Below are 72,089 nucleotides of genomic sequence, written 5' to 3'. Positions count from 1 at the left end.
AATTTACATTTCTTATCTATTAAGGTTGGAAGATAGAATTAGGATACAATTCATAATGATATGAGTCTACAACGGTATATAGTGAGAAAAGTTAAATTAATCAAGCACATCTTTTTACCATATTCTGCCTATTAGTTACTAAGTATATTTGGGGCAAAGATTATTACCTCTGTATTACCTTGGCTTCTCTTAAAAAAATGAAAGTATTTAGTCATGTTATCTTCTTTCTACTTAATCAATTTATTCCAATATTTTTCCAAAATAATAACCACTTTCAAATTCTAAAATACTAATTTTTCACATGTACTTAAATTTCAAGCTATGCAACTGCCATTTCTTCAAAATAAACATGTATGTACACTTTCCATGACTACCAAAGGGTGGAGCAGAAGTTTTATACTTTTTGTTAGTTGTAGAAGAACTATAAATAAGCAGCCATTTGGTGTGCAACTGCAAGTTAGATTTAACTTTCTTGACATGATTGAGTTGCCAATAAGCTAGCACTGGGGTGACTTACTGGGTTCCAGAGCTCAAAATGTTCCCATAGGGTGCCCATCTGTTGCTTAATTTTAATGATGTTTATGTATTAAAATAGATAATAATAAATGCCTATAGTTAAAGTGACAGGAAGTTTGGAACTTTTAGCTTTTACAAAGTAAGTTTAAGGTTAACAGAATATGGAATGTATGCAAAACAATATATATTATGTTTATAACCTCAGGCCTTCATTGTCATTAACAGCTTTTATTAAAGGATACCAAAACATTAAAATAACAATTTAGCTCTATTTTAAAATTCTGACATTAATCAACAATTTTGAAGATCAAGATTTATGTTTAAAAATTGGGGCAAAGCAACAATGTGCCCGAGTTCATACATTTATAAAGTTTATACAACTTAGCAGTGTACCTTAGCCGCTACGTACATGTGAAACTCGATGGTACAAGATGAGATGTCAATTTGTTTGAAAGAAATGCATAACTGGCATAGATCTGCTATACAAATTTAAATATCTACTAGTTCATAATTTCCATTGCAGGCAGATTTACTGAGAATAGAATGAGAACAAATGAAATCAGTTAGACAGCAGTTGGGCTGTTTCGTTTGAAAAAAATTTTAAACTGCAGTATGCAGGCTAACTCAGCTGGCAGCACAGCATGCCTTGCTATGGATATATTCATGTGTTCACTTGAAATTTCCTATAGATTTTAGTGAAAACATAAAAGTAAAGTCATGTTAGGTATTAATCCAGTGGTGTGTTGGTATAAGGGAGAAATTTCCCTGTGGTTTTTTTGAATAGATTTAGCCCTCAAGGATTCATGAATTTAAATATTTGGCCCATAGGGAGTGTTGCTATTAGGAGGCATGTCCTTGATCGAGTAGATGTGGCCAAATTGAAGGAAATGTGTCATGGTTGAAGCAGTCCAGCAATGCTCAGGCTACACTCATTGTGGAATACAGTGTCTCCCTGCTGCCTGTGGATCAGGAAGCAGAACTGTCAGTTCCAACTTGGGCACCAGATTGGACTGTATGCTGCCATGATTCATGAGAATAATTTTTTATTAGATTTTTAAATTTTCTTTATTTACATTTCAAAAGTTATGCCCTTTTGCAGTTCCCACCAGAAAGCCTCTATCCCCCTCTCACCCTGCTTCTATGAAGGTGCTCCCCCAACCACCACTCCTGCCTCCCTGCCCTAGCATTTCACTACATAGGGAATAGTCTTCAAAGGACCAAGGGTCTCTCAACCCATTGATGTCTAACAAGGCCATCCTCTGCTACATATATGGCTTGAGCCATGGGTCCCTCCATGTTTATTCCTTGGTTGATGGTTTAGTTCCTGGGAGCTATGGAATTCTGGTTGTTTGATATTGTTGTTTTTTCCTACAGACTGCAAACACCTTCAGCTCCTTCAGTCATTTCTCTAACTCCTCCATTGGGGACCTGGTGCTCAGACCAATGGTTGGCTGCATGCCACTGCCTTGGTATTTGTCAGGCACTCATGGAGCATCTCAGGAGACAGCTATATCAGGCTCCTGTCAGCAAGCACTTGTTGGCATCCACAATAATGTCTGGGTTTGGTGACAGTATATGGGATGGAACCACTGGTGGGCCAGAATCTGGATTGCCTTTCCTTTAGTCTCTGCTCCAAACTTTGTCTCCATATTTCTTCCCATGAATATTTTGTTCCCCATTCTAAGAAGGACCTAAGCATTCACATTTTGGTCTTCCTTCTTGAGCTTCATGTGATCTGTGAAAAGTATTTTGGGTAGTCTGAGTTTTGGGGCTAATACCCACTTATCAGTGAGGGCATAACATGTGGATTCTTTTGTGAGTGGGTTACCTCACTAACGATGATATTTTTCTAGTTCCATCCATTTGTCGAAGAATTTCATGAAGTCTTTGTTTTAAATAGCTGACTAGTACTCCATTGTGTAAATGTAACTTATTTTCTGTATCCATTCTTCTGTCCATTCCTTTGTTGAAGGACATCTGGGTACTTTCCAGTTTCTGGATATTATAACTAAGACTGCTATGAACATAGTAGAACATGTGTCCTTGTTATATGTTGGAGCATGTTTTAGATATATGCCCAGGAGTAGTTGAGCTGGATCTTGAGAAAAGACTATGTCCAATTTTCTGAGGAACCACCAGACTGATTCTCAGAGTGATTGTATCATTTTCAATCCCACCAACAGTATAAGACTGTTCCTCTTTGTCCACATCCTTACCAGCATCTGCTGCTACCTGAGTTTTTGATCTTAGCCGTTCTGACTGGTGTGAGGTGGAATATCAGGGTTGTTTTGATTTGCATTTCCTTAATGACTAAGGATGATGAACTCTTTATGTGTTTCTCAAGCATTCCATATTTCTCAATTGAGAATTTTTGTTTAGCTCTGCACCCCAATTTTAATGGGGTTATTTGTTTCTCTGCAGTCTAACTTCTTGAGTTCTTTTATATATTGTATATTAGCCCACTGTCAAGATATAAAGTTGGTAAAGACGTTTTCTCAATTGGTTGGTGGCCTTTTTGTCCTACTGACAGTGTCCTTTGCCTTACAGAAGATTTGCAATCTTATGAGGTACCATTTTTCTATTGTTGATTATAGAATATAAGCCATGGGTGTTATGCCAGGAAATTTTGCCCTGTGCTCATGTGTTTAAGGCTTTTCCCCGTTTTTTTCTATTTATTTCAGTGTATCTGATTTATGTGTAGGTCTGTGATCCATGTGGACTTGAGCTATGTACAAGGAGATAAGACTGGATCAATGTTTGCTCTATCACCAGTTGAACTAGCACCATTTGTTGAAAAATGCTATCTTTTTCCACTGGATGGGTTTAGCTCTTTTGTCAAAGATCAAGTGACCTTAAGTGTATGGGTTCATTTCTGGGTCTTCAATTCTGTTTCATTTATCTACCCGCCTATCTCTGTACCAATACCATGCTGTTCTTATCACTATTACTGTGTAATATAGCTTGAGGTCAGGGACAGTGATTCTGCCAGAATTTCTTTTATTGTTGAGAATAGTTTTCACTATTCTGGGATTTTTGTTATTCCAAATGAATTTGCAAATTGCTCTTTACAAGTCTATGATGAACTGAGTTGGAATTAAAATGGGGATTGAATTGAATCTGTAGATAACTTTAGGCAAGATGCCCATTTTAACTATATTAACACTGTCAATCCATGAGCATGGGGGATCTTTCCATATTCTGATATCTCTTTGATTTCTTTTTTCACACACTTGAAGTTCTTCTCATACAGATCTTTTTCTTTTACTTGTTTAGTCAGAGTCACATTAAGGTATTTATATTATTTGTGACTATTTTGAAGAGTGTTGTTTGCCTAATTGCTTTCTCAGCCTGCTTATCCTTTGAGAAGTGGAAGGCTACTTATTTGTTAGTGTTAATTTTATATATAGGCAATTTGCTGAAATTGTTTATCAGGTTTAGGAGTTCTCCAGTGCAATATTGGGGGTCACTTAAGTATACTAACAATGCATCTGCAAATAGTGATATTTTGACTTCTTCCTTTCCAATTTGTATCCCTTTGACCTCCTTTTGCTGTCTAATTGCTCTGGCTAGGAATCTGATTACAATATTGAATAGGTATTGAGAAAGTCAGTAAGTAGCCTTGTCTAGTCCCTGAATTTAGTGGGATTGCTTCAAGTTTCAGTCCATTTAGTTTGATGTTGGCTACTGGTTTGTTGTCTATTGATTTTACTATGTTTAGGTATGGGCCTTGAATTCCAGATTTTTCCACAACTTTTACCATAAATCAAATTCAACTTTTACATTAAATTTTGTCAAATGCTTTCTCAGCATCTAGTGAGATCATCATATGTTTTTCATTCTTTGAGTTTTTTTACATAGAGGATTACACTGATGGATTCCCATATATATTGAACCATCCCAGCATCCCTGGGCTGAAGCCTACTTGATGAATGATCATTTTGATGTGTTCTTGGATTTGGATTGGGAGAATTTTATTGAATATTTTTGCAACGATATTTATAAGAGAAATTGTTCTAAGTTCTCTTTCTTTGTTGGGTCTTTGTGTGTTTAAGGTATAAGCATAATTGTGGCTTCACAGAATGAATTGGGTAGTGTTTCTTCAGGTTCAATTTTGTGGAATAGTTTGAAGAATATTGGTAATATTGGTATTAGGTCTTCTTTAAAGATCTGATAAACCCTCTGGTCCTGGGTGGTTTCTTTTTATTTTTTATTTATTTATTTATTTATTTATTTATTTATTTATTTATTTATTTATTTATTTGGTTGGGAGATTTTTAATGACTGCTGAGATTTCTTTAGGAACTTAGAGATATGAGTTTTTCTCTTAGCACTGCTTTCATTGTATCCCATATGTTTTTGGTATGTTTTCCCTTCATGTTTTACTTTGAATTGTAAAAAGTCTTTAATTTCTTTCATTTCTTCCTTGACAAAGTTACCATTGAGTAGCGCGTTGTTCAGCTTTGATGTGGGCTCTCCATTGTTTTTGTTACTATTGAAGCCTAGCCTTATTGTGTGGTTATCTAAGAGGATGCATTGGATTATTTTAATCAACTTGTATATGTTGAGGCCTGTTTTGTTACCAATTATATATTCAATTTTGGAGAAGGTACAATTAGGTCCTGAGGAGAAAGTAATTTTTTTTGTTTATTTGTTTGTTTGTTCTAGGATGAGATGTTCTAGAAATATCTGTTAAATCCATTTGATTCATAACTTCTGTAAGTTTCACTGTGTCTCTGTTTAGGTTTTGTTTCCATGATTTGTTCATTGATGAGGCTGAGGTGTTGAAGTCTCCCACTATTACTATGTGAGGTGAAATGTGTGCTTTGAGCTTTAGTAAAGTTTCTTTTATGAATATGGGTACCCTTGCTTTTGGAGCATAAATGTTCAGAATTGAAGAATTCATCTTGGTAGATTTTTTTCCTTTGATGAGTTTGAAGTGTCCTTCCTTATCTTTTTTGATAACTTTTGGTTGATGGTTAATTTTATTTGATATTAGAATGGCTACTCAAGCTTGTTTCTTGGGACAATTTGCTTGCAAATTTTTTCCATCCTGTTTCTCTGAGATAAAGACTGTCTTAGTCACTGAGGTATGTTTTCTGTATGCAGCAAAATGCTGGGTCCGGTTTATTTATCCAGTCTGTTAGTTTGTATCCTTTTATTGGGGTAATTGAGTCCCCTGACATTAAGAGATATTAAGAAAAAGTGATTTTTGCTTCCTGTAATTTTTGTTGTTAGAGGTGGAATTACATTTGTGTGGTTAGCTTCTGAAACTGTAAGGCAACCTGTATTAAATGGTATCCTTTATAAATGTTGCCTCGGCCATGGGTCTCTTCCCAGGAGTGAAACCTTAACACTACCTCATAGGCTAATATTTGAATACTTGTTCAGAGTTGGTGATAATGTTTGAGGAGGTTTATGATATATAGCCTTGCTAGAGAAAGCATGTTGCTGAGGGGAGGGGCAGTCTTTAAAACCTATGGCCCCTCCTTCCTACTGGTTCACGTTCTCATTTATATTTATTTGTCCTTGAATACGTGAGCTCTCTGCTTCCTTATTCATGCCTATTGTTTGGTGCTATGCCTGCCAGCAATGATGGAGTCTAATCCTTGGGAACTATACAGGGCTACAAAGTCTTTCTTTCCTAAGTTGCTTTTGGTCATGATGTTTTAACCCAACTATAGAAAAGTAACTAATGCAAATGTTATTAAAATTGATTTACATGTAAGGCAATATATCAACTAAAAGACGAGGAGTGTAGTGACTCCTAATCTATGAAATGAAACATGGGTAAATTATAGTTTGACAATGAGAAGCAACATTTAAAACAAACTTCATTTCTTTGGAAACCAATTTATCTGAAAAATTCACTTTGTATTCACACAGCTGATGGAAAGCAATAGACTTTATTATTTTAAGACAATACAGATTAAAAGAAAAACAGGGATCCAAGCATAGGGTGGCTAATTCTCCAAAATTGCAACACGCTAACATCTACAAACCTTATTGGAAGGTTAAAATCGATGAAAAGGCTGAGAGTGAAGCACAAGTCCTCTGAAATTAATGGTTTTAAGATTCTTTTGTTAGTATTTATGGATTAGAAATGGAAAACATGTGAGGGTGGGCCATCCCCCCAGCTCTTCCATAAAACTAATCTAATACATTACAGAGCATTTCAACCAAGATAACAAAAAATATGTCTTCATAGCATTTCGCTCAAGGCTCCATTCACTTAGAAAACTCTAAAATAAATGGTATAACACTACAAAATCTAAGAATGTGATTAATCACATTAGGAATTAATAAAATAAACTTTTATAAGTTTAACAGCAGACTTCAAAATTAACACACGCCAAATAAAATGGTTCAAGGGAATTAACAGAAATTTTGAAGGAAGTAAAAATGAAGCAAATCCTTAATATAATGAAATGGAGAAAATATAAACAGTGTGTTGGGGATGATCTAAAGTATTGAATGGACATTAAGAAGAAGATCACACAATCAATAATATAAATATGTACTTAAGAAAATTATAGACGATAAACTTATACAAAAAACAAGCAAATAAATGAATTACAAAAACATATAAATCAGAAAATTTAAAAGATAGAAAAACAGTAGAATCCAATTTTGTTCCTTTCTTTTTAAATGTTTTACTTTTATGAGAGCTCGGCTCTTTTAAAAATATCAGGGAAAATAAGAAAATCTATCCATTCTTACAGCAGCAGGAAGACATGTGTTTCTAATATCAGAAAGAAAGTAAAGTAATCACTGTAGTCTCCAAGGCCATATATGTAAAGGAAAACTATAGAAAATGCGTTGAGCACAAATTTGATTATTTGGATAAAATTGAACACTTCCTTTAAAGTGGAACTAGTTAGTACACACAGGTACCTATATATAGATAAGATAATCCTCAATCTGCCCCAATATTGGTTTAATAATTAAGTGTCTTCCAAGTTCAAAAGGGCCAGGTTCAGAGATTTTTGCTTGGTTTCTAACAAGTATTTCAGGAAATGCTACCAGAAGCTTTCTTGTCTTGTTCTGAAAATGCAGTGAGATCATTCTATGTATCATTCTATGCAGCCAGCTATGTCAAAACCAAGATTTTCAAGCACATAAAAAAAATCAGTCACAAGAAATGGCTCCCACAGATACTTGTATCTTTTATAAATATAAACGTAAAAGTCTTCTAACAAATATTAGCTCATATGTTTAGCAATATACAAAAGACTTTCAGACTTATTTAGGATTACTTCAGAATAGTAGATTGCATTAATATTTTAAAATGTACCAGGTGAATCCATAATATGTAGAAATAAGATGTAGAAATGCAAACTTCTGTACAAGAAAAAGACAAACCAATGACTGATTGAAAAACTGTCAGAGATCACAGCACACGAAGAACTTTTCTAACGGTAAAAATAGGAGCTGTTCAAATCTGCAGCTATTACAGAATTTGATGGCAAGGAAATGGTTGTTATATCTTAAGACCACAGGAAACAACAGGTATGTTTTCTATTTTGATATTCATTTGATATTGTTTTGGAATCCCATGCTAAATAAATAAATCCCCAAAATGTTTAAAAAAGAGAACAAAAGAAACTATGCCTTTGGTTATAAATAATTTGAATAACTTTGTAGAGAATCATCAGGAATCTACCTAAAAATTCTTGAAATTGCCAATAAAATATAGTAATAGTATATAACTCAGTAACAGTATAGTGACTTCTGTTTTTCTTCTTTGTTTGTTTGTTTTGGTTTTGTTTTTTTTTCACCTGTGATTAACACTGCATCTAAAAAGATATAACAAATATCCTAAAATATTACTGGCATCACTTTACAACGTCTCATGAAATTTTGACGAAAGAAATCAAAAGTTTGAATTAATGGAGAGAATTGAGCAATATTCATGGGTATTTGAAAATAAGTATAGTTAAGATATAAGTTTTTCCCAAATTAATCTATAATTTCAACTCCAGTACTGAATAAATCCTATCCATGTACCTGGAAATATTAAGAAGTTCATCTAAAATTATTAATAGAAAGAAAAATATGCCTATAACAGGCACCTCCATACTAAAGGTCAAGCTATATTAGCATATTATAAAACCACCTTAATCAAGATAGTATTTTGTTGACAAAAAAAAGAGATGAATGAATCAAAAGAGAAATTCAAATTAAATAGATTTAAATTTAAAAAATCACCAATTATAAAACTTATAATTGGAAGTATAGTTTAAAATCTGACTTTGAAATTGCAAATATATCTTCTTTACAAATATTGAGTATGAGCATTTTATAGAGTTTATTTTGATTATATTGCCCTTTTCCAACTCTTCTAGCATCCATACTGTCCAACCATCCTCTCAGACCTTCTCTTGCAACCTTAAGAGGACTACTTCTGCTGCTATTGCCTGCTCCTCCTCTTCCTCTTCCTCCTCCCCTTTCCTCTCCTCCTTCTCCCTCTTCTCTGCTTTGTCTTCCTTTCAGTACTTACGTATTTCCTCAAGGAGTCTAATACATGTTCTATAGCGTTTGGGAATTGGGGCCTGTCCTGGCCTACTCTATCTCAACAAGTCCAAGCTGAGTAGTGAGCAAATATAATATCACTGTGCATTATAAAGCTGTGTTTTCAAATATAGTATCATGTGCATTAATTCATTAATTTAGGTTTTCTACTCAGTGAAAGCAACTATTTCAAGTATAATGATTTTCCTGGGTTCTTATTCTTTATTTTCCCTCTGGCCAGCAGCCCTTTCCTTGAAGATAGCATCCTTCGTCATAGGAAATTTAATTTTGGCCAGTACAAATTTGCCCTAACTCTTGTGTAGCTACACTATCACTCATCAGAGTTTTCCCATTTCTTTATGTAAAATGAGATTGCACATTCTTTTCCCAAAGGAATCCTCAGTCAATAAATCAGACTGTCCTTTACAAAAGAAAATACAAAAAGGACAATCAAAAGAAATACACAAGAGAAGAACTTGCCTTGCAGTCAAAGTCAAGTATGTCCTTACTAGCATTTCTAGGTGGTATAATGGCCAAGAGTAATCAGGAACCAGAAGTTAGGAAACTCACTAACTAAACTATGAAGGCTTACAAGGAAGTAAAAAAAAAAAAAAAAAAAAAAAAAAAAAAAAAAAAAAAAAAGCCTAAGCAAGAATCAAAGAAGACAGCAGTGGCTGTGTTCAAGGACTCCAAAAAGGTAGTAACTAAGGAAAGGATTGCAAAGCATGGGATGGTCTTGGCTCCAATGGGATGGTCTTGGCTCCAATGTCCCTGGAAAAAGTTAACTTAATAGACCAGGGATTTTACATCCAGCCACTTTGCTGAAGTTGTTTATCAGGGTTATGAGTTCTCTGGAGGAATTTTCAGGGTTACTTAAGTATACTATCATATCATTTGCAAATAATGATATTTGGAATTCTTCCTATCTAATTTGTATCCCTTTGACCTCCTTTTGCGGTCTAATTGCTCCGGTTAGGATTTGAGTACTATGTTCAATAGATAGGGAGAAAGTGGTCAGCCTTGTCTAGACCCTGATTTTGGCGACATTGCTTCAAGTTTCGCTCCATTTAGTTTGGTGTTGGCTACTGGTTTGATTTACTATGTTTAGGTATGGGCCTTCAATTCCTGATCTTTCCAAGACTATTACCATGAAGGGGTATTAGATTTTTTTCAAATGTTTTCTCAGAATTTAATGATATGATCATGTAGGTTTTTATTTTATTTTATTTTCGAGTTTGCTTATGAAGTGGATTACTTCAATGGATTTCCATATATTGAAACATCCCTGCATTCCTGGGATTAAACCTACTGGATTATGATAGATGATTGTTTTGATTGTTTTAATGAGTTCTCAAAAATTCTGAGATAGTTTTTGAGAATTTTATTGAGCATTTTTGCATCGATATTCATCAGAAAAATTGGTCTGAAGTTCCTTTTCTTTGTGTGGTTTAGGTATAAGTATAATTGTAGCTTCATAGAACAAATTGGATAGGGTTCTTTCTGTTTCTATTTTGTGGAATTGTATGAAGAGAATTGGTATTAGTTCTTCCTTGAAGGTCCGATAGAATTCTGCATTAAAACCATCTGGTCCTGTGCTGTTTTAGTTGGAAGACTTTTAATTACTGCTGCTATTTCTTTAGGGGTTATAGGTCTGTTTAGATGCTTTATCTGATCCTTGACCAGATAAATTTGTTATCTGGTATCTTTCTAGAAAATTGTCCATTTCATCCATATTTTCCAGTTGTGTTGAGTATAGGCTTTTGTTGTAGAATCTGATGATTTTTTAAATTTCTTGTTTTTTTGTGGTTATGTTTCCCATTTCAGTTCTGATTTTATTAATTTGCATACTTTTTCTGTGCCCTCTGGTTAGTCTGGTTAAGGGTTTATCTATCTTGTTCATTTTCTTGAAGAGCCAGATTCCTGTTTTTTTTGTTTGTTTGTTTGTTTCTATTTGGTTATTTCAGCCCTGAGTTTGATTATTTCCTGTCTTCTAATCCTCTTGGGTGTATTTGATTCTTTTTGTTCTAGAGCCTTCAGATGTGCCATAAAGCTACTAGAGTATGTTCTCTCCAGTTTCTTTTAGGAGGCATTCAGAGCTATGAGTTTTCCTTTTAGCACTGCTTTCGTGTGTCCCATAAGTTTGGGTATGATGTGCCTTCATTTTCTTAAAATTCTAAAAAGTCTTTCATTTCTTTATTTCTTCCTTGACCAAATTATGATTGAGTAGAGTATTATTTAGTTTCCACATGTATGTGATTTTTCCATTGTTTTTGTATTGAAGACCAGCCTAAGTCCATGGTGATCTGAGAGGGTGCATGGGATTATTTCAGTCTTCTTGTATCTCTTGAGGCCTGTTTTGCGATCAGTTTTATACTCAGTTTTGGAGGTGCTGAGAAGTTATATTCTTTTGTTTTATGATGAAATGTTCTACAGATATCTGTTAAATCCATTTGGTTCTTAACTTCTGTACATTTTACTATGACTTTGTTTAGTTTCTGTTTCTATCATCTGTCCATTGATGAGAGTGAGGTGTTGAAGTCTCCCACTATTATTATGTTAAGTGCAATGTATGCTTTGAGCTTTAGTAAAGTTTCTTTTATGAATGTGGGTGCCCTTCCATTTGGAGCATAAATTATTATAATTGAGAGTTCATCTTGGTAGATTTTTCCTTTGATGAGTATGAAGTGTCTTTCCTTATCTTTTTTGATAAATTTTGATAGCCTTCCTCTATTCAAAGGATAGAGGAAGTGAAAAGGCAGTGAAAAAAATTAGGGAAACAATACCCTTCACATTAGTCACAAATAAAATAAAATACCTTGGTGTGACTCTAATCAAGCAAGTAAAAGAAAAAGAACTGTATGGCAAGAACTTCAAGTCTCTGAAGAAAAAAATTTGAAGAAGATCTCAGAATATGGAACAATCTCCCATGTTCATGGATTGCCAGGATTAATATAGCAAAAATGGCCATCTTGATAAAAGCAATCTGCAGATTCAATGCAATTCTAATCAAAATCCCAACTCAATTCTTCATAGAGTTAAAAAGAGCAATTTACAAATTCATTTGGAATAATTAAAAACCCAGGAGAGTGAAAACTATTATCAACAATAAAAGAACTTCTAGGGGAAACACCATTGCTGACCTCAAGCTGTACTACAGAGCAATAGTGATAAAAACAGGATAGTGTTGGTACAGAGACAGGCAAGAGGATCAATGGAAAAGAATTGAAGGCCCAGAAATGAACCCATACACCTGCGGTCACTTGATCTCTGACAAAGGAGCTAAAACCATCTAATGGAGAAAAGTCAGCATTTTCTACAAGTGTTGCTAGTTCAACTGGAGGTCAGCTTGTTAAAGAATGCAAATTGATCCATTCTAATCTCCTTGTACAAAGGTCAAGTCCAACTGGATCAAGGACTTCCACACAAAACCAGATACAGTGAAACTAATAGAAGAGAAAGTGAGGAAGAGCTAGAACACCAACAGCTTATGGGCTAAGATCAAGAATCAATAAATAGGACCTCATAAAATTACAAAGTTTCTGTAAGGCTAAGGACACTGGTAATAGGACAAAATGGTAAGCAACATATTGGCAACAATTGTTAGCATCCTTCATCTGATAGAGGATGATATCCAAGAAGACATCAAGGAATTAGACAGCTGACAATCAAATAAACCTATTAAATGAGGTACAGAGTGAAATGAAGAAGTCTTAACTGAGGAAACACGAATGGCTGAGAAGCACCTAAAGAAATATTCAACATCTTTAGTCATCAGGGAAATGCAAATTGAAACAAACCTGAGATTCCACCTCCTCACAACAGTCAGAATGGCTAAGTTCAAAAACTCAGTTGACAGTAGATGCTGAGGAGGATGTGGAGAAAGAGGATCACACTGCCATTGTTGGTAGGATTGCGAGCTGGTACCAAAGCACACAGGCTTAGCAATTATGGAGACAAAGTGTGGTCCAGAGACGTAAGGAAAGGCCATCCAGAGACTGTACCACCTGGGGATCCATTCCATAGTCACCAAAAGCAGGCACTATAGTGGATGCCAAGAAGTGCTTACTGACAGGAGCCTGATAAGCTCTCTTCTGATAGGCTCTGCAAAAGCCTGACTCATACAGAGGTAGATGCCTGCAATCAACCATGGAACTGAACACTGGGTCCCCAATGGAAAGTTAGAGAAAGGGCTGAAGGAACTGAAGGGGTTTGCAATCCCATAGAAAGAACAAAAATATCAACCAACGAAAGCTCCAAGGTTCTAAACCACCATCCAGGGAGTACACATGGAGGGACCCTAGGCTCCAGCCATATATGTAATAAGGGATGGCCTTGTTGTGGCATCAATGGGAGAAGAGCCCCTTGGTCCTGTTAAGGTTTGAAGCCCCAGTGTAGGGCAATGTGAAGGTAGGAAGCAAGAGTGGGTGGGTGTTTGGGGGCACACCCTTATAGAAGCAAGAGGACAGAGGGTGGGATAGGGGTTTTGGGGGATAAGGAAAGGGTATAGCATTTGAAATGTAAATAAATATCTAATAAAAGTGATTAAAAAATAACAAAAAAATACTAGATCAAAAGATTCATCTCAAACATACAAACTAAGAAAGAACAAACCAACCAACTTGCTAACCTACTAGGAGGCATGTTTCTAATTAACTAATATCCTTATTCAAGGTATACAAGTAGTACATAAAAGAGAAGGTAACATTATCCAAAATCTAAACATAAATAATACTAAATAATATATTCAGATGAAATTATATAGGAAATTACTTAAATAGTAGTCATCACTAGAAAAACTAAACTATAGGTTTGGCCAGATATTATAATTTTTTTATTCGATATATTTTTTATTTACATTTCAAATGATTTCCCCTTTTCTAGCCCCCCACTCCCCGAAAGTCCCATAAGCCCCCTCGCTCCCCCTGTCCTCCCACCCACCCCTTCCCACTTCCCCGTTCTGGTTTTACCAAATACTGCTTCACTGAGTCTTTCCAGAACAAGGGGCCACTCCTCCTTTCTTCTTGTACCTCATTTGATGTATAGATTATGTTTTGGGTATTCCAGTTTTCTAGGTTAATATCCACTTATTAGTGAGTGCATACCATGATTCACCTTTTGAGTCTGGGTTACCTCACTTAGTATGATGTTCTCTAGCTCCATCCATTTGCCTAAGAATTTCATGAATTCATTGTTTCTAATGGCTGAATAGTACTCCATTGTGTAGATATACCACATTTTTTGCATCCACTCTTCTGTTGAGGGATACCTGGGTTCTTTCCAGCATCTGGCAATTATAAATAGGGCTGCTATGAACATAGTAGAGCATGTATCCTTATTACATGGTGGGGAATCCTCTGGGTATATGCCCAGGAGTGGTATAGCAGGATCTTCTGGAAGTGAGGTGCACAGTTTTCAGGGGAACCACCAGACTGATTTACAGAGTGGTTGTACCAATTTGCAACCCCACCAGCAGTGGAGGAGTGTTCCACTTTCTCCACACCCTCTCCAACACCTGCTGTCTCCTGAATTTTTAATCTTAGGCATTCTGACTGGTGTAAGGTGAAATCTCAGGGTTGTTTTGATTTGCATTTCCCTAATGACTAATGAAGTTGAGCATTTTTTAAGATGCTTCTCCACCATCCGAAGTTCTTCAGGTGAGAATTCTTTGTTTAACTCTGTACCCCATTTTTTAATAGGGTTGTTTGGTTTTCTGGAGTCTAACTTCTTGAGTTCTTTATATATATTGGATATTAGCCCTCTATCTGATGTAGGATTGGTGAAGATCTTTTCCCAATTTGTTGGTTGCCAATTTGTCCTCTTGATGGTGTCCTTTGCCTTACAGAAACTGTAATTTTATGAGGTCCCATTTGTCAATTCTTGCTCTTAGAGCATACGATATTGGTGTTCTGTTCAGAAACTTACTCCCTGTACTGATGTCCTCAAGGGTCTTTTCCAGTTTCTTTTCTATTAGCTTTAGAGTGTCTGGCTTTATGTGGAGGTCCTTGATCCATTTGGATTTCAGCTTAGTACAAGGAGACAAGGATGGATCAATTCGCATTCTTCTGCATGCTGACCTCCAGTTGAACCAGCACCATTTGTTGAAAAGGCTATCTTTTTTTCCATTGGATGTTTTCAGCCTCTTTGTCGAGGATCAAGTGGCCATAGGTGTGTGGGTTCATTTCTGGATCTTCAATCCTGTTCCATTGATCCTCCTGCCTGTCACTGTACCAATACCATGCAGTTTTTAATACTATTGCTCTGTAGTATTGCTTGAGGTCAAGGATACTGATTCCCCCAGACTTTCTTTTGTTGCTGAGAATAGTTTTAGCTATCCTGGGTTTTTTGTTATTCCAGACAAATTTGATAATTGCTCTTTCTAACTCTGTGAAGAATTGAGTTGGGATTTTTATGGTTATTGCATTGAATCTGTAGATTGCTTTTGGCAAAATGACCATTTTAACTATATTGATTCTACAGATCCATGAGCATGGGAGGTTTTCCCATTTTTTTTGAGGTCTTCTTCCATTTCCTTCTTCAGAGTCTTGAAGTTCTTGTCATACAGATCTTTCACATGTTTGGTAAGAGGCACCCGAAGATAATTTATACTGTTTGTGGCTATTGTGAAGGGGGTCATTTCCCTAATTTCTTTCTCAGCCTGCTTATCCTTTGAGTATAGGAAGGCCACTGATTTGCTTGAGTTGATTTTATAACCTGCCACTTTGCTAAAGTTGTTTATCAGCTGTAGGAGTTCTCTAGTGGAGTTTTTTGGGTCACTTAGGTAGACTATCATGTCATCTGCAAATAATGATAGTTTGACTTCTTCCTTTCCAATTTGTATCCCTTTGACCTCCTTATGTTGTCGAATTGCCTGAGCTAGTACCTCAAGTACAATATTGAAAAGATAATGAGAAAGTGGGCAGCCCTCTCTAGTCCCTGATTTTAGTGGGATTGCTTCAAGTTTCTCTCCATTTAGTTTGATGCTGGCTACCGGTTTTCTGTATATTGCTTTAACGATGTTTAGGTATGGGCCTTGAATTCCTGTTCTTTCCAAGACTTTAAGCATGAAAGGATGCTGAATTTTGTCAAACGCTTTTTCAGCATCCAATGAAATGACCATGTGGTTTTTATCTTTGAGTTTGTTTATATAGTGGATTGCATTGATGGATTTCAGTATATTGAACCAACCCTGCATGCCTGGAATAAAGCCTACTTGATCATGGTGGATGATCGTTTTGATGTGTTCTTGGATTCGGTTGACAAGAATTTTATTGAGTATTTTTGCATTGATGTTTGTAAGGGAAATTGGTCTGAAGTTCTCTTTCTTTGTTGGATCTTTGTGTGCTTTTGGTATCGACGTAATTGTGGCTTCATAGAAGGAATTGGGTAGTGTTCCTTCTGTTTCTATTTTGTAGAATAATTTGAAGAGTATTGGTGTGAACTCTTCTTTGACGGTCTGACAGAATTCTGCACTGAAACCATCTGGTCCTTTGCTTTTTTCGGTTGGAAGACTTTCTATGACTCCTTCTATTTCTTTAGGCATTATGGGACTGTTTAGATGATCTATTTGGTCCTGATTTAATTTTGGTATTTGGTATCTGTCAAGGAAATTGTCCATTTCCTCCAGATTCTCCAGTTGTGTTGAGTACAGGCTCTTGTAGTAGGATCTGGTGATTTTTTGGATTTCCTCAGTTTCCGTTGTTATATCTCCCTTTTCATTTCTAAGTTTGTTAATTTGGATACTTTCTCTGTGCCCTTTGGTCAGTCTGGCTAAGGGTTTATCTATCTTGTTGATTTTCTCAAAGAACCAGCTCCTGGTTTTGTTGATTCTTTGTATGGTTCTCTTTGTTTCTACTTGATTGATTTCAGCCCTGAGTTTTATGATTTCCTGCCTTCTACTCCTCCTGGGTGAAATAGCTTCTTTTTGTTCCAGGGCTTTCAGGTGTGTCATTAAGTAATGTATGGTAATGTATGCTCTCTCCATTTTCTTTTTGGAGGCTCTCAGGGCTATGAGTTTTCCTCTTAGCACTGCTTTCATTGTGTCCCATAGATTTGGGTATGTTGTGTCTTCCTTTTCATTGTGTTCTAAAAAGTCTTTAATTTCTTTCTTTATTTCTTCCTTGACCAAGGTATCATTGAGTAGAATATTGTTCAGTTTCCACGTGTATGTGGGTTTTCTGTTGTTTTTGTTGCTATTGAAGACCACTTTTACTCCATAGTGATCTGATAGGAGGCATGGGATTAGTTCGATCTTCTTATATTTGTTGAGGTCTGTGTTGTGACCAATTATAGGGTCGAATTTGGAGAAGGTACCATGAGGTGCTGAGAAAAAGGTATATTCTTTTGCTTTAGGATAGAATGTTCTATATATATCTGTTAAATCTAATTGGTCCAAAGCTTTAATTAGTATCATTGTGTCCCTGTTTAGTTTCTGTTTTTCTGATCCGTCCATTGAGGAAAGTGCAGTGTTGAAGTCACCCACAATTCTTGTGTTAGGTGCAATGTGTGCTTTGAGCTTTAATAAAGTTTCTTTTATGAAAGAGGGTGCCCGTGCATTTGGAGCATAGATGTTCAGGATTGAGAGTTCTTCTTGTTGTATTTTTCCTTTGAACAGCAAGTGCCCCTCAGAGTCTCTTTTGATGACTTTGGGTTGAAAGTCAATTTTATCTGATATTAAAATGGCTACTCCAGCTTGTTTCCTGAGACCATTTGCTTGTAAAATTGTCTTCTAGCCTTTTACTCTAAGGCTAGTGTTTGTCTTTGACCCTTAGGTGTGTTTCCTGCAAGCAGCAAAATGTAGGGTCCTCTTTACGTATCCAGTCAGTTAGTCTATGTCTTTTTATTGGGGCATTGAGTCCATTGATGTTAAGAGAGATTAAGGAATAGTGATTGTTACTTCCTGTCATTTTTGACGTTATTTTTTAAATTTGATTGGTTAACTTCTTTTGGGTTTGATGAAAGGTTACTATCTTGCTTTTTCCAGGGTGAAGTTTCCCTCCTTGCATTGGTGTTTTCCTCCTATTATCCTTTGTAGGGCTGTGTTTGTGGATAGATATTGGGTAAACTTGGTTTTGTCATGGAATATCTTAGTTTCTCCATCTACGGTGATTGAGAGTTTTGCTGGATATAGTAGTTTTGGCTGGCATTTGTGTTCTCTTAGAGTCTGCATGAGATCAGCCCATGATCTTCTAGCCTTCATAGTCTCAGGTGAAAAGTCTGCTGTGATTCTGATAGGCCTTCCTTTATATGTTACTTGGCCTTTTTCTCTTACTGCCTTTAATGTTCTTTCTTTGTTTAGTACATTTGGGGTTTTGATTATTATGTGACGGGAAGTATTTCTCTTCTGGTCCCGTCTGTTTGGAGTTCTGTAGGCTTCTTGTATATTCATGGGCATCTCTCTCTTTAGGTTAGGGAAGTTTTCTTCCATAATTTTATTGAAGATATTTGCTGGCCCTTTAAGTTGTAAATCTTCACTCTCATCTATGCCTATAATCCTTAGGTTTGGTCTTCTCATTGTGTCCTGGATTTCCTGGATATTTTGGGTTACAAGCTTTTTGCATTTTGCATTTTCTTTAACTGTTGAGTACATGGTTTCTATGGTATTTTCAGCATCTGAGATTCTTTCTTCTATCTCTTGTATTCTGTTGTTGATATTTCCATCTATGTCCACTGATTTCTTCCCAAGGCTTTCTATCTCCAAAGTTGCCTCCCTTTGAGTTTTCTTAGTTGTTTCTACTTCTGATTTTAGATCCTGGATGGTTTTGCTTAGCTCCTTCCCTTGCTTGTTTGTGTTTTCCTATAATTCTTTAAGAGATTTTTGTGTTTCTTCTTTCATGACCTCAGCCTGTTGACCAAAGTTCTCCTGTATTTCTTTAAGTGTTTTTTGTGTTTCCTCATTATTGGCTTTTGTATTCTCTTGGATTTCTTTCAATGATTTTTGTGTTTCCCTTGCAAGGGCTTCTAACTTCTGATCCATTTTCTCCTGAATTTCTTTAAGTATGTCCTTCATGTGTTCCTGTACCAGCATCATGACCAGTGATTTCAAATCCAAATCTTGTTTTACTAGTGTGATTGGGTATCCAGGACATGCTGGTAAAGGAGAATTGGGTTCAGATGTTGCCATATTGCCTTGATTTCTGTTAGTAACGTTCCTGCGTTTGCCTTTTGCCATCTAATTCTCACTGGTGTTAGTTGGTCTTGTCAGTGCTGGACTTACCAGTGCAAGCTGCCCCTTCCCAGGTGGCCTCTGGTGCACAGCTTACCTCCTGTACTGCCTGGAAAAAGGGTGCTGTTGCCCAGGCTGTTCAGACCCCGAAGCAGACACCTGAAAGCTCCTGCTGGGGCCTGCTGGATTCACCGGAGCACACTGACTTCTCCCCGCTGGCCGCCCGGAAGCCCCTCTTGTGTCTTGCAGGACCTGGAGATGTGGTGTTGCCACCCAGGCTGATCTGGATCCGGAAGCGGAGAGGTCTGAGGGCTACCTCCAGAGGCCTCAGGGCTGAAGCCCTAGCTCCTTGCCACAGGAGCGAGCTGTGCTGTGAGCTCCCAGACTGCCTCTGTTTGCACACCAGGTCTCCCGCACTTCCTGGAGACCGAGTGCTGTGGCCCAGGCAGTTCAAATCCCAAAGCAGGCACCTGAAGGCTCCTGCTGGGGCCCGCTGGATTCACTGGAGCACACCGACTTCTCCCCGCTGGCTGCCCGGAAGCCCCTCTTGTCTCTTGCAGGACCTGGAGATGAGGTGTTGCCGCCCAGGCTGATCTGGATCTGGAAGCAAAGAGGTCTGAGGGCTACCGCCAGAGGCCTCAGGACTGAAGCCTAAGCTCCTTGCCACAGGAGCAAGCTGTGATCATATTATTACTTTTTGAAACAGATCATTGTGCAAAGCTTTACATTACCCAGATCTATTGAAGATGTGGAGCAATAAGAAACTTCCTTCATAATTGGCGGTATAAGAATTCATAGTCACATTGAAAAAAATCGACAATTTATTATAAAGTTAGTCATTTAAAACTAAAACTCAACAATAGTATCATTTCACTTAAAAATCTAGGCATACCAACACATAAATACAGGAGCAAACACATAAATATATGTGGGCATGCACACACACAGGCACACACACACACATATACATACATGCACAATATACAAGGATATATTTGTCAACTTTTTCACATTTTTTAGTATATACATAAGAAAAAATTCTTCAGTATATTAAGAATAAACAAGCTGTGGTATATCCATACATGGGACTATTATAGAATGCAGTGTAGTGTTAAACTGCCAAAGGTTGGATAGATGTCCCAGTGGTTAAGACAACTGGCTGCTCTTGTAAACTACCAAAGACAATAAGTAGGAAGTACTCTTAATCAGCCCTGATAAAGACATAAATATAAGTTAAATGCAAAGTTACCAAGTACAATAGAGTGTCTGAAAAAGTGAGTTTCACTAATGTCTCCATGAGGATATCCCCACCCCGTCAACCCCTACCCCATAAGACCTCTAGTCTTTCTGTGGCCTCCAGTCTCTTGAGGTTTAGGTACATCTTCTCTAACTGAACCCAGACCTGGCATTCCTCTGCTGTATAAATGTTCAATGTAATCCCCATCAAAATCCCAACTCAGTTCTTCACAGAGTTAGAAAAAGCAATTCTCAAATTCATCTGGAATAACAAAAAACCCAGGATAGCTAAAACTATTCTCAACAACAAAAGAAATTCTGGGGGAATCAGTATCCCTGACTTCAAGCAATACTACAGAGCAATACTGTTAAAAACTTCATGGTATTGGTACAGTGACAGACAAGTGGACCAATGGAATAGAATTGAAGATCCAGAAATGAACCCACACACCTATGGTCACTTGATCTTTGACAAAGGAGCCAAAAACATCCAGTGGAAAAAAGATAGCCCTTTCAACAAATGGTGCTGGTTCAATTGGAGGTCAGTATGCAGAAGAATGGGAATTGATCCATTCTTATCTCCATGTACTAAACTTCACTCCAAGTGGATCAAGGACCTCCATGTAAAACTAGACACACTAAAACTAATAGAAAAGAAACTGGGGAAGACCCTAGAGGACATGGGCACGGGGGGAAAGTTCCTGAACTTATGCTCTAAGATCAAGAATTGACAAATGGGACCTCATAAAATTACAAAGTTTCTGTAAGGCAAAGGACACTGTTAAAAGGACAAAACGGCAACCATCAAATTGGGAAAGGATATTCACCAACCCTACATCTGATAGAGGGTTAATACCCAATATATACAAAGAACTCAAGAAGTTAGACCCCAGGGAACCAAATAACCCTATTAAAAATGGGGTACAGATCTAAACAAAGAATTTTCATCTGAAGAAATTCGGATGGCCGAGAGGCACCTTAAGAAGTGCTCAACATCATTAGTCATTAGGGAAATGCAAATCAAAACAACCCTGAGATTTCACCTTACACCAGTCAGAATGGCTAAGGTCAAAAACTCAGGAGACAGCAGGTGTTGGGGAGGATGTGGAGAAAGAGGAACACTCCTCCACTGCTGGTGGGGCTGTAAGATGGTACAACCACTTTGGAAATCAGTCTGGCGGTTCCTCAGAAAACTGGACATGACAGTTCCAGAGGACCCTGCTATACCTCTCCTGGGCATATACCCAAAGGATTCCCCGGCATGCAATAAAGACACATGCTCCATTATGTTCATAGCAGCATTATTTATAATAGCCTGAAGCTGGAAAGAACCCAGATGCCCCTCAAAGGAGGAATGGATACAGAAAACGTGGTATATTTACACAATGGAATACTACTCAGCAATTAGAAACAATGAATTCACAAAATTTTAGGCAAATGTTTTGATCTGGAAAATATCATCCTAAGTGAGGTAACCCAGTCACAAAAGAATATACATGGAATGCAATCTCTGATAAGTGGATATTAATTAGCCCAGAAGCCGTGAATACCCAGGCACAAATCGCATAACAAATGACTCCCATGAAGAAGTATGGGGAAGGTCCTGATCCTGGAAAGGATTGATCTAGCATTGGGGGGGAATATAAAGGGGAATATAAAGAAAAAAAGGAGGGAGGTCATTGGAGAATGGATGGAGAGAAGAAGGTTTATGGGACATATGGGGAGGGGGGATCCGGAAAGGGGGAAATCATTTGGAATGTAAACAAAAAATGTAGAAAATAAAAATATTTTAAAAAACCAATTAAAATCTAATTTTAACTTAAAACAACATTACTTTTACTTATTTAAGAAATTGTCATAGACTAACATATTTTTTGTAATATTAAGACTGTTTGTTTCACTAGTATTTCATTCTACATTCACCTAAATATCTAGCGTCATACTTCCATCAAATTAAAAGTTTTAATTTAAGTAGAATAAGCTTTATAAGTGTGTCTCCTTATCTTCTAATAGTTCTTGAAATTCTTCATCATTTAGCCTCTAAGAGAAAGCCAAGTTCAACAAGGAGATGCTACTTACTCAAGAATGATTTAATGAATTATTGAAGACATGAGTAGAGTTGACAAGAAATGACTTACTATAGAAACATAAGTATCTTTCCGGGAATAACAAGGTAATATTTAAAAATCATTTATTCATTCAATTATTTATTTATTTATTTCACACTCCAGATTTTATTCTCCTCAAGGTCTACCCTCCTAATGTTCCACATCTCATAACTCCTTCCTTCCTCCTGTCTCCATGAGAATGTCCCCACCCCCTCACCCCCTACCCCATAAGACCTCTAATCTTTCTGTGGCCTCCAGTCTCTTGAGGTTTAGGTACATCTTCTCTAACTGAACCCAGACCTGGCATTCCTCTGCTGTATAAGTGTTGGGGGCCTCACTTCAGCTGGTATATGCTGCCTGGTTGGTGGTCCAGTGTCTGAGAGATCTCATGGATGCAGGATAATTGAGATTGCAGATTCTGCTACAGTGTCTCCGTCTTCCTCAGCTTCTTCCAGTTTTCCCCTAATTCAACCATAGGGGTCAGCAGCTTCCGTCCATTGGTTATGTGCAAATATCTACATCTGACTCTTTCAGCTGCTTGTTGGGTCTTCTGGAGGGCAGTCATGCAAATCCCTATTTGTCAGTGTTCCACAGCCTCAATAATAGTGTCAGGCCTTGGGGCCTCCCTTGAGTTGCATCCCACTTTGGGCCTGTGGCTAGATCTTCTGTTCCTCAGGCTCCTCTCCATTTCCAAACATGAAGTGCTTTCAGACAGGAACAATTATAGTTGAGAGTTTTGACTGTGGGATGACAATCCTATCCCTCACTTGATACCCTGTCTTTCTGCTGGAGGTGGGCTCTACAAGTTCCCTCTCCCCAATGTAGAGCATTTCATCTAAAGTCCCTCCCTTTGAGTCCTGACAGTCTTTTACCTCCCAGATCTCTGGTACATTCTGGAGGGTCCCCCCAACTTCCAGCTTCCCAAGGTTGCATGTTTCCATTCTTTCTACTGTCCCTCAGGGATTTCAGTCTTTTTCCCTCACCTGATACCATATCATGTTCCCCTTTCCATGCCCCACCTATCCATTTTCCCTCCCAGGTTCCTCTTTTCCCCCTTGTGGTTGCTTTCTTCTCCCTCCCAAATGGGACTGACATATCCTAACATGTACCCTCCAGCTTGTTTTCCTCTTTGAGTTCTGTGGACCGTATCTTGGGTATTAGGTACTTCTTTTCCCCTAATATCTAGCTATTAGTGAGTACATGCCATGCATGTACTTTTAGGTCTGAGTTACCTTAACAGGATAATTTTTGAATTATTCTGTTTTCAAAGATCAACATTAAATGATAGCATGTAATAGTCTTAAGTTTGTCTTTCTAAAATCTGATTTAAATCATCTCACTAAAGTTAAAACATGGAACTTTCTCTTCCCAAGATATTTAAATATAAAGCTTTCTATTGTTACTTAACAAAACACTCTAGATATAGAATGAAAAACCTTCAACACATTCTAACATTTTATTTTAAAACAAAATTTGACTTCAGATTGAGTTAGCAGATCTTTTTCATCTATTCTCATCAAAGAGGGCGTAGGAGGATTGCAGGCCTTTGAGAGATCCATTTTAGTTAATTATGCAAAGGACAGAGATGAAAATGAATCTGAGAACAATTAATACATAGTTAGTATTCTACAATACAGTGTTAACACTGCTGTGTGTGAGGTTTTTAAATGAAGGCATATTGAATTGTCAGTGTGCTGCATGTGTCATTTGATATTTTACTATTATAACATTACATGGTTAGACTATTCCAGACATGGTTTCCACGTATTTTCTTAGTTTTCTAGTTTTAATGACAGATAAGTGATTATTAAAAGTACAAATGTCGTGCCAGTGATCCTAAGGTTTAAATTTAAGAACCTTGGAAGCTGCAAAATTGACAAAGCTCCAAATCTGTTGTTCTTCCAAATCTTAGTTACCCTGGAATTTGCAGTAGGATAATTATCAAATAGTAGTCAAGGCACCTACATCTAACCAAGACAATAGTCTTTGCAGTGATTAAAAAATGGGTATTTCTTTGGGGATTATTTCAAGTTATATTATATTTATTTTATTAAAATACAGAAAACTGTAGCTTTGGCTATTGTCATAGTCAGGAATTAGTTAAACGTTTATATTGAAAGTAAATTTAAATAAATTTAATTTTCTTCTACATGGGAGATGTTTTCATACCAATTTGTAATGTTCAGAAAAATCTCTTCTATGAAAATTTTCCAGTGTAAAGCTATTTTATTCCTGTTAGCATTTTTTTTCTCTACCTGTCCTTTAAAATTCTTGGGCTGTTGTCAGTTAATTTTGTATGGGTACTTCTGTCATCTGTTCAGAGGTATTCATGTGTCTGCTCAGTGTTGTCAGTAGCAGACACTTAGATTCCTTGATCAGGATGTTATATTTCTGTAGATGTACTATTTGTTCTTAATTTGACACAACTAATATTTGATGAATACACTTTTTCTGTACAAAATGCTGCCCTAGATATTTCAAAGAAATAGGGGAGTCAATATGAAAACTAAGATGCTTTGAAGTTTGACTACATTCTTCCAGAAGTATCTTACAGCATGATTGACCATTTGCTTCCTGGACTGAATTTAAAATGGACAGTTGCAAACTGTGATTCTTATTTGGTACAAATCAGTAGTTATAACTTTTATACTGTGTTTTGTAGAGAAATTTTTAATCCAGCAACATGGCTACTCTGGCAAGGTATCACATCCAAAGTCCTCCTAAGTCTGTGTGATCCTGTGTGATCTGGCTGGAATACAGACAGGCCTTTAATCCCAAAAGACAGAGGGAAGTCGATCCTAAGTTCAAGCAAGTTTCAGGGAAAAAAAAGAAAGCAAGCTTCGGTCCAGGCATGGCAGGCATGGTGGTACATTGCTTTAATCCCAGCACTCCAGAGACAGTAGCATGGAGATCTTTAAGTTCTAGTCATTCAGTTGAGTACAGTCAGTCAGTTCAGTTGAATGGAGTCAGTTGGGATTCAGTAAGGTGGGAGGGAGTGAAGTGGAGTTGAGTTCCTGAAATTTCTAGGCACTTTTTTACATGGACAACTTGGCAGTCAGGTTGCAGAGAAAAGAAGCCAGATAAACACATGAAAATAGAACAAACCAAAGAATGAGAAGGACCAAGATTAGAAGAGATTTCCAAATTTCTCTTGTACATTCCTATTAAATATACCAATCCCAGAGTCTTTTCAAAAACAGATATGTGACATATGCCCTGCTCCCTTATGTGCTTCTCCTAGAACTTATCTAAAATGGAGAAAGCTTCCCCCTAGAACCCACATTCATTTCCTCATTTTTTATTGTTTTAGATCCTGATCATCTATCTACCTTGGGCATTAATTTAGACTTTCTCTATAAGAATTTATGATTCCTCCAGTTTTCAAAGATTGGAACGTTTATATAATTTATGTTTTCATTAAGCATCTTCCAAAGTTTGAGTTGGTTTTAACTTGGTGAAATTTAGAAATGCATATATTATTGAAATACTTTGAAAGTTTTCAAATCATCAAGTTTAATGTATAATACAGAGGCATTTAAAAAGGATTGTGTTAAACCACCAACTAAAGATTACACATGGAGAGACCCATGGCTCTATATACATATGCAACATCTGGACATCAAAGGGAGGAGAGGCCTTTGGTCCTGAGAAGCCTAGATTCTCCTGTATAGGGGAATGCCAGGACAGGAAAGAGGGAGTGGGGGAACAGGGGAACAGGGAGAGTGGGGATGGGTTAGGGGATTTTCAGGGGGGGCAAGGAAAGGAGACAACGTTTGAAATTTAAATAAAGCATATATCTAATAAATTAAAAAAAAGGATTGTCCTTTAACAAATCTAGATGTACTATTCAGTAGGAACAAGTGATATATAAAAGGCTACACAATTTACAATATAACCTAGATCTGAAGATTTATATCTTGAGAGGTTACATGCCAAAGTCCACACAGAAAAATAAATGCTATGGTAATACCGCAGAGTACCACTTCAAGAATTCTCAAGCCTTTGTAGATCAAATAAAAGACTCTACATTTGTGGAACTTAAAATAGCTACTACCCATTAACATTTAACCCATTAATCTTTCTAACAAGGTTTTACCATACCAATTATGAGAAATATAAATTAAGTACTATGACCCATTCCTATGTGTGACTATTGTAATTTTGTAGTACTAGTAGAGATCTTTACCTGGGGAAGTTTGCTAGACAGCAATGTGAAAGAGGAGGTAATGGACAAATATTCATAAGTGCTCACTATGAATGTAATCTCTAATGTTCTAATTATATCACATTATTTACCTTGGAAACAAACTTTTGAGGAGGTAGATATAATTATCTCCATTTACAGAGGCAGAAATTAAGGATCAGAGGAGTCAAGTTTCTTGCTGAGTATTGTGTTGTTAAAAAGAAGAGTAATAATTTAATCAGAGTTCTATTCATGCTTGTCATAAAATAGTATCTTTTAGTATAATATCCTGTATGTCTATGAATGCATAATGCCTATAACCATAAGACAAACACACACGAGAAGGCTTATGCTTTAAGTAATGAAGAGGTGAAAGTAGGAAATTCAAATTTTAGGAAATAATAATCATAACATTAGATTTTAATTATATTCATAGGAAGAGAGTTTTATCCAGATAGCACCAATTGCTGTTGTATTTTACAATTATAAAGGGGAATAAGTAAATGTTAAAATAAGATGGGCTTACATATTTGGGTGTTATGCCTGGTGTTTCTTTTGTTTCCCTGTTGAAGCCGTGAGATGGGAGCCATCCCAAGGCTGTGTGGGTACATGGCTTGTGCTGATCCAGGTGTGTTCTGTTCTCTTTTCTAACCATCCCTAGGCCTAAGCCTGGAGTTTACAGCCTCCATACAATCTCTATATTCTCTCTGTTTCTGACTGCATTTCTCTGTTTGGCTGCATACTAACTTTGGCAATATGTTCTAATTCTCTGACTGTTCTTATTATCTGACTTGTTTTATCTTCACCTGTGTCTAGCTTGTTCTCTCTGCAACCTCTCTTTAAAACTCTAAGACTGTCATGGTAAAACTGCTGTACACACATATCACAAGCCTCATACCACTTCACAGTCCCTCTCCCTCTCCCTCTTCCTCTTCCCCACACCTCCTCTTAAAATGTATCTCCCTATCCTATTTTTGACTTATTCTCTCAAAATCTTTCTCTGATTCTTTGTCTGCCCCTCAATTAGGCACCACTTTCAGTTTGGCTGCTTCATTCTACAAACTAATCTTAACTTTATTATTAGAGATTAAAAGCACATACTAACGGCATGCCTGTATTCCTGCTGTATCATACTATTATCTTAGTACGTCTGCATTCTGGCTACATCATATAGGCCTAGGAGGTCTTTGAATGTGAAGGTATTTTGCTGGATTAAAATTCCTCTATCCACTTCTGTTGCAGAAAATTGGAATTGACTCCCAGTACTCACAGGGCAACACAAAACTTCCTCTAATGCAGTTTGAGGGTATTTAGTGGCTTCATCTGATCTCCATTAGCTTCTGTAGTACATGTGACTCTTACAGAACATGTATGGTATAGCTCCTTAACCTAAGGCTCAGAGATGATTATGGATGAATATGTAGAAAAAATTTTAAGAGCTAGAAGCTCAAGAAATTTTCTGTCAGAGGTTGGCTCCTGGGAATGCCAGAATCTTCACCTAGCAATTCTCACCATCACGACTTACTAAACATGACTGAACAAGGACAAAAACAATGCATCTGCTACTATAGAAAGGGAAAAGCCCATGAAAGCTCAACCCTAAACAAAGAACTACAGGCAAGTGAGGAAGGCTGAGAACAGGAGTGATAATCTTCCCTAGGGAAGAAAACACCAATGAATCTTTCAATACTAAGTGCTGATCCCTGAAAACATTCATACAAGAAGTGTTATACAAATTGAGTAGGGTATATTTATGTATTTGAGAAGATATATACATGTATATATCTATTCCTAAAAAATAATCGATAACATGTATATTATATGTGTGTATTTATGAGCAAAACATATATCAATCACATACTGATTAATTAAAGAAGCAGGCAAGATATTATAAAGAAAGCAATTGGTTATAGTAGAGTATTTGGAGGGTGAAAAGGAAAGGTAGAATGATAGTGTTAAATACTTTGAGAAAAAAATGAGATCAATTATTCATTGAATATATATGTATATATGTATATACACATAATATAAGTATATATAAATATTTGAGAACTTCCAGATCTTTTTGCTGAAAGTAATTGATAATTTCAACCAAAATTAATTTGATTTGTTTTAAAGATAAGTGATGACATAATTTTATATGAGGCCATGATTACAACTATACTTGATAATTAAGATAATTATTCAAAGTGAGGTAAACTATAGAACTAATCATAGAAAACATAATACATTTCCATTTAATATCAAAAGGGACAAAATATTCTGAGAAAAACTGAATCACATATAAAATATAATATGATTCAGACATGAAAATGATTTTTAGATTATTTGTATGAGAAAAATAAGTCTGCATAGTGATTCACTTAACATTTTCAAGTAGAAAACATTCCTTTTTTCTAAAAATCATTCTTATATATTGATATGTGAGTTGTTCTTGCTACATATGTGAATTTTAGACATGTACGTTAAGAACTTTTCTCAACTTCCCTTCAGCTATAGGTTATTGTTATCCATGTGGACCTTTTACTTTCAAAGTACCAGCATCTGAAAAGACATATTTTCCCTATGAAATTGTTGCAAAGAAAAAAAACATTTTAAAATCTTCAGATAAATTGGTGTAATAATGTCTCTGAAAAATTGGCACCTAATGCATTTATTTATTTATAATTAAATATTTTTGAAATGTAGTAAAATATATTTTTTAAAAAGTGAAAATGTGGTTATTTTGGTTTGAAAAAGAACAAATAGAAATAGGAATGCTCATATATTATAGCACATACTTGAAGATATTTAAACATTTTCTCCATGCTTAATAATTAATCATCATTATTGTAGTTGTATCAGTCTGTTCTCTATTATTCAATTCTTAAACGTAGTAAAATAATACAATTATTGAAGATTTGGAAGTTCTATACTCAGTTTTATTTTTAAGTCTGCTTTTAGTAGTATTCTCATTTTGCTTTTCTTTGCATTTTAATTATTTATTGATTGAGAGGCCGCATTACCCATTCTGAGCTATACCTCAGACTCTTCACCCTCAGACTCCTATCTATACAAAAAGGCATGCATGACTAAACTCTTACCATGTTTTAGTGAACATTATCTGTCAATCCATTTGAATGTATAAGTCACATCTCAAGCATCCTCATACTTCCTGTGCATCACATTTATGTAGATCCCTGGTGACTCAGTTAGAACTCATATTTTATTGGAGCTCAGAAAGGACAGTATCTGAAAAGTCAAAATATACCAGCTTTTTCTTGTGATAAGGGTTCCAGTGGTCTCTGATTGCAGAATAATTTAGTAGCTTAATGTCAAATGACTGTATGTCTAAATAATATTCACTTGCAGCAAGCAGCTGGACAGCAGATAGAAGCACATAAATATTTCAGTACTTTGTAATAAATCACTCTTACATTACATTATGCCTGGTTAAACTCCTTTGAAAGTGTGTCATTTTCACTTCTTCATCCAAACATGATTGTGTCTCTCACAGTTTAATAAAGTAAAGAGATGCCCATTGAATTTAATCTGTGTCACGGGAACCTACAGATTTCCATTATAATAGGTCATTTCATTCTCTGATATCTATTTTTTTTCTTTACTTCTAACAAAATATTGGTATCCGTGTCATTGTCCCCTTTCAAAGAGCTGTTGAGGAGCAATGCCACGAAGGATTCAAACTGTCTTGAAAGTCTAATCAAGAAATTTTGTTTGATTATGGCATCTAGCTTTATATTCTAGGGAAATTTCATTTTAATCCCTTATTCATGGGACAATGTAGTGAAGAAGACTAGAAGAAACTTAGTTTTACACCCTAAAAATGTAGTTTTATTTCCTTCTAGTGGCAAACACTCCCATATAATTATATTTATGTCCATATGGTTTATGTTCTTTATTTTACCTATTCTGTCTGAACTGTGACAGAGCAAAGTAGTTTTCATTTGGATTTCCATTATTGATTCCTGTCCTGCCACAGTAGGGAGAAGCTCACCAAGATGCAAAGCATTTGTGGAAACTTCTGATACACAGGTAGTTCACTCCAGTTACCTTACTCAAATGTTGTACAAGGCTAAGTGGGTCTGAGAAAGGTTCCCACTACTCAAGTTATCTTGCCTTTGCTGCCCTTCAAATTAGACAACAGACACAAACCTCAGTCCCTTTTGACCATGACTAGCCATAATCTAAAGTAAGAACTCCTTGTTTTTCCAGGAGTGTCATAGGACCAAAGTTGGAGCAGATGCAGGCTCTCATAAGTGGAGATTTTCTAGAGAGACATTTGTTTACAGTTCACATAGTCTGGAAATAATTTCTCAGCCTCTACCGATTGACCTAAACATAGCAATGGCTTTTCTGAAACATTATACTCAAAACCCAGACAGAAAGGCTTTACAATGCATTTCACTTAAAGCCAGACAAAAAGATTCTGCTGTACATATCAATATACTCCATAATTGCTAATGAAAATTTACATTTTTAATATTATATACTACATGCTTTTCTTCTTTTGAAAATTACTTGTTTGAAGTTTTGAAAAAATATGTTCATTATTTTGATAACATAGAGGTTTATTTATTGCTTAATATTGGTAGTATGCTATGTATACTGTTCACACATAATCTAAGGTATTATGTGTGACTCATTGACTTATAGCAGACAAAGTAACTCATTAACTTATAACGGACAAAGCTTTTCTATACTCTCATGTTTTACTGACTGTATAAAAGCTTTTAAGTTTAATTTAGTTTCATTTGTTATTTGTGATAATTTCTTATACTTTTGAAATATAAAGTTCATTGGTGTGCTTGTATTTTGAAGTAATTTTTTCTCCATTTAAGAGTTCCAAAATTTTATATATGACCTTAAGATATTTTCACAAGATTTATTTTTTAAAAGATGAGGATATGTGTCTTAAGTCACATTTCTGCATACAGATACGAAGTTTTAATGATACTGCTTAAGAGTCTTTCTTTGGTTCATGCATATTATTAGAAAAAAATTTATTATATGTCAGTTTACTACACATGGACAGGCTTCCCTCTGTTAATATATTCTGTCATACTGGTCTATATGTATGAGTTTTAGGTGAAAATCATTCACTTTTAGAATTCTAGCTCTATAGTATAATTTGAGTTCAGATACTCTGAATCTTGGAACACTATATTTTTCTGGTTCCATTCGCTATTGGAGACCTTTTGTTTTTCTATTAAAATTTTATAATAAATTCATTTATTTTTGTAAAGAATGCTATTGGAATATGAAGGGAATTACATTAAGTATGTAAGCAAGTAGTATCTATACCACCATTTTCACATATTGGCTATCAAATTCTTTCACCTATGATTTCTTGGGACTTAATAGGAAGTCATAGAGTTGGATCATATGGTAGATTAAGTGTTAGATTTTGGAGAATTGTTCAAACTGATTTCCACTATGGATTTACTAGCTCATAATCTAACCAAAAGTGAATGAGTGTTCCCGTTCCTGCACCACCTTTCCAATATTTGTGGTAGGTTGTTTTGTTGACCTTGATCATTCTGATTGGGGCAAGATTAAATATCAAATTTGTTTTCACTTGCATTTCTGTAGTTACCAGGGCAAAGTGAACGTTTTTAAAAAATACTTTATGGCCATTTTTGTTACTTCATTTAAGAACTTGATATTAAGATCCTAAGCCCACTTTAAGAATATGATATCATAATTTCTAAAATAAAGTATCATATGAAGAAAAATGAAAAGTATTATTATTATAAGCTTAGTTTCCAGTTATTCCTAGTTGGTTTGGCATGGTTGCAATCTCCCTTTCAATAGTCATTTTTTGGCAATTTCTGTGGGTGTTTCGAGGTCTATGGTCAAACAAAACAAGTCAGTATATTCTCCCTGTCAATCAAGATTTCTTTGTGATAACTTCCCATTCTGCTAGAGTTTGCTAACTCGAGTCCCCAATTTCCCAATTAAAGCTTCATTTTTTGTGTTTTGTGCTGGCCTTTTTGCACTGAGATCTAGAAGTACTGCAGAAGATCTGCACAACTGTATTTACCTTTGCATTTGAATGTGCTCTTGCTATCCATGTTAAACATTTCATGGCCTAGCGGTCTTGTTAGGCTGTACACTTCACAACACCCATGGAGACTCTCAGCTCTAGACTCTCCTACCACACATAGCTTACTCTTCAGAGCCAGCTCTGCTCCAGTCTCTGGAGGATCTTTCCTAATTTTCTTACATCTTAGCATCCCAGACATGTTTTCTATGTTTCAAAGCATGTTCTACTCTAGTAGTTTCTTCATGTATAGTGTTTCTGGGCCCAGGTTGCATTTTGGCCTTCCAGCTAGTCTCTTATCAGTATTCTATTCTCAAAGTGTCTATGTCCAAAAGAGAGAAAGATATTCATGGCAGCTACCATGAACCCCAGCCAGCTTCAGAGGATGTTATTGGTTGTTTACTTGCAGAAAAACAAGCCATGTAATATAATTCACCATTTTCTCTCCTTTTATAGTTAAAAAGCAAGTCATTAAGAATTTATTTTTTCTTCTGATTGTTGTCTTTTGCAAAGTTATACACTATGAAGACATGGTTTTTAATCATATTCTTACCTGAAAATCCATGAATTCTATAATTTTCTGAAGCATCATTTTTCTCATAGATAACTAGTGAGCTTAAAACTATCTTACCTGAAGACTTGTAAAAGAACAAAATAAAAAAATTATACTCATAAAATAACAATGTTAAATAAGTGATAATTATTTTCATTCTGTACAAAACCATATATATGATGAAGTTTACAGATATATATCAAGGAAGATACACTTGTAATTCCATGCAGTATTCTTCAATAAGTTATTAGTTATAGAAAGATAGAGAATAAAAAGAACTATACTTTTTCTTTGAAGATTTTAACTTCTTTGAAGATTGAAAATGCCCTATACATTTTTAGTAGTAATAATCTCACACACCAAGCAAAAAAACTATCATTCCTTGTTATAAATACAGCACTAAAAGTACTTCAACATATTTGGATCATTGAAAACCTAATGAAGTTTAATAAATATTTATATCATAAGAAATTCCATAATACCAGTGCAAAATGGTTAAATGATTAACAAGACCATACTTTCTCTGAGCATTAAAATTTGTAAAACATGTTTTAAAGATATACAATTATTGAACTCAATTATTTTAAAATTTACTTGAGCTGATAAAATAAGCTTCTACTTACGAGTATGAAATAGTAGTGTGAACTTAAAAAGAGCAATCAAGAAGTCAGAGCATTCCAGTGTTCAATAGTTAGTTTTTTAAACTGTGTGTATGAAAATAAGTTATACTACAGAAGGGAAAATTAAAAGTAAAGTTTCTGTATTGTTTGAAAACCTTGCAGACATTATTAATAAGAGATTTACAATGACTTATGACATCAACATATAGCTATAACAATTTTCTGTGAGTTTTCATAGAAAAATCGTAAAAATTCTATCTTGACAAATCATCGAACTAGATTGTTGTATACTGGGGGCCATGTCGCAGCTGTTCTTTCTTCAATCTTAAAGGTAATGAGAAAGAGTGTTGTAAGGGGAGAGATATTTAGTGTTTCTGTTTTAATAATAAAATATTTGCCCATCTTATATCCTTTATTTTCTTGTTTTTTTTTTCATTCTTTGTTTACATTCCAAATGATTTCCCCATTCCTGGTTCCCCCTTCCCTATAAGTCCCATAAGCCCTCTTCACTCCACCCATTCCACAATCAACTCCCTCCCACTTCTCTGTCCTGGTAATCCCCTACAATGCTGCATCAAGCATTTCCATGTCCAGGGCCCTCTCCTTCCTCCCTCTTGGGAATCATTTGACATGTGAATTGTGTCTTGGGTATTCAGAGATTCTGGGCTAATAACCACTTATAAGTGACTGCATTCCATGTGTGTTCTTTTGTGGGTGAGTTACCTCACTTAGGATGATACTTTCCACTTCCAACCATTTGCCTAAGAATTTCATGAATTCATTGTTTTTAATTGCTGAGTAGTATTCCATTGTGTAATTGTGTAAATAAACCACATTTTCTGTATCCATTCCTCCATTAAGGGACATTTGTTTTCTTTCCATCTTCTGTCTATTACAAATAAGTCTGCTATGAACATAGTGGAGCATGTGTCCTTATTGCATGCCGGGAAATCCTCTGGGTATATGCCCAGGCGTGGTATAGCAGGGTCCTCTGGAAGTGTCATGCCCAGTTTTCTGAGGAACCGCCAGACTGATTACAGAGTGGCTGTAGCCGCTTGCAATCCCACCAGCAGTGGAGGTGTGTTCGTCTTTCTCCACATCCGTGCCAACACCTGTTTTCTCCTGAGTTTTTAATCTTAGCTATTCTGACTGGTGTGAAGTGAAATTTCAGGGTTGTTTTGATTTGCATTACAGAACACCAATAGCTTATGCTCTAAGATCAAGAATTGACAAATGGGACTGCATAGGGTTGCTGTTTTAATAATAAAATACTTACCTATCTTATACCTAAGTCCATAAGATAGGTATTAAGCCTTCATAGGACTATGGGCCTCTCCTCCCAATGATGAAGGACAAAGCCATCCTCTGCTACATATGTGGCTGTAGCCATCTTTGCTACTGTAGCTGACCTGCCAGAAATGTCAGTCTCTAGCATTTAGTACTTCATCTTGAAACAGCAGGGCATTAAGTAAAGGATTAATTGCTAGAGAAGTTGGTTCCCTCTTGTCCAGATGCCATTCATTTGTCAGGCTAGGGGGAAGTTTGAAGCATTCAACTTTTTTTTGATTTTTTTATTTGATATATTTTTTATTTACATTTCAAATGATTTCCCCTTTTCTAGCCCCCACTCCCCAAAAGTCCCCTAAGCCCCCTTCTCTCCCCCTGTCCTCTCACCCACCCCTTCCCACTTCCCCGTTCTGGTTTTGCCGAATACTGCTTCACTGAGTCTTTCCAGAACAAGGGGCCACACCTCCTTTCTTCTTGTACCTCATTTGATGTGTGGATTATGTTTTGGGTATTCCAGTTTTCTAGGTTAATATCCACTTATTAGTAAGTGCATACCATGATTCACCTTTTGAGTCTGGGTTACCTCACTTAGTATGATGTTCTCTAGCTCCATCCATTTGCTTAAGAATTTCATGAATTCATTGTTTCTAATGGCTGAATAGTACTCCATTGTGTAGATATACCACATTTTTTGCATCCACTCTTCTGTTGAGGGATACCTGGGTTCTTTCCAGCATCTGGCAATTATAAATAGGGCTGCTATGAACATAGTAGAGAATGTATCCTTATTACATGGTGGGGAATCCTCTGGGTATATGCCCAGGAGTGGTATAGCAGGATCTTCTGTAAGTGAGGTGCCCAGTTTTCAGAGGAACTGCCAGACTGATTTCCAGAGTGGTTGTACCAATTTGCAACCCCACCAGCAGTGAAGGAGTGTTCCTCTTTCTCCACAACCTCTCCAACACCAGCTGTCTCCTGAATTTTTAATCTTAGCCATTCTGACTGGTGTAAGGTGAAATCTCAGGGTTGTTTTGATTTGCATTTCCCTAATGACTAATGAAGTTGAGCATTTTTTAAGATGCTTCTCTGCTATCCGAAATTCTTCAGGTGAGAATTCTTTGTTTAACTCTGTACCCCATTTTTAATAGGGTTGTTTGGTTTTCTGGAGTCTAACTTCTTGAGTTCTTTATATATATTGGATATTAGCCCTCTATCTGATGTAGGATTGGTGAAGATCTTTTCCCAATTTGTTGGTTGCCGATTTGTCCTTTTGATGGTGTCCTTTGCCTTACAGAAACTTTGTAATTTTATGAAGTCCCATTTGTCAATTTTTGATCTTAGAGCATATGCTATTGGTGTTCTGTTCAGAAAGTTTCTCCCTATACCGATGGCCTCAAGGGTCTTCCCCAGTTTCTTTTCTTTTTTTATTCTTTTTTTTTTGTGTGTGTGTTGGGAGGTGTGAGGGTGCTTTTGTGTACATCCTGAGACCATGGAAGAATGTCAAGTGTCCTGTAATGTCACTTAACCTATTTCTTTTTTTTTCTTTTTTTATTTATTTATTGATATATTTATTTACATTTCAAATGACTTACCCTTTTCTGGACCCCCACTCCCCGAAAGTCCCATCAGTCCTCTTCCCTCCCCCTGTTCTCCCACCCAACCCTTCCCACTTCCCTGTTCTGATTTTGTTCTATACTGCTTCACTGAGTCTTTCCAGAACAAGGGGCCACTCCTCCGTTCTTCTTGTACCTCATTTGATGTGTGGATTATGTTTTGGGTATTCCAGTTTTCTAGGTTAATATCCACTTATTAGTGAGTGCATACCACAATTCATCTTTTGAGTCTGGGTTACCTCACTTAGTATGATGTTCTCCAGCTCCATCCATTTGCCTAAGAATTTTATGAATTCATTGTTTCTAATGGCTGAATAGTACTCCATTGTGTATATATACCACATTTTTTGCATCCACTCTTCTGTTGAGGGATACCTGGGTTCTTTCTAGCATCTGGCAATTATAAATAGGGCTGCTATGAACATAGTAGAGCATGTATCCTTATTACATGGTGGGGAATCCTCTGGGTATATGCCCAGGAGTGGTATAGCAGGATCTTCTGTAAGTGAGGTGCCCAGTTTTCGGAGGAACCGCCAGACTGATTTCCAGAGTGGTTGTACCAATTTGCAACCCCACCAGCAGTGAAGGAATGTTCCTCTTTCTCCACATTCTCACCAACACCTGCTGTCTCCTGAATTTTTAATCTTAGCCATTCTGACTGGTGTAAGGTGAAATCTCAGGGTTGTTTTGATTTGCATTTCCCTAATGACTAATGAAGTTGAGCATTTTTTAAGATGTTTCTCTGCTATCTGAAATTCTTCAGGTGAGAATTCTTTGTTTAACTCTGTACCCCATTTTTTAATAGGGTTGTTTGGTTTTCTAGAGTCTAACTTCTTGAGTTCTTTATATATATTGGATATTAGCCCTCTATCTGATGTAGGATTGGTGAAGATCTTTTCCCAATTTGTTGGTTGCCGATCTGTCCTTTTGATGGTCTCCTTTGCCTTACAGAAACTTTGTAATTTTATGAGGTCCCATTTGTCAATTCTTGATCTTAGAGCATATGCTATTGGTGTTCTGTTCAGAAACTTTCTCCCTGTACCGATGTCCTCAAGGATCTTCCCCAGTTTCTTTTCTATTAGCTTCAGAGTGTCTGGCTTTATGTGGAGGTCCTTGATCCATTTGGATTTGAGCTTAGTACAAGGAGACAAGGATGGATCAATTCGCATTCTTCTACATGCTGTCCTCCAGTTGAACCAGCACCATTTGTTGAAAAGGCTATCTTTTTTCCATTGGATGTTTTCAGCTTCTTTGTCAAGGATCAAGTGGCCATAGGTGTGTGGGTTCATTTCTGGATCTTCAATCCTGTTCCATTGATCCTCCTGCCTGTCACTGTACCAATACCATGCAGTTTTTAACACTATTGCTCTGTAGTATTGCTTGAGGTCAGGGATACTGATTCCCCCAGAATTTCTTTTGTTGCTGAGAATAGTTTTAGCTATCCTGGGTTTTTTGTTATTCCAGATGAATTTGATAATTGCTCTAACTCTCTGAAGAATTGAGTTGGGATTTTGATGGTTATTGCATTGAATCTGTATATTGCTTTTGGCAAAATGGCCATTTTAACTATATTGATTCTACCGATCCATGAGCATGGGAGGTTTTCCCATTTTTTGAGGTCTTCTTCCATTTTCTTCTTCAGAGTCTTGAAGTTCTTGTCATAAAGATCTTTCACATGTTTGGTAAGAGTCACCCCAAGATACTTTATATTGTTTGTTGCTATTGTGAAGGGGGTCATTTCCCTAATTTCTTTCTCAGCCTGCTTCTCCTTTGAGTATAGGAAGGCCTGAAGCATTAAACTTTTATTGAATCAGGATAAGGGAGTCATGCTCACAGAATGAAATAATTTTTATACAAGAAAATATGGATTAAAAACCCATACACTCACATATCGATTCATGCATACACATTCACAAATTTCTAGTTGAAACAGTGGGGCCTAGCTTTCTTTTTTTTCTTTGCAATTTAAATGTTATCCCCTTTCCTGTTTCCCCTCCAGAAACACCCTATCCCATTCCCCCTGCTTCTATGAGAGTGCTCCCTCACCACACACTCATTTCTACCTCACCACCCTGGCATTCTCCTACACTGGGGCATCGAGCCTTCAAAGAACCAAGGGTGTCTTCTCCTGTTGATGACAGACAAGGCCATCCTGTGCTACATATGGGGCTGGAGCCATCTTTGGTTGGTTGTTTATTCCATGGGAGCTCCATAAGGAAGCTACTGTGTGACTTGACCCGTGTGGACAGTCAGGGGGGAAGGAATGACCCAGGTGTGCCTTTATTGCTTTCCTAGGTGGCAAGGAGGGCAGTTATGACCTGTGAGTTGATTCTTTTTTTCCCCCTCACCAGCTTGTGTGCTCTTAGCAATGAGAGGGGAAGCAAGTTAGATACCAAGTCTTTTGTCCTGTCAAAAAGTGTTTTAGGGCCTGGGGAGATGGCTCAGCGGTTAAGAGCACTGACTGCTCTTCCAGAGGTCCTGAGTTCACTTCCCAGCAACCACATGGTAGCTTACAACCATCTGCTAGACTTTTACTTCTAGGATCTTCTTGAGTTCTGTCTAAAAAGTTTTCTCTTGTGTCCAGGTTTTTCTCTTTGTCCTCAGCACTTATACATCTTGCAGAATACATGATCACATGGTAAAAAGTTCATGGCAATTTTACACATATAGTCAAATAATAAATTGAATAAGAAGTTTGCAATAGAGAATGTTTGTATGCATATCAATTAGGAATAATTCCATGGCTAAACATTCAACATCTATCACTAGCTTTACAGGGTCATGGAGGGTTAAAAATCTATAATGTTTTTGACTAAGATATTAGCGAGTTTTTGAGATATGAAATCTGTCAATATTTTATCTTCTGTCAGTGTACCTATAACAAATTGTTAGTTCCCTTTTTATGATCTTTGGTTAATTGTTTTATAACCTCTTAGAATGTACTCTAAATTGTAAATGCCTACTTGCTATCCCTGAAACAATTAACTAGTAACACTTGAAGGCTTGAAAAGTTCTTCTTGCAGTTTTGATTATCAGTGAGGTCTTAATAGCAGACCTTAAGAGCTAAAAGTGCTTAATAATTACTAATATAATTTTAGAAATTATAATAGGATCATCATTAAAAATTAAGTTATCTATTTATGTAGAATCACTACAAGATAGTAGTACATCTTTGTTGTCAGTAGAAATATGCTAAAATTATATATATATATATGTATATTAATAAAAGCATATTAATAGCAGTAATCTTTCCTAAAATGAGATTCTCCTCAGCCTTGCCTACAGGAACAAATCCATCATAGATTTTAATCCATGGCAGACACATCTCAGGAAGAAAACTGGCTACTTTTTAGCTTCTCTTGAATGGCTTCTTGTACATCTTCCAGAATACATGATCACATGGTAAAAGGTTCATGGCAATTTTACACATACAGTCAAATCATAGTTGAATAAGAAGTTTGCAATAGAGAATGTTTGTATGCATATCAATTAGGAATAATTCCGTAATTATTTGTAATAAACTTCAAGGAAAACTGTTGTTTTGTATCACAGTGATTATTTAGTTCTTCATAAAGGTTTTCTTTTTATATAGACTAACTAGGAATGCTGCAGAAAATTGTGACACAACTAAAATACCACACTCTAAATCTTGAAAATTACATAATAAATCATCAACTACAGACAGCAGTTTTGACTCCTGGATCAAAGAAATATGTATAAAGAAATATGTAACATACTTGAACTTTTGGCAATAAGAACTACAAATTCAGTTCTTTAATATATTGTGGTTTTGAAAACAAAATATTATTTATACTTTTTATTGTCAGATGATTTAAAGTAAGCATATATGTACATATACAATAATTATTTTAAAAGTTTCAAATTTCAGACTTTTATCTCTGATTCTTTCTCTTAGGAGAGTGTAGACAGAATCTCTTGCTCATCATGTAAATGCATTCACCTGTCAATGAAATGCAGATAAGCTGATGCAGGAAGGGGAGGCAGAAGTTCCAGTAGAGAGAAGGCAAGAACTAGAGGGAGAGCAAAAGAAAAGACAGACAAAGAGGGAGAAGGAGAGAAGGGGAAGAGGGAAAGGGAGAGGGAGAGGGCTATGGGGAAGGGGAGGACCAGAGAGAGGGAGAGTAAGAGTGAGGAAAAGAGAGAGAGGGGGAAAGGAAGGGGAGGAAGGGGAAGAGGGTGAGAGAGAGAGAGAAAGAGAGAGAGAGAGAGAAAGAGAGAGAGAGAAACACAGGAGATTTGCCTAAGATCCTGAGGAGACAGATGCATTAACCTGCACAGAGATAATTAACTAGGGGAAGTATGTGAAGAATGTAGACTAGAATAAACTGGATTATTGAGATATGATCTAGTTGGAGAACAGAGATATTCATGAAATATTCATAAAATATTAATTCTCACAGTCATTAGTTTGGAAGAAACTATACCTGGGTAGTAAAGCAAGCAGTTTCAGGAGAATAAATTATTTGTACATTTACAATATTCACCTTCCAAATTTTTCTTTTAATAGTTTGTTTCAATATAGTAAAATAATTATATGAAATTATTTTTTATTCTATATAATTTATTTACATTTCAAATGATTTCCCCTTTTCTAGCCCCCCATTCCCCGAAAGTCCCATAAGCCCCCTTCTCCTCCCCTGTCCTCCCACCCACCCCTTCCCATTTCCCCGTCCTGGTTTTGCTGAATACTGTTTCACTGAGTCTTTCCAGAACAAGGGGCCACTCCTGCTTTCTTCTTGTACCTCATTTGATGTGTGGATTATGTTTTGGGTATTCCAGTTTTCTAGGTTAATATCCACTTATTAATGAGTGCATACCATGATTCACCTTTTGAGTCTGGGTTACCTCACTTAGTATGATATTCTCTAGCTCCATCCATTTGCCTAAGAATTTCATGAATTCATTGTTTCTAATGGCTGAATAGTACTCCATTGTGTAGATATACCACATTTTTTGCATCCACTCTTCTGTTGAGGGATATCTGGGTTCTTTCCAGCATCTGGCAATTATAAATAGGGCTGCTATGAACATAGTAGAGCATGTATCCTTATTACATGGTGGAGAATGCTCTGGGTATATGCCCAGGAGTGGTATAGCAGGATCTTCTGGAAGTGAGGTGTCCAGTTTTCAGAGGAACAGCCAGACTGCTTTCCAGAGTGGTTGTACCAATTTGCAACCCCACCAGCAGTGGAGGAGTGTTCCTCTTTCTTCACATCCTCTCCAACACCTGCTGTCTCCTGAATTTTTAATCTTAGCCATTCTGACTGGTGTAAGATGAAAGCTCAGGTTTGTTTTGATTTGCATTTCCCTAATGACTAATGAAGTTGAGCATTTTTTAAGATGCTCCTCCGCCATCCGAAGTTCTTCAGGTGAGAATTCTTTGTTTAACTCTGTACCCCATTTTTTAATAGGGTTGTTCGGTTTTCTGGAGTCTAACTTCTTGAGTTCTTTATATATATTGGATATTAGCCCTCTATTTGATGTAGGATTGGTGAAGATCTTTTCCCAATTTGTTGGTTGCCAATTTGTCCTCTTGATGGTGTCCTTTGCCTTACAGAAACTTTGTAATTTTATGAGGTCCCATTTGTCAATTCTTGATCTTAGAGCATACGCTACTGGTGTTCTGTTCAGAAACTTTCTCCCTGTATCGATGTCCTCAAGGGTCTTCCCCAGTTTCTTTTCTATTAGCTTCAGAGTGTCTGGCATTATGTGGAGGTCCTTGATCCATTTGGATTTGAGCTTAGTACAAGGAGACAAGGATGGATCAATTCGCATTCTTCTGCATGCTGACCTCCAGTTGAACCAGCACCATTTGTTGAAAAGGCTATCTTTTTTCCATTGGATGTTTTCAGCCTCTTTGTCAAGGATCAAGTGGCCATAGGTGTGTGGGTTCATTTCTGGATCTTCAATCCTGTTCCATTGATCTGCCTGCCTGTCACTGTACCAATACCATGCAGTTTTTAACACTATTGCTCTGTAGTATTGCTTGAGGTCAGAGATACTGATTCCCCCAGAATTTCTTTTGTTGCTGAGAATAGTTTTAGCTATCCTGGGGTTTTTTTTTTTTTGTTGTTCCAGATGAATTTGATAATTGCTCTTTCTAACTCTGTGAAGAATTGAGTTGGGATTTTGATGGGTATTGCATTGAATCTGTATATTGCTTTTGGCAAAATGGCCATTTTAACTATATTGATTCTACCGATCCATGAGCATGGGAGGTTTTCCCATTTTTTGAGGTATTCTTCCATTTCCTTCTTCAGAGTCTTGAAGTTCTTGTCATACAGATCTTTCACATGTTTGGTAAGAGTCACCCCAAGATACTTTATACTGTTTGTGGCTATTGTGAAGGGTGTCATTTCCCTAATTTCTTTCTCAGCCTGCTTATCCTTTGAGTATAGGAAGGCCACTGATTTGCTTGAGTTATTTTATAACCTGCCACTTTGCTGAAGTTGTTTATCAGCTGTAGGAGCTCTCTAATGGAGTTTTTTTGGGTCACTTAGGTAGACTATCATGTCGTCTGCAAATAATGATAGTTTGACTTCTTCCTTTCCAGTTTGTATTCCTTTGACCTCCTGATGTTGTCAAATTGCCCGCGCTAGTACCTCAAGTACAATATTGAAAAGATAAGGAGAAAGGAGGCAGCCTTGTCTGGTCCCTGATTTCAGTGGGATTGCTTCAAGTTTCTCTCCATTTAGTTTGATGCTGGCTACTGGTTTGCTGTATATTGCTTTTACTATGTTTACATATGGGCCTTGAATTCCTGTTCTCTCCAAGACTTTAAGCATGAAAGGATGCTGAATTTTGTCAAATGCTTTTTCAGCATCCAATGAAATGACCATGTGGTTTTGTTCTTTGAGTTTGTTTATGTAGTGGATTGCATTGATGGATTTCCGTATATTGAACCAACCCTGCATTCCCGGGATAAAGCCTACTTGATCATGGTGGACGATCGTTTTGATGTGTTCTTGGATTCGGTTGGCAAGAATTTTATTGTGTATTTTTGCATTGATGTTCATAAGGGAAATTGGTCTGAAGTTCTATTTCTTTGTTGGATCTTTTTGTGGCTTTGGTATCAGCGTAATTGTGGCTTCGTAGAAGGAATTGGGTAGTGTTCCTTCTGTTTCTATTTTGTGGAATAGTTTGAAGAGTATTGGTGTTAACTCTTCTTTGAAGGTCTGATAGAATTCTGCACTGAAACCATCTGGTCCTGTGCTTTTTTTTGTTGGAAGACTTTCTATGACTCCTTCTATTTCTTTAGGCATTATGGGACTGTTTAGATGGTCTAGTTGGTCCTGATTGAATTTTGGTATTTGGTATCTGTCAAGGAAATTGTCCATTTCCTCCAGATTCTCCAGTTGTGTTGAGTACAGTCTCTTGTAGTAGGATCTGATGATTTTTTGGATTTCCTCAGTTTCCGTTGTTATATCTCCCTTTTCATTTCTAAGTTTGTTAATTTGGATACTTTCTCTGTGCCCTTTGGTTTATCTATCTTGTTGATTTTCTCAAAGAACCAGCTCCTGGTTTTGTTGATTTTTTGTATGGTTCTCTTTGTTTCTACTTGATTGATTTCAGCCCTGAGTTTGATGATTTCCTGCCTTCTACTCCTCCTGGGTGAAATAGCTTCTTTTTGTTCCAGGGCTTTCAGGTGTGTCATTAAGGTGGTAATGTATGCTCTCTCCATTTTCTTTTTGGAGGCACTCAGGGCTATGAGTTTTCCTCTTAGCACTGCTTTCATTGTGTCCCATAGATTTGGGTATGAAATTATTATTCTGTGATAACATCTAAATTACAAAGACACAATATTAACAAAGTCATTGTCCTTTAAAATATAATATTTCCTTACTTTATTAAAAACTACAAAACTTATTATATATGTATAAAATAATTTTAGATTACTACTAACAAGGTATATTAATAAATAATTAAGTATTCATGGTACATTAATAAGTAATTACATTCCCATGGTTTAAAAGGATATTTACCTTAGAATTTGCTAGAGTAAATATTAACAATTTTTCAGGATATTATTTTTCTTTTAACAGAATATGATATGCCTTTTTGTAATGAGTTCTTTATCATTCTATGCAGTCAGAATATACACATATATATTTAGACATGGAAAAGAGACTAAATTAATCATATGTCTTCTATCAGAGGATGCAGAGTTATATTTAAAAAATTTTAGAGTGAATAAAATTTTGCATTTTTAAGCAATCACACATGCCTAAGAATTATGTATTGTGCAAATTTTTTGTACCTAAATGGCAATATTCAAGGTTGCTGGGAAAGGAAGTTATCCATTTTGCTCCAAGGTCAGGGTAGCTATTTTGATCAACTAGACTTGGATCTTAAGAATCCGGGTTTCCCAATGCACTGTGTCTTTCTTCATCGCCCAGTATTAATATTTATTGGTTTCCTTTTTAAATGTTGGAAACCAGTTTTTAAGTACAATTTATACTCCAAACTTGGACACATATAATTTATCTTGTATGTGGAAAATAGATTTAAGTACACTATTTTAATTTGTTTTGCAAGAGAGGAACTCCTTTGCTGGGCACATATTTATTTATTTATTTATTTATTTATTTATTTATTTAATGATTGACATTATTAATTTTATCCAGAGAACTTTTATATTCAGAATTATATTCCAATGGTGTTATTTAAATTATTTTCAAATATTAATCATTTGGGTCACAGAAAACATGTTCAGTGGTGGCGGCTTGGTTTAATGTTTTCAGTATATTCCTGGAATGATCTGATTTCCCCAGAATTTCAATTATGCTGTAAACTTCTGTTAACCTCCACAATCCTTTCTTTTTTTATATCCTTAAAATAGCTTCTGCATTTTATTTTCTGAATTTAGAGTGCTGACCCTGGCATTTACTATCAAAGATAAAGTACCAAATATAAGCCATCAATTTAGGCCACATAGGACATCACACAGTGACATCTAATCAATCTGCTGTCCATGACTGTAAAGAGATGCAAATCAAACCCAGAATAATTATCCAGGGCACTTACACAGGCATCATTAAAAGTTCTTCTCCGCTTTAATTGTCTTTAAACATGAAAATTGGATCACTGTGTATGTGTTCACCATGTAGTAACTTGAAGGAAGAATGTGGGTCAGACAAAGAATTTGGGCATATACACTACATCAATACCTTTAAATCACATGGAAGTCATTTTGCTTTAATACTTTCTGATGGAATGTTGCAGAATTTACTTTGAACAGTGATTTATTGCTCAAGGGCCAATATAAATATCCATACTTGAATGTTTTTAAACATCCCAGATCAATATTGATAGTAGATGATTTTTTTCCTCATATGGAATGGAGATTGAGCAAAAATTTCTGGCTCCTATTCTACCTGACACCATTCGATGCTGTCTAGTAGTACTGTTATATGCCACAGTTTTTACTTTATTTGTTTTCTCACTAAATAAGGCTATAATGTCAAAGACTTTGAACAGCCCAATGGCTAGGATCAATCTCCATCTCTCTGTTAGGATCTGTGTCTCTGACTGTTCTCTCTGTCTCTGTCTCTGTCTCTCTCTGACTCTTTCTCTCTCTCTCTCTCTCTCTCTCTCTCTCTCTCTCTCTCTCTCTCTCTCTCTCTTTGTGTGTATGTGTGTGTGTGTCTGCATGTGTGTATGTTTACTATTGTGAGTACATGTACATGTATATTTGAGTCTATCAGTCTGATTTTCTTTTCTGTGTAGCTAATGCTTCTGAAATTTTGAAGCTTTCCAATTTTTATGGAAACTTGATAAGATGCAAGATATTATAATAGAGATGAAATATTCTATATTTCAGGGAATCTGTTCTCACGCTCAAGATTTAATCAAGTCTAAAGCTTCAGTAAGTTCCTAAAGCTAACCAGATATAGTAACTTTGCCCAATCTTAATGTTATAAAAGCACCAATGACTGGTAAGAGAGAATCTCAGACAAAACATGCTGTTTAGAAGGCTGTGTGTTGTATTCTGTAGCTACTGCAAACTGGGTTCCTGGAACAGAAGCTGAGGGATGGATTGGGAAACAGTGAAAAGAATGAGGGCCAGGATGATAAGTTTTCTGATCAAGGCCCCCACTTTAATCGAGATCAGACCATTTAACAGTTTGGGCAAGCCCCTCCCCCCATACTCCAGGCTGATTTCCAGGGAAATCATCTGGTGGTTCTTGGCCCCAGTGCTCAGGCAGCTGGGTGGGTCACCTGCTTAATTCAGGAATTCATAGACCTGGAGGAACAATGAACTTCACCTTCACTCTGAGTGCTCCACCCTAGGTAGAGCAGGATCCTGAATAGCACAGGAATCCCTGCTCAACAAGGGCTTGGAGAAGTTCACCTTGATCAATGAGTTCCTACCAAGTGGTATGACACCCCAATATGGCTCTGTACAGCTATGCCAAACTAACTTTCCTAGAAGAAGCTCAGAGCAGCTTAGCAGTCAAAAAGAGATAAAGGCCTATAGAGCTTCTAGAAACAGCTTCAGACTTGTCAGCCAGGTCCTTGTAAGTACCAAACTTCCAAAATCCAATGCCTCAACCACACTGACTGTTGATATCGTTAGCTTTGTTTATCAATGCTTTCCCATCTGAGTGAATAAATATTTTCTTCATGTCTCCTTAAAAATAGTGTTCATAATGTTTCCATGTTGGACTGAATTTAAAGATGAGATTTTCAGTACTGAGAAATAATTTTCAACAATAACTATTTTATTGTATGTTTTCAAAGACTTCTACCTATTTTCTCTATCTTAGAAGAATCAATAATCAAAAAAAATTATATTCTATGTCATGCTACATTTATAACAATAACTGAGATGTTATATGCCTTCTTTTTATGCCCCATTTTTAACACACATGTTGAAAACATGTCAAGTGTTTTTCCTCCTTATTTTGCAACCTCAAGGAGGTATAGCAGCATCCTTTGTCAGTGGACAAAGATGGTACCCTTAGTGACAGTGAACAAATTTTAGATCTTGAGAACTATAGTAGGATAAAAAATGCAAGAGTTGATGAATCACTGAGATATTACCCACTCAATTTCTGCGTGAAAATAAAGGATTTCTGTAGTTCTTGTTAATAACATGGAGTACCTTGAGTTTATTAGTAGCTCTGCTGAGGGTTTGCTTATAACTACTATTTTCTATACTTCTAAAGATTTTCTTTAGCAAATTAAGTTGAAAATTATCAGCTTAGTGAAATGTATACTTTTAAATGGGAAACAGACTATTCAAATAGGCCCTAGTATTCCAAAATTAAGGCAAAAGTACTTTTCTGTTGCTGGGTGCTTGAGAAGAGAATTTACTTTCTTGCCTTTGATTTTGTTTCCTTCATCATAAAAGCCAGGGTAGTCCATAGTTACTTTTTACATTTACAAAGAAAGCAACATGGTAAATCTGTGACTGGACTTCAAAGTTGCTTTTTTTTTTCCCACCATAGTTAAGACAATTATCTCCTTTGTGAATTCAAGTGGCTTGCCACTACAAGTCAGGATCATCTGCATATCCTCCCAATAAGCATAACTATATCTTTGTATTTCATTTTACAAAAGGAATAAATGTTTAAAATAAGTTAATGTTTTAATATCTCTGCATATAGGAGAATATATGGCATAATTTCAGAAATGTGGGTGTGAAAGTTATAGAACCAACAAGCCAGTTTCTTTTCCAGTGTGGTTGCTGGTAAATGACCAGTCCCCTTCCCACCCTTTTTAGAAGAATATGGCATCCATTTGGATGAAACAAAATGAGTGCAAACAAATGTAACAGAAGGGACACTTCTATCGAATGTTTCATTTGTTAAAGTTGCTCGTGCCAGTCTCATCCCTAGGATGCCACAGCATGTTGTCCTCCAGGGGGAATTTAGGATGATATTTCTTTACTTAAGGTAAACTTCTGAGAATTGAAAATTGTTTTTGTTATTTTTAGTTGTAGAGCGAAACAGAAAACTGGATCAGACATTTCTCTTATATTTCTCATCTCTTTCATGGAATCTCCAGCAGCCCTTTCTTTTGTCTGCTAATAACAACAGCTTTCCTTAGCACACTTGAGTCAAAAAGTAAAAGGGAACCATATGCTATCAGGAGGCCATTAAAAGACTGTGAGATTAAAAGGAGCAATAAGTAAACATACTTTAAGAGGGAAACCTTGAAATACTGGTAGAAAAAGATGGGACATTTTAGAGGGGCTCTCTTAAACATCCCAATACTGGCCAAAATCGATGAATCTATAATGACAAGAATTCATATGCTAAATAAGTACAAATGAAATTTGCCCATTAGCTTTGTGAACCCTACCCTAAAGAAAAAGTAAGGAAACTATTCTACATTAATGCATAGATCCCTACTAAATTTGAAGGATTCAAATCAGGCAAAACATGAATGAAATCATGATTTCAATTATTTCCTTTTTATTTGGGTGTAATTATTCAATGAATAATAACAGAAGAAAACATTTTATATCCTGAGCATCACCACATTCTATTTCACAAAGCAATTACTTATTTTGTACAGTTTTCCCACTTTTATTATATATTATTCATGTGATGCAATGTTTTCATGTTGATAATTTCATATGGGTAATTGAAACATTTTGATTAATTGACCCCAAATATTCCCTAATTCCCTTCCCTTCTATTACAAGTTCCTATTAATAATGGTACTCATATAGTATTTTTGCACAAAATAATATTCATTCTGCATGTGAAAGAAAATGGGAGTTTTAGTTTTCAAGTCATTTTGTTTAGCATGAACATCTTTTTGTATATAACATAATTTATTCTTCATGACTGAATAATGTTTTCCTGTGTTTGTGTGTGTGTGTGTGTGTGTGTGTGTGTGTGTGTGTGTGTGTGTTTGCATGATAGTTTCTCTACCCTTTTATGCAGTAATCAAGACATGGTGACTTTGTAATGTCTCTTTTGTGGATACAGCTGCAGTAAATGTGCTTAGACAAGCAAAACACTATTATATGCTACCTTTTATCCCTGTGACTCATTCCCCAGGTGTGACACAGATCAATCTTATAGTAATTCTACTTTTATTTTTGTCTTAATCAGAGTAATAAAACTTCCTAGAGACTAACATCTTAAGATTACCAACATTCCCTTAATAAGAATTTCAGTTCATGACTTTTAATTTTGTCAATTATTTCAATGATTGCTTTATCATTAATTTTATACACTGATGAATTATTTCATGATTGCTGAGTCCCACTTTCAGAGTTTGATTAACTATGTCTTGAGTAAGGCTAAAGAATTAGCGTGTAACTTTAAATAAATCTTAGGAATGATACCCTGTCTCTGTTTGCCTCCTGTGCTCCTCTGTGATTCACCATAAAAGAATATGTTAGGTAGCTATTGATCTTGGAATGAAAGATTCATGAGGCAGGCCTGACCTGAGCTCTCCAGCCTACACAGCACTCTGCTTGCTGATGTTTAGTGAAAGGAAAACTTATATGTATATTTTTCCATACAACTGAAAAGTTTATTAGCATTAAAAGTGAAAATATCTGACAAATCTATATACTGGAAAGAGTTGGGAGATTAAAATAAAAGCAAAGGATTTTAATATTCTTATCAGAAAACATTTTCAATCATTTGAAAATATTTTTTTCTACTCAGTTCTATGTTACATATTTAGGCTTACCCATTACAGAGATGTGGAAATTAAGTCTCATCCTAATCATTATGGACTTTATCACCATTTCAGTCCTTTGCCTGCTGGCCAAAGACCTAATGGCTTCCTTGGATATTCACAATAATTATGTTCCTCTGAATAGATAGACAGCATTTTAGGTATTTTGACAAATACTAATGGATTGTCCATTATTTATTTAGTAAGTATTTTATTCATTTGTTTGTTATTCAAACTACACTTTTAAGGTTCAAAAATTATTCAATGAGGAAACCTGCAAAACAATTTTAAAATAATATGATGGATTGATTGGCAATAAAACAACCAGCTCATTTATTTATGGAGACAGGGGCAAGCAATTCAGTTTTACATAGCGAGAATGAAAAATTGACCTTTTAACCTCTATTTGATGAAACAGAGAATCAAACCCATACAATGTGCACAATCATATTTCTTTTTTTCCACATTTCACTACCTGTAATAGATCCATATACAGAATTTTAAAAATGATTGTGTTTTGAAATATAATTTTTCCTGTGAGAATCTTTTAAAAATAATTATTATGGCAAGTATCTTAACACTATTTTGTGGCACATTAGGCTTCTTAAAGTAGAAACCAATGATGAAAACCAATGTGCTAAACATTTTGCCACTTTTTAATATATGATTTTTCATAATTATTGGGAATAACTTCCAGAAGCAAAACCTGCCAATTACAGTTCAATTATTTATGACTAAATACAAATGAATGACCTTGCACCTTTTATCAATTGAGCAAGCTCGCCAATTCTTTCTTTTATAGTATCCAAAAATGCTTGTTCTTTGTTTTCATAGTAGCATACACTTTTGTAGTATTTGTGATGTGTAGATACAATTTTCTTGAAGAGAAACCAATTTACACTTGTGTAAATCCAATCATACAAATGAACCAATAGTGCCAATCCAGTTTCTTTATTTACTTTATACTTAATTATCTTGTTTCATTCCTAACCCACCAATTATAAGCCACTTGAAGCCAAAATTGAAAAAATTTAATTGCCCTATCCAGCTCAATGCCCCTGAAGTTTCTTTATTTACACAGTGCCCTGAGGACATTTATTTCATTTGAAAAAATAGCTTCTCGATCTCTTATGCCAGGGCTGGAAAAAAACACTACCTATGTTGCCTCCACTTTCTCACAGCGAACTCTGTTAGATTTTTCCCCCACCCATAAATTCATGCATGCACTTTCTTTTGTATTTTTATGTGAAGAATTGAGTGGATGATGGCTACTTAACTTGGAGTCTGATGGTGAAAAGAAATAGGATTCCTGCTTTTTCTGACGAATTTCTTTCTATATTTATCTAATAACAATATCACTCTGGTATGCTCTGGAATGTGTGTGTGTGTGTGTGTGTGTGTGTGTGTGTGTTTCTGTGTCTGTGTCTGTGTCTATGTCTGTGTATGTATGCATGTGTGTGAGAAAGAGAGAGACAGAGAGAGAGACAGAGAGAGGAGAAGAAGAAGAAGAAGAAGAAGAAGAAGAAGAAGAAGAAGAAGAAGAAGAAGAAGAAGAAGAAGAAGAAGAGGAGGAGGAGGAGGAGGAGGAGGAGGAGGAGGAGGAGGAGGAGGAGGAGGAGGAGGAGGAGGAGGAGGAGGAGGAGGAGGAGGAGGAAGGAGGAGGAGGAGGAGGAGGAGGAGGAGGATTAGGAGCAGGAGGAGGAGGAGGAGGAGGAAGAGGAGGAAGAAGAAGTGGAAGAAGAAGTGGAAAAAGAAGTGGAAAAAAGTGGAAGAAGAAGAAATTCAGGAAATTTATATTAAATAACTTTGTCTTCCTTGCATTCTGTGGCAAAATATTTTTTTCTGTTGCTGTTCATGACATAGAGTAGAGAAATATCCAGGATAAAATATTGTAAGTAAGAAATATTACACGATTCTATGAACACAGGGATCTATTTATAAGTTATAGTTCTGGAATTGAGAAGGTTATTGGCTTATTGGGTCTCACATGTCTAAGTTCTGAGTCACACGGTGGTACTCCTGTCTCAGTACTTTAGAATCTGTTTACCTGTTCTAATATGCAGAACTCAATGGTTCATTTCTCTATGAGTTTCCTTTTCCCTACCAGTATTCTTCATAGACAAACCAGAATATGTCCTTCATATTTGGAGTTCAGGAGAGTAAATTGTTTTCACTTAAATCTGATAAAAGTTTCTTCATCCCAATTGACATGACCTAATAACACCTGAAAAAATATTTTATATAATTTAGTATATGAGTATATTACAAAGATCATGTTGGGCACCATTATTTCATCGAGGATGGTCCTTATAATCTAGATGAAAAGAAATATGGCACATCTGATATTCTAGTTTGCATAATCCACTTGAAAGACATTTGCTCCAAATTTTCTCTTTCACAGATATTGAAGACTTTACTAACATTTCAATAGGAGCTCATTATTGTTTTTAAACCATTTTAGCTATTTTTTCTTTAAAAATTTAGTGAGAGATATGTCTTACCTTTCATTGGTCCATCCATACATCATCTTATACTCTCACCTACACATTCAGTGTAGGCCCAGTGGAGCCCAGAAGTGTATCTGGAGATTTGACTTATGATCCCCAAAGTGTATCTGATGATTTGGCTTATTATATAACATAGGAAATAAATTAAGTGAAACGTTTTTTCATTTATTTATTCCCTCTTTGTGTCTTTTTTCACTTTTCTTTTCTCTGACAATCTTTGCTTCTCTCTGCCATAGAAAATAATTATTTTATTTCTATGCCACTAATTGCATCAAAACTGATCCTAAAACATAATATTCTCAGTAGTATGAGACCAAATCATAGCATAAGAAAAGTAAAATAGGCTCTCCCAAGATACATTTAATTAAAAAAAAGAAAGGTCAAAAGAAAAAAAATGTTTGAGACATTGAAGCATTCTTACCGATAACGATTTTCTTCATGAGAAAATGGTTCATTCTCTTGTTATTTTTAAAAGTTGGATACAATTACTCTTTTAATTAAAGCTGTGTTCATTTATTTATTGGTTTATGTATTTTTAAATGTTTACATGTATAATATGTATTATATATAGTATTTCACCAATCTTCCATGCAAATGCTACCTCTTCTTTTGATATTTTATTTATTTACATTTCAAATGTTATCCCCTTTCCTGGTTTTCCCTCTGGAAACCTCCCTCCTCAAGTCCCCTACCTCTGCTTCTATTAGGGTGCTCCCCCACCCACTCTCGCATCCAGACCCTGGTGTTCCCCTACACTGGGACATTGAACCTTCTCAGAACCAAGGGTCTCTTCTCACATTGGTGCCTAACAATATTACCTCTTATTCTCCTCCTAACCCATCAAATGTCTTTTTCCAAAATCCCTTTCTTATTTTCATAACTTCACAGAGAATTTTATTTAAATGCAGAGATTTTTTTTCTCATATGCAGTCATACAGTGACTTTCCTCAACTGTTTTCTGTCTTTGAAAAAATTACATTGTTTCTCACCTGAACATTCTCTTCTCAAATTTTTAAGAGAGCTTTTGAGATATATTTAATTTGAATTCAACTGTAGCATGTATATTCTATTCCTTCTTGAAGGTGAGGCAAATTCTGGGACTAAAGTTCCTGTGTTAAGGAGTCTCCTCCCATTTCCTGGAAAGTCATATATCAGTCACATTTACATAAATGGATTCTTCTAATTATTTTCTACATCCCATTATATTATACTATATTTCCTTCCACAATATGCATTTTTTAAAATTCTGAAAAACATTCTAACTATGTATCTACATGTTAATTGAAATGATTGAATAGACATACACAAAGAAAAATTGAGGTTATATTTCATTGTAACATTGTACATGAAACGGGAAGTAAGCCAGATTTTTCTACTTGCCATTCCATGTGTTTGAGCAATATTCTCTCCATTAACAAACCACTTATACATAACCATGCAATCATACACTTTTGAAATATGGTTTTAAAAGACCTATAATAAAATCTTTACGGAAGCTGAAAAAGAACAAATATTCCCGAAGGTATCCTAAAAGCACAATAGTCTTTCATATAAAGATTAAACAAAAATTTTTAGGAGTTGGCTGAGATACAGAATGCTTGTGGAGAGAAATAGCCATCAATGGTTAAGCAATGTCTCTGGACTCTGAAACTGTTGCATGAATATTAAATATCAACTCAAACACACACACACACATACAAACACATATCATATATATGCACTATGCATAATTTTGTTTCTTGGATCTTTTCATGTACTTCTCCCAGAGGAAGTAGTTATGACTTGTAGTATTTTGTTGGATTGTTTCAAATGTCACTTCAACAAAAGTGGGTAAGGTAGCTTCTTTGTAACTGGTCAGAACTTTTACAGCCTAATTTCTCTCAGACTTTTCTGTTTATCTGGTATAAAAGTATCTGATGCTCTTGAGTGGCCATTCACTCAAGAGCATCATTTTTATTGGCTCATTAGTCCATGACCAAGGTATTTCAAGATTGTTTTGCACCATAGTAAGTTAATCCATCTGTGACATTTAACCTTATTGTGAACTGACTTTGCTCCATATGCACTTTTAGCAGCCCATGATTTCATAAAAGCAAAGTTTAAGTAATCATAACATAACGGTTGAATAATTGTATAATTATAGAATCTAAAATAAGTGAATGTACCAAGTACAGAACTGTGCATATGTGTCAGATTATCATCACTGAAATAGAATTTAAAGACTTAATTATGTGTTTCTGATATTCATATGCTTTAGACATTGTGTTTAAAATAATGAACACATTTGTCTTTTGAATTTAAATATATTAGGGTCATGAAATTAGAAACAATCATTGAAAATGAAAGATTGACAGAGTATGTGTGTGAGGAATAAAATTTATTCCATTTTTGTCCTCTTTAGAAAAAATACAATATGCATTTACATGTTTTCAAAGAAGGAGATAAAGTATCTAAGCTTTAAAATAATTACTGACACTTAACAAAGCTCCAATGTATTCGATAGTGATGATAAACCTGAGAAACCTGAGTATAAATTTTAAATATAAAGGTGCAGTTTTTCATTTTAATGATATTGTTTCCTGATGGAAATTGTAGATATAACTGCAGAAAATTATAGTGTTATTAGTACATTTCTAGAGAGAAACATGTATTTTACCATGATAATGATCAAATATTACATAAACTAAACATAAAATAGAACAGTGAAAATGGTTACAAATAGTTGGGAAATGAAGCAGCTAATGACATGTTTTTATTAGGATCGTCTTTGTGCTTTGACGATTCTGAGATCCTTTAATTTGTAAATATTACAGGAGATATTAGCTTATATATATATAAGCTAATTTGGTAGTTTCATCATCCTATCTTATATTTTGACATATGTCAGTATATAAAGAAATAGATACTTTGACTTTACAGTTTAGACTTAGACTAGACTTAGACTAACTGTAGAGATATCAACAGTGCAAAGCAATGTAGATTATCTAACTTTGTCTCTAATACTGGGTTTATATCCTGTAAGGAAAACTAGTGCAACATGTCCCTGGTACAGATGAAGTTCCTGATAATGGAGCAGAATGGTGAGCTGGAACATGGAGCAGAAGGCATGGGCTGCAGTTTATGGATATTGGCTGTGCCTGAAGGGGACTTGACAGGCAAGAGCTTTGTGGAAGTTGGAGGGGGAAGGTATCTAACCTGGTGCCCCTGTTGCGACCTGATTCCACAAAAGCAGGAAGTTGTGGATCTGATAAATCAATATTCTTAAATTTAACACCTATTATACCAATTCTACCCTTCTGAAATGCATTAAAATTTATCCACCATGTTGTTATTTATTTATTAATAGGAATAAGTATTTTAGTTCATCTGGACCAAAATGCTTGTTTCCCAATTAACAGAGAGGTGCTAGAGTTTTCCTTATCCTTACAATAGAGTCCTGCCAATAACACCAGTAATGTAGCAGTGTCTGAAACAACAAAGTAATTTATAATTATTAACTACATCAGCAGTGTTAATTATTGCCACTATTGTCTTAATTTGTTGATGTGACTTTAATTGTCATTCTTTAGATTTTTATTAAACATCTAACTTAATAAATCACAAATAACTCAAATACATCATGTTTGCAACTAAAACCTGCTTGAAAAATGGGATAGGCACTTTCCAGTTGGCTTTTGTTTGTCTTTAAGGACTAATAATAAGTCACAGTAGACTCGTAATCTGCTCCATTCCTTTACCATTAAGTCTGTGTTTCGGTTGATATTCAGCAAAATCCCAGAGGTAAACATAGGTTTGGCTCCTGAAACTTTCATCTCTGTGTGAATTAAAAACAAGCAAACAAACAAGTGATCTTTAAGATCATTTACATGTGGCAATCGGACAGAACAAAAGGTAGATATAGTATATACATATTTTATTTTTAACACCTTTAAATGATTTAGAGCATTTTACATGTATGTGTGTACCTTGATATATATATGTGCACCACACACAAGCAGAAGCTGTAGGATGTCAAACAAAGGTACATGACTATGTAGAATTGCAGGTACAGGTGACTGGCTATGAGTTGCTAAATTGATTGATGATGGCAACAAACAAACAAACAAAAATCCTGTATCAAAATCAAGAACTGTAATTACCCATAACTACATTCACTTCTAAAGCCCCAAATAATGACTTTTCAAATAAAAAAGTACACAAAATCTTTACAGATTTATTTATTTCAATTTTATGTATATGAGTGTCATGCCTGCATATAATGTACAGTGTATAAGTACTGGCCACAAAGGCCAGGGAAAGGAGATACACACTCTTGGAACAAAAGCTACACACAGTTATAAATAGCCTGGTAGGTTTTGGATATCAAATCCAGGTCCTTTGTTAGGGCAGAACATATTCTTACTCACAGAGCCATTTCTCCAGCTCTCTTTCCTTTTTCAAAAGATAACAAAAAGAAAATAAATTTATCGAAATATGTGACTCTATTTTAAACATTGATGGAGAAATCACCTGAGAGAGGATCATGAGAAGTAATGGTGACATCCTCAGTCACATGGAGATAGAGTGATAGTTAAATACAACCAAGTCCCCAGGAAAACAGACACAGGATTCATTGTTTCAGAAGAAGTCATTCTGCGTTTGTTCATCTTAATGGCAGACCTATTGATTGGTTCTTGAAAAAAACCTTGCATCACTAGCTATCTTTTCTAGTTTGTAGTTACTGCTATTAATATAATCTATGTTTGCATTTTCTTTTTTGATTCTCACATTTATGGTAGTGCCTATAAAAGAACTACTTCTGTTTTTTTTCTTTAATTAATGCACTATTATTTTGTTTTCTTTTGCTTGCCATAGGCATTGATAGCTTATTAAAACAATAGTTTTAATTCATTAGCAGGTTAAAAAAAAGACTTTGCTTTTCCTTTAAAACAGAAATATACAATGTGTAAGGCTTGTTGGAGGTGAGAAAAATGTCAATACTTCAGTTTGAAAATAGTACTATAGTTTGCATTCTCTTTAGAAAATCTGAATATTTACACTGAGAGCAACTAAAAATACAGATAAAACATGAATTTAAATTTGCAAAATATTCACTTTTAAAAACATGTTTAGTAACAAAGGTCTGAGATCTATATCTATATATGCATGTATATAGATATATGTAGTCATATATTTTGCATAAATGGCAATACCTCATTTTCCTAAGATATCACACTTATCTGGAAGTTACCATCATCAATTTCATGAGATTTGTAGAAAAGAAAAAAATCAGAAGGTAAAGAATATAAATTAATGTTTAGGAATTTTATAATGCCAATGAAAACCAACACTGTACCATTCTTTTATTTAGATGCCTTATTATCTAGTGACTATGGAGTTTTGCAGCATGCCATGTTGGTATTTTTTTTTTTTTTTTACTATGTTGATAACCCTCTCACTGTTCTCTCCCTGGTATAGAAAGTCTTGTGAAATTTCAGATTGTGATTCTAATGGGCATAAATATCTGTGATTGGATCTGTTATGCATATGCTTATTTTACTTCCCTGAGTGGGACAACTTTTTCCACTGCTGTTGTCTTCATGAAGTCAAATTGTTAAAAGTATTTCATAATCTAAGAATTTAGCCATCTCTAGAAGCTCTTAATATTTTCCCCAAAACTATTGTATTATGATCAAAAGCCAATTAGTGTTTTTCTTAATTCTATATAATTCTTCAAATGCACACATTTTCTATTCATTCCCTGCATGTTGCTAGAACGTGCTCAAAACAAGAAGTAACTATTAATATACAATAGCCTCAGAATGATTTACAGTGTGTGAAGGATGATAGGCCTTTCATTTATTTGTTTCTATTTATATACTGAGAGGTACCAAATGTGCTTTGATAACATCAGAGTCCATCTAAACCTGGGATTCCTACATTTTCTTTCCCTTATATAGGCTGATCTAAATATATATAATAATCTTTGCTGAATGAACAAACAAAACATAAAGCTATAAGCAGACATTCTTCTTCATAGACTGTCTTACCAAATTATTTACCTCTTAATAAGTATATCATATTCCAGCTTTAGCAATTTTAATAAGTTTTTACATTTCTACATTTTTAATATTCATGCTATTATAAACAAAATGTGAATGCTATTTTCATAGGATTTAACTGATGGTAGCCAGCCCAATCCAAGATGGTCACAGAGACCCTTAGAGAGGACAAAGGGAACATTAGAGTTTTGTTCTTGTCAGGGGCAGATTTGATAAAACCTAGTCTGGACCTGGAGCCAAGGCCTTGAGGGAGTTAACATTTTGCTTAGTTTTAACCTGATTTTCCCTCAATAAGAGACTCGAATTCTCAGTCTGCGGCATACTTGAAATAACCTGTGTTTCTCATGTGCAATCTTCTTTAGTAACTCCATGCTGAATTTGTCCTATTATATGATGACATTCTGCTGTCTCTGTCCAACCTCTCTCTTAGTAGACTGCATATAAGATGCCATACTTCTTAATAAACTAGTTTCTCATAAACACCGAGTTTGTGTACAATCTTCTGTTCACAATTCTTCTGTCTTCTTTATATTTTCACCCTTGGTCCTCCGTCCTGAATTACATAAACACTATTTACTTCTTCATTTCTTGCTCTGAGGGATATTGGGCTTATCCTAATGTGATTATCTTTTGCTAGGTAAAATTTGTATGTTAATTGTTCAGCACCAACTAGACTATTAATTCTCACAACAGTGCTGAAATGTAGAAACCCTTTTTAATCTTGATGGTAAAATTGCAGTATTTTAATTGTTAATTCTTCACATTGATGAGGAACCTTGTGTTCCTCTCATTGCCTAATAGAATCTCAAGTAGTTGTTTTGAACATTTCTACACTGGACCTTTAAAGTGACCTGCGCTTACTTATCTGCCTTATTTCTTCAGACTATAGAAAACTAGTAAAGGGAAAAATTTTCAAACATATTCATCTCTGATCCTTGTCCTTTAAATCACACTCACATATTTGCTTTGAATGGGTAACTTGGTTAATTAATGAGCAAGGTGCATGTCTTTGGCTTATTTCTGCAGATGGATGTTCTGCCCTTTATGATGGGGCTTCAGTATCTCTGATAAGGCATTTGTATAATTCCAGTAATGCTGCTGGCTCATTGAACCATGTAGATACCAATCAGCAATGAGATGTGATGCTTTCCTGTTAAATATAGATTCTGAATGGAAAATGCCTAGTAAAAGCTTTATGAGAAATGTAGGTGATATTATCTCCAACTAGGTGATATATTCAGAATCCAGATCCAGTGTTTGCATAATCTTGGACTCTTATTCATGGAATAACAATAAAGGCTTAAACTGTTTTTGCAAATTAGCAATTAAGTTTTACCCAAAAGACAAACAATAGTATGTAGCAGTGAATTAGTTAAACTACTTTGGCTCCAAGCAGGTCTAGTTTCTAACCACTCCTAGAGCCCTCTGAATTCTAGAAAAAAAGATCACCCCCCCCCACACACACACACACACATACACACAAGCTAATTTTTAATTTATTTCAGTTGGTTATTTTATCTATTTACATTTCAAATGTTATCCCACTTCCTGGTTTCTTCTCTGCAAACCCTTTATCCCCTCTCCCAACCCCCTGCTTCTTTGAGATAACTCACCCACCCACTCCTGCCTCATCACCCTAGCATTTTCTTCACTGGGGCATTGAGTCTCCACAGGACCAAGGACCTCCCCTCCCATTAATGCCAGATAAGGCCATCCTCTGCTACATAGTAGGGAGCTAAAGTAAGACAAAGCATTAGAACCAATCCCCAGAGAAGCATCTTAAAAAATGCTCAACTTCATTAGTCATTAGGGAAATGCAAATCAAAACAACCCTGAGATTTCATCTTACACCAGTCAGAATGGCTAAGATTAAAAACTCAGGAGACTGCAGGTGTTGGAGAGGGTGTGGAGAAAGAGGAACACTCCTCCACTGCTGGTGGGGTTGCAAATTGGTACAACCACTCTGGAAATCAGTCTGGCAATTCCTCAGAAAACTGGGCACCTCACTTCCAGAACATCCTGCTATACCACTCCTGGGCATATACCCAGAGGATTCCCCACCATGTAATAAGGATACATGCTCTACTATGTTCATAGCAGCCCTATTTATAATTGTCAGATGCTGGAAAGAACCCAGGTATCCCTCAACAGAAGAGTGGATGCAAAAAATGTGGTATATCTACACAATGGAGTACTATTCAGCCATTAGAAACAATGAATTCATGAAATTCTTAGGCAAATGGATGGAGCTAGAGAACATCATACTAAGTGAGGTAACCCAGACTCAAAAGGTGAATCATGGTATGCACTCACTAATAAGTGGATATTAATCTAGAAAACTGGAATACCAAAAACATAATCCACACATCAAATAAGGTACAAGAAGAAAGGAGGAGTGGCCCCTTGTTCTGGAAAGACTCAGTGAAGCAGTATTCAACAAAACCAGAACGGGGAAGAGGGAAGGGGTGGATGGGAGGACAGGGGAATAGAAGGGGGCTTACGGGACTTTTGGGGAGTGGGGGGCTAGAAAAGGGGAAATCATTTGAAATGTAAATAAAAAATTATATCGAATAAAAATAATTAAAAAAAAAAGAAGCACAGTTTGGCATATGAGCAGGCCATATGGGTGAGTATACTTAAGGGATTCATTTCTGTTTGAGCCTATCTTTTATAACGTCCAAGAGAAGAAGAGATATTTGTTGTTTTTGTTTTCTGTTGAGGCTTAGCTCCCTGAGGTTACCTGTTTTAATAAGGAAGTTTAGGTTATAAAAACCACTTGCCCATTTGTGTATGTCTTCTCCCATATACACTTTATCTGATGAACTCCTAGGTGAAGTTAAATCCACCACTAGATATGCATTCTGGGAAAATTTTATTGTCACATTTTCCCTTTTGTTTAGAGGTTCCAGAGGTATACAGCACCTAACGTTGATGTCTTTGAGTCTTAAGTTTTGGGTTTTTTTTTTTCAAAATTGTTCTTTGTGATGAGGCTATAATGCTATTAGTTCCATAATATTTGGTCTCATTTAGGGGTAGATGAGATTGTTACAATTAAAGAAATACTTGAGTTGATTTCAATCTAATTTGGAATATACTTGAATTGTATTAGAAAACACACAAAAAACCAGGATCATGAAAATAGAGCATTTAGAGAAAGAAAGTCAGTTACTAAAGGTTTCTAATATTATCTTATTTCCTTATAATTCTGAATTTGTGTATATACAAGACACAAATATATTTACAATATACAATGTAAATAAGTTTACATTTTATTAAACTCTTGGCATAATTATTTAACCTTTAATGAACTAAACTTCTGAGTTAATAAAATTTTTAGTAGAGATGGAATCATTCTTAAAACATAAACTATTCAAAAGTCAATTTGCACATTAACTATTCACTTCCCTCTCTGTCCTCAATTTCTTTTTTTATTTTTATTTTTTTGGAGCAACATATCTCTTACAGATAAGAATATTTAGTATTCCTTTTCTCAATTCTCAAAAAATCTTAAAGTTCAGCTGTTACTTCATACCTTTTCTAGCATATTTATAAAAAATATCCTGGGAAAGCTATTCACGAGGATACCATCTGACTTTTAACATTAAGAAACAATTGTACTTTCTGGTGAAATGAAGAAAGTCCAGTAATAGCCCAAAATTCACTGTGCTTAAACAACTGGTCAAGGTTCACTACTGCATTGAACTGAAGAGATGGGATTTGCTATAATCTGCCTCCAAGAGCTGCTACTCCTAAGCAGGTAGCCTTTGGTAGCAGGAATTCAAAAGAAGGATTAGTAAATTCATCTCTGTTCATCCACAATCTGTTTAGTGACAGCGAATTCTTAATCCCATATCAGGTAATTTTGGCTTGAGGTTAAGAGAAAAAACAAACAGAACGCTAAGTTGATTTCTGAGATCTGCACAGCAATAAACGGCTAGAAATTAAGAGCAGTGGGTGGTCTTCATTGTGTTTGTGGCCATCAGAGATAGAGCTGGGATTCTGAGAAGCAGGAAAACAGCCAAAGGCACAAGCCTCCATATGATTACTGCTCAGTTGGAGCATTCATGGAAACAGCAAACATAATTATGGAGCTGGCTTTAAGCATGGACTGCATCTCTCTGTTATTCATAGTTTTCACATATTTTGTAAACGTGTTTCATTATATGCATCTGAAAGTCATTTTTGGACTGTTTTGGACAAAATTTAATAAAGCCTGCTTTCTACAAAAGTTGATACATTTTATCTGGGCAAATCTCCTGTTAGCCTTTTGTATTTTACCATGATTTATGAAGTTTACTCTTTTCTTACACTCTTCTGAAAAAAATTATTTTTATATTAAAAAAAAGGCTCAAGTAATGTACTAATGGGTATGGAGAGAGCTGGCAAGCCATGCAGTGTTAGTGACATCACGTAGTATTTAGATGTAGGCTTTGCTATATGCAGATAGATAAAGCCTGTGCTGTATCCTGTGAGGGGTTGGGGAAACACTTATATAAACAGTTTCAGCCCTTCTGCTTAGCAGAATATATAGTTTGTTTCCTTTTTCCTTTGTTTTAAATTTCCTTCTTTCTTTTACAGAAGAATCTGGGAGAATGTATGCTGTATATTTTGACCCCACTCACCCTTCTCCCCTAGCTCTTCCTAGAGTCACACTCCTCTTAATCACCTACCTTTGTGCTCTCAACTTTCGAAAAGGTTATCAAGTCCAGTTGGTGTTGTTCGTACACATTTGGATGTATGTCCTACTACCGGAATGTTGTCATCAGTGTTTACACTCTGAAAGAATACTGACTCCCCCATATCTCAGAAGCTGTGAGCTGGCAATAGCTCCTTAGTTCTAGTGGAATTGAAATGGGCATCACATCCCTTGCATATGCTGTCCCAAACACTCTTGAGTTCAGCCAGAAGACACCTTTTTGTTGTTTTCATCCACTGACTGTTATTCTTAGAATCTTTTTGTTTCTTCTTCTGTGGTGATTCCTGATTGGAAGTAGAGGGTGTGTTATAAATATCCTTTATAACATAGAACATTCTTCAGTTTACCATTCATGGCACCTTGACCAGTTCGGGGTTGCTACTTGTTTACAGAGGACATTGTTAATGAGGGCTGAGAGATGCTTTGTTCATACAAATCGTATATATGTATCTAAGTAAGTTTATATCAATAGAAAAATATAAATCAACATGTCAGCGCAGGATTGTAGAAGTGCTTATTATATTTTCTTAAATAGTCTGAGCGAGTGTGGACATGCTGTGAGTTCATATAAGTACAGACAGGAACAGGTGAGGGCTGTATTAGTTTTGAGCACTGCGTTTTCAAGCATGTACTAAGTGAGACTGAATAACCATGCTTGTTTAAGGGATGATAAATTTTTGGAAAAACTGAAGAAGTTTGGGAAACAAAAGCTTATAAGGTCAGAAGTGGTGTAAAATGAACAGAATTGTTTTTGAAGAGGAATTACGACAGCAACAATTTTGAGAAAGAGTATTTGCTAAAGATTAAAAATAGTGCTCACAACTACTTGTTTCAAACTTTACATTACCAAGGGAAAAATAAACAAATAGAGCCTGTTTCACATTTATGTGATTACTCATGGTATATATCAGACATCTGGGGAAACTCCAATTAAATATTGAAATTAATTAATTATCAATTAAAAATATCAATACCCATAAAATGAACACCTATCTAAAGAAATTTAGCATTTACCATTCTAAGTGAACCACATTCATGCTCTCTCCCTTTCAGAGCTATCTATTATTCCCACTTTTATTCAGTTAGACTATAATCCTGAAAAGTGCCTAGGTCATACAGGTGAAGCAACAGTGACAACAAACACCTCTTACTTAAGTTTCTACTGACTCCAAAACAGAAAAAGAAATGGTTTCATGTTTGGCCTGAAAGTATTTGGCAGAACCTATTTGTTTGTTTTTATATTGTTTGCTTGTTCTCTAGTTCCTGTGACTGCTGTCCATGCCTACAGGCCTTTGAGTACATTTGCATCCATTCAGAGGGTTCTGCTGGTTGAGACTCAGTCTTAGTTAACACTTTCCAGTGCCAGAAAAACTACTTTTGTCTTCTGAAATGGGTGCCATTTCTAACAAATGCCCTTTCTGTGTGAATCAACAGTCTTCTCCAGAAAGTATGGGACAGCTTCTGTTCTAGATTTTGTGTACTCTTTAGTTTTGAACGCTGATCATTTTGTTGCTTTATCAACTTCTAAGACATGCATTTGTGAAGTAGACAATGTGATGATATTCTATGCCACCAATTCATTCTTGATGTAAGGTGTATTTGATTAACAAATCATATAAACATTTTTTAGAACACTGGCTATATATCATATATTTATTGCAGGTGCTTGTTAGTGAGAAACTCGGTGATACTGTTTTAGAGGCATCTGTCCTACAAGTTTGCTAGAACTTTTTGCTGACCCTCACATTAAACCAAATATGCACATGTTTACATTAAAATAACTATGCAGGTATGTATAGTTCTAATATTGTTGTTTAAAAAAACAAGTTTCTAATTGTCTTAGGTTTGGTTGTATATTCTCTTAAAATAGAATTAATAGTTCATTGTCCACATTCAAGTTGCTTTAACTCAGGCTCATTACCTTCCTCTTATAAGATATTGTGTTTTGTGGACTACCACAATTGAATTTTGCTGCTGTAGTAGGAATATAGAATTTCAACACAAGCCTAAAACAAATATCCTGGATTGATTAATGCTGAAATAGACACTGAATTTCACTCATTGTAAACCTGTCGACTGTGAAATCCTTAGCTACATATAAGGATATCTTACTTCATAGATTTTTTCCTTTTGACATTTTTTCTGCTTGCGAAACATGGCGGTAATTGATAACTTCTTTTGACAGCACTCTTTTATATTTCTACCCTTGTTTCTTCCTACCCCTTCTTTTATTTTTAGTTAAATTAATATAATTTATTTTAAAATATAAAACTCAGTATCGTTTTTACATCATCAAAATAATTTATAATAGTTAAATGTCTCTTAAATAAAATGATACCTTCCGAAGCTAAAAGTAGTATACACTCAACCAGTTTTTAAAATCTACTTGGAATATTAAACATGACAGAAATAGAAGAAAATCTATTATGAAGTCCTCTATGAAAGGAAATTGTGACAAGTTCCTGATTAGACAGAAACCATTCCATCTACAAGGGAAAATACATAGTGTAACTGTGGTTTCATAGAATGAATTATGTAGTGTTCCTTCTGTTTCTATTTTGTGGAATAGTTTGAAGAATATTAGTATTGAGTCTACTTTGAAGGTCTGATAGAATTCTGCACTAAACCCATCTGGTCCTGAGCTTTTTTTGGTTGGGAGACTTTTAATGACTGCTTCTATTTCTTTAGGGATTATAGAATTGTTTATGTGGTTTATCTGATCTAGATCTAACTTTGGTACCTGGTATCTTTCTAGAAAATTGTCCATTTCATCCAGATTTTCCAGTTTTGTTGAGTGTAGGCTTTTGTAGTAGGATCTCATGTTTGTTTTTTTTTTTTTTTAATTTTCCTCAGTTTCTGATGTTATGTCTCCCTTTCATTTCTGATTTTGTTAATTTGAATACTGTCTCTGCACCCTCAGGTTAGTCTGCTAAGAGTCAGACTTTCTATCTTTCTTTACTCTGATGTAGTATCTGTCTTTGACACTGATGTGTGTTTCCTTTATGCAGCAAATTGCTGGGTCCTGAAATATCTGATATTCTATATCTTTTTACTAGGAAGTTGCGTCCATTGATGTTAAGAGGTATTAAGGGGTAGTGACTGTTGCTTCCTGTTATTTTTGATGTTATTTTTATGTTTGTGTGGCAATCTTCTATTGGGATTGTTGAAAGAAGATTACTTTCTTGCTTTTTCTAGGGTGTAGTTTCCATCCTTGTGTTGACATTTTCCATCTATTATCCTTTGTAGGGATGAATTGTGTAAATATATTGTGTAAATTTGGTTTACACAATAACCAGAGTTTTTCTGGGTATAGTAGCCTGAGCTGGCATTTGTGTTTCTTAGGGTCTATATAACATCTGCCCAGGATCTTCTAACTTTCATAATCTGTGTTGAGAAGTCTGGTGTACTACTGATAGCTCTCCCTTTATATATTATTTGACCTTATTCCCTTACTGCTTTCAGTGTTTTTTCTTTGTTTTGTGCATTTTGTGTTTTGACTATTAAATGACAGGAGAATTTTCTTTTCTGGTCCAATCTATTTGGAGTTCTATAAGCTTCTCATATGTTTAAGAGCATCTCCTTTTTTAGGTTAGGGAAGATTTTTCTATAACTTTGTGAAGATATTTACTGACCCTTTAAGTTGGGAATCTTCACTCTCCTCTATACCTATTAACCTTAAGTTTGGTCTTCTCATTGTGTCCTGGATTTTCTGACTGTTTTGGTTTAGGAGCTGTTTGCATTTTGCATTTTCTTGACTGTTGTATCAATATCTTCTATGGTATCTTCTGCACATGATATTCTCTTCTAGCTTTTGTATTCTGTTCGTGATGCTTGTGCCTATGTCTCCTGATTACTTTCCTAGAGTTTCTATTTCCAGAGTTGTTTCCCTTTGTGATTTCTTTGTTGTTTCCACTTCCATTTTAGATCCTGAATGGTTTTGTTTCCTGCCTTCACCTGTTTGGTTGTGTTTGCCTATAATTCTTTAAGGGAGTTTTGTATTACCTCTTTAAGTACTTCTACCTGTTTATCTGTGTTCTCCTGTCTTTCTTTAAGGGAGTTATTTATGTTCTTCTTAAAGACCTTTATCATCATCATGAGATATAATTTTAAATCAGAGTCTTACTTTTCTGGTGTATTGAGGCAATCCAGGGCTTACTGTGGTAAGAGAACTATATTCTGAAGATAGCAAGAAGCCTTAATTTCTATTGCTTATTTTCTTCCCCTTGCCTCTCCGACACCCTGTTATCTCTGATGTTAGCTGGTCTTGCTGTCCCTGAATGTGACTTGTCCCTCCTGAAAGCCTGTTCATCAATACTCCTTGGAGACCAGTTGTCTTCTGGAGTAATTTAGGTATGGAAAGCTGTGGCACAGAGTCAGCTGCAGGGTTCAGGATGAAACTGGAAGGCTCTTGTCCATGGCTGTTCTTCAGTTCTGGTGTTCTGATGGTTCTGGGCAGATCCCTCTGAGCAGAAACAGTGGTCTTACTTTTGCTCACAGCCTTGTCAGCACTCCTGGGAAGCCCGCTTTCTCACAGAGGTAAGAGTGTTGAGTGTCTAGTGCTATGGCACAGAATCAGCTCTGGGCTCTGTGGCATAAGATCACCTCAGGACACAGATGGAAACCCGAAAGATCCTGTTGTAGGCTCCTCCTCAGTTCCTTGTACTGAGGGCTCTGGGCAAGTCCCTCTGAGCAGAATTGATGGGCTTACTTGTGCTCACAGGCTTATCAACATTCCTGGGAGATCAGTTCTCTCTAGGCGATATTTGGGTATGGTGCACTGTGGCACAGGATTGGTTCCAGGTGCAGATGGAAATTGGAAGCTATTTTTCTACTGCTTATTCCCTGCATTATCATAAATGCATACAATAAAACACAGTAACATTCAACTTCTCATTTTCTTCCTTTAATGCCCCCTGATCACCCAACTGCTCAACTGCTTGACCCAACTATGTTCTTTTCAGTGCATGCACGTCTTATAATCCACCAAGTCCAATTAAATACTACCCATATATGCATGCATTTTAGGCCATCCATGGACACATGTGAAGCTGATTGGCAGACACATCCTTAAGGAAGAGTTTTATCCTTCTCCCAGTACCTACAAGTTACCAATGACTCCTTCATAAGAGGTGGATCTGCATAGAAACTGTCTATGCATGAATTTTGGCCACTGTATCTTACACATAATCAGATAATCACAGCGTAAATTAGTTTATGAGTAAGATATCTATGCTATGTTCAGCAAACACAAAACTGCTTTCTAATATTTTGTCTCTTAACATTCTTTCTAACTTAACAGAGGTGAGTGATGCAGAGTTGTTAAGATACCCCACTTAGAAAACATGGTCAGTTATTCCCAGCACTCTTATCAGCTTTGTATCAACTGCAACACACTGAAAAAAAGAAACTTCTCTGACCAAGTTTGACAACAAGCAAGGTCTACGGATACAAACCTGAATCATTAGAAGGCAATCTTACAATTTAAATATTTAACATAGTAATAATATAAGATTCCACTCTTGGTCCTAAGACCTCTCCAACCATGAAATTTGAATCATGGAACCAGGTATAAACTTCCTTTCTGTCCTGCAAGCCTCACATACAATGTGAAAAATTTTAGTTATCCTATAACTGTCGGTCCACTTTCATCGATGAACAGCATTCTTTTCTTGCTAAGTCAGTATTATAGAGTTCAGTATCCTGTGCTGGAAAAAACTTACATGTCAACATCAGCTTATAAAGCACCTTCTGGCACTATAAAAGGTGGCCCAAGCCTACCATTTTGATTGAGGTTCACATAGGTTTTACAATCAAAGTGTGTCCAGTCTGCCCTCTCTTAATAAAAGGACAGAAGTAACCTTCATAATTTCCACTAGTCTGTTAAGGCAATAGTAAAATACCATTTTTTCCTCATAGCTCAAAAAATTGAAATTTACAATTTAGGTTGCCTGAAGTGTAGTTCATAATGAAGTCTTTCTGATACAAACACAGTTACAATTAAAAAAGTGTCCTCCAATGGGGTTTGTTCCTTTCCATGTATGTGTCTCATCTCACTAGTTCTGTTGGATCACAATCTGACTCTCATAACTTCTTTAAAACATAATCATATCTTTTGAGTAATATTTCAAAATTAATATATATCATAAATTAGGTCATGTGGCACCAATTATCAGGGAGAAATTATTCACTCCATAAGTTATATATTCATAAATATACTCCATGTTTAGGAAGTCCTACTAGGTTTAAAACTTAGTTCATTCCATAATTGTGTTAAGAGGACTATTTATGTAATTTTTTATGATTTCTTTTTGAATTTTCAAAAATTATTATAATTAAAACTCAATTTTATAGATGTTTGGAACACTACTGGTTATCTGTGCAAATTAAAACCAGGAAGACGCATTATCCATAATATATATTGCCAACACATATAATCCAACCATGAAACCAATTCATTACATTTGAAGCAAAATTTGAACACTAGTTTTGAATGCTTCCCAGATTGTAGTAACCTGTGTATAAGTTCAGAGCAAGAATTTAGATGGATTTTATACTCCAGTGCATTGAGTGGCCATGAATTAAACTGCAAGTCATCAACTATACTAACTATATCATGTGAATATTTTTCCTAGGAAAAAGATTCCTTTGGGAAACACTAATTATTTATCACAGAACATGGCAGAAATTAAGTTGTAACTCATTCCAGCCCATGAACGTTCTTTGGTTGGTGGCAGATTCTGAGAGCTCCCAGGGGCCCCGGTTTGTTTACTAGGTTGGTCTTCCCATCTACTCCTGGGTTTCAATCCTTCTCCCAACTATTCCATAAGGGTTTCAAGTTCAGGTTGTCATTGATTGGCCTTTGTTTCAGTCTGTGTTCCATCCCTGCATTTTATTTATACAGAACTTATTTTCCATCTGTAATTCAGAGGTAGATTGTTGTCCCTATCCTTCTATTCGGGGTCCTGCCTGGCTCCTAGGGGTGGGTGCTTCAGGTTTCATGTTCCTACTGTTAGACATCTCAGCTTAGGTCACCTGCATGGACTCTAGGAACCTGCCCGATCCTAGGTCTCTAGGACTCCCTAGAGATTTTTCCCTCCCACTCCTATCCCAGGCAGTTGCATATTTCTATTCATTCTCCTGGCTTTCTGGGTCTTTCTCTTGTCTAACTCTGCACTGATCCTGCCTCTCCATTCCTCTACACAGTCCCTCCCTCAGTCAACCTCCTATGACTACTTTGTACCCCCTTCTACATGTTATTCAAGCATCTTTGCTTGGACCTTTCTTCTTGTTTAACACAGGTATTCTATACTTTATGGCTAATATCTGCTTATCAGTGAGAACATACCTTTTGTTACCTGGGTTACCCTACTTATCAGGATGATCTTTTCTATTTCCATCTATTTGCCTGCAAATTCATGATGAATCAACAGATTAAACCAGACAATGAAGATGTACTTTTAATAGAAAAATATGTACTTATAATGGGTAATAATTAATTAAATGTTATTATTCTTTAACACATGGTAGATATGAGGACAAAAATATAACAAGTGTACAAAGTAAGGGGGGCTTTGGGGGGAAGAATCAGATGTGGTACTCACAGAAAACTCTGAGCTGGAAATGGCAATACCAACCTTATTGAATAGAAAGGTGTTTGCATGTTCTGCAGATGCTTTCCTGACTGGTTCTATGAGTCTTCTGATGCCAGGTACTTCCAACTCTGCTGCTATGTTGTGAACTGATGGAAATCCATGTCATATCCCAATTATAGTACAGCAGCTGTGTTCAGTCCACATTTTCATGCATTTCAATTATAAATGACTGGGGGACTTGTCAGGTGGGCTAAACTTATAGCACAGATGGTTGACAAGGAACAGCATACTTCTTATACTATTGTTGAAGTACTGTGGTTATGGAATAGGACGGATTCATCCTCTTTCATGGAAAGAAAGTACATTGGAGATTAGGGACTTTAAATCAGCAAAGAAAAGCAAATAAGACCTTTGACAACTATCACTGTCACAGTAACATAGAATGGATTACCTGGAAGAGGAACTGGGGATGAATGTGAATGCGGCAAGAAAAAAAAGAGACCAAGAAAACAGGTTGCTAGTCAAGGCCCCAAAATTTTAATGGGTGATTCAGAATTTGTAGTTGGGGGTGATACCCTTCCCCCAAGATTCAAGGGTATGCTCAGCAGGTAGTGGCTCCCCTGCTGGGTGGGTGCCTGCTTAATCAGTAAATTGTAGATCTGGAAAAACAATGGACTTCACCTTGGCCTGAGCTCTCCAACCTAGGTGGGGATTGTGGCTAGCACTAAGGTCTGGAATTGTGCTCAAGGGCTTCCAGGGGTG

This window comes from Apodemus sylvaticus, chromosome 8 (assembly GCF_947179515.1).
Source record: "Apodemus sylvaticus chromosome 8, mApoSyl1.1, whole genome shotgun sequence".
Taxonomy (NCBI): domain Eukaryota; kingdom Metazoa; phylum Chordata; class Mammalia; order Rodentia; family Muridae; genus Apodemus; species Apodemus sylvaticus.
The sequence above is the reverse complement of the archived record's forward strand: the minus strand, read 5'-3'. Positions refer to the sequence as shown.